This window comes from Camellia sinensis, chromosome 1 (genome assembly GCF_055761805.1).
Source record: "Camellia sinensis isolate YWXY chromosome 1, ASM5576180v1, whole genome shotgun sequence".
Taxonomy (NCBI): Eukaryota; Viridiplantae; Streptophyta; class Magnoliopsida; order Ericales; family Theaceae; genus Camellia; species Camellia sinensis.
The window spans coordinates 152,205,245-152,277,333 of NC_138961.1; the positions used below are offsets into that span (position 1 = coordinate 152,205,245).

The 72,089-nt window shown below is 37.4% G+C and overlaps 1 protein-coding gene, 1 long non-coding RNA gene and 1 pseudogene across 5 annotated transcripts; 2 read left to right on the forward strand and 1 right to left on the reverse strand.

The window, feature by feature from the left end:
- Window positions 1-32,915: 32,915 nt before the first annotated feature.
- On the forward strand, window positions 32,916-38,190 carry LOC145789040 (phosphatidylinositol 3,4,5-trisphosphate 3-phosphatase and protein-tyrosine-phosphatase PTEN2A-like; annotated as a pseudogene). Its single transcript, XR_014340140.1, has 8 exons — window positions 32,916-33,987; window positions 35,752-35,851; window positions 35,943-35,999; window positions 36,368-36,433; window positions 37,024-37,201; window positions 37,331-37,417; window positions 37,497-37,561; window positions 37,635-38,190. The product of XR_014340140.1 is annotated as a phosphatidylinositol 3,4,5-trisphosphate 3-phosphatase and protein-tyrosine-phosphatase PTEN2A-like (transcript).
- Window positions 38,191-40,065: 1,875 nt separating this feature from the next.
- On the forward strand, window positions 40,066-41,748 carry LOC114272903 (uncharacterized). The gene is made up of 4 exons (XR_014340152.1): window positions 40,066-40,531; window positions 40,670-40,801; window positions 41,118-41,187; window positions 41,453-41,748. It is a non-coding gene; the product is annotated as an uncharacterized LOC114272903 (long non-coding RNA).
- A 565-nt stretch (window positions 41,749-42,313) lies between these two features.
- LOC114272863 (small RNA degrading nuclease 1) lies at window positions 42,314-57,901 on the reverse strand. Of its 3 annotated transcripts, none has more exons than XM_082887363.1 (12): window positions 57,670-57,901; window positions 57,221-57,403; window positions 57,038-57,127; window positions 56,396-56,464; window positions 47,251-47,388; window positions 46,929-47,045; window positions 46,692-46,764; window positions 45,604-45,704; window positions 44,991-45,125; window positions 44,805-44,912; window positions 43,456-43,560; window positions 42,314-43,106 (listed from the first exon to the last, which is right to left on the reverse strand). In XM_082887363.1, the coding sequence occupies exons 1-12, from the start codon at window positions 57,700-57,702 to the stop codon at window positions 42,753-42,755; spliced, it is 1,506 nt and encodes a 501-aa protein (XP_082743489.1). In that variant the 5' UTR covers window positions 57,703-57,901; the 3' UTR covers window positions 42,314-42,752. The 3 variants fall into 3 exon arrangements, with proteins under 3 accessions (XP_082743489.1, XP_082743492.1, XP_082743493.1); XM_082887366.1 differs by having other exon boundaries at window positions 57,038-57,091; window positions 57,670-57,876; XM_082887367.1 differs by lacking the exons at window positions 56,396-56,464; window positions 57,038-57,127; window positions 57,221-57,403; window positions 57,670-57,901 and adding an exon at window positions 48,687-48,824.
- Between the last annotated feature and the right edge of the window lie 14,188 nt (window positions 57,902-72,089).

The following is a 72,089-nucleotide window of genomic DNA, read 5'->3' on the forward strand; positions in this document are numbered from 1 at the left end:
AATTTTATTGCAGGTTTTTTTTTTTCCCTTGCGACGGCACTACACCGTCTCAAAAAACATTATTTTGTCGCAATAAAAAACTTTTCGGGACGGTATTTTTTGCCTCCTCAAATAATCTTTTAGCAACAGTATTTTTTGCCGTCTCAAATAATCTTTTAGTGACAGCTGTATCCCATCGCAATAACAAACATTTCGGGACGACATTTTTTTGCCGTCTCAAATAACACTTTTAGCGACGATAAAACAGTGCCGTCGCAAAAAAATCTCAATTATTTTACATATTATAGGTGATAGCAGAATGCCGTCACAAAATGGCAACATTTGCCGTCGCAAAAAAATGGTGACGGCATGGTGCCGTCGCTAAAAGGTTTTAGCAACGCCCTTGTACGGGAAAGAAATAAATATTCTCGTATAATCCTGTTGATTAAGTCTGCGCTCCTCTGTACGTCGTCGCTTTATCACCTGAAAACACAAACGTGAGCTAGCCGGCGGGTGTGTGCCGGAAACCTCTCCGATGCCTAAGTCAGCAAGCTTGACAAATAGACAAAAGCTCTGTGTATTCAGAAAACAAAGTTGTGTGTTACCTCTTCATAGGTGATGTCTGTGAGCTTTTATAGGTTTCGTGTGGCACAATCCTAGTAGGACTTCTACTTCTCCATGCAGAGTCCTCCTAGGATTCATACTTCTGAAAGATAATGCTTATCCTTCAACACCCCCCTCACTGCTTAAACCAAGAGAGATGGTTTTACCACGTCCGGACTACCATACGACCGAAATAACATTGCCATGCTAGACTAACTGGAGTGACCGATCTAACTGTTAGTTCGGCTCTTCCTTGTTTTTCTCCTACCTCGGCTTCACACGCCGAGACCGAGCTATCCATAGAAGAATTTAAGTCGAACTAACCCCAACACCAAGTCTTGAAGAGGGCTCAGTATACTTCGGTTCTCTATGCCATGACCGAACTAACCGTACTGCGACAATCGGTACAAGTTTTAGTATGGTGACCAAGCTAACCTCTTTGGGACCGGAGTAACTTCAAGCCTCCTTTCCGTCAGAGTAACTTTATGCCTCCTTTGGACCGGAGTAACTTTATAGCCTTTTTACTCAGCCCTTCGTACTGTGGCCCATGACGGCCCATTGCTTATCTCGGCCCAATTTTCATATAAATTACCCTCTCAATTGCCCCTTAATTCCATCTGCGTTAGCATGATTGGGATTATCTGTCAACCAGCCGAGCTATAAACACTCAGCCCTTCCTACCGCGCTATAGATTTTTAGCCTATCCAGCCGGGCTACTTTCACACCGAACTCAAGCTGTCCGGTAGTAACGTCTCTTCAATCACAGAGACTGAAACGCTTCCCATTCTAATGGCACATGTCATGCTCTGATTGACTGAGGACGGCTGTCACGCCATTCTTCGTACTTCGTGAAATTTGAACAGTCCCGCCTTTTTCCCTTTACCTAAAACGAATCTCTTCATTTTGACACACTTTGCAACTTCTCTCTCTCTGAGCCTCCATTGTTTCTTCATTTTCTGAGCTCGTGTTCTCCATAGCTGTTATTCTCCCTCCAGCTCTTGCCTCGTCATCAGGTAAGCACTGTACATCTACTTTGTTTTCGTATTTTGTTTTCTGTGTTTTTGCAAAACATAGTTTTCCATTTTGCTTTGCTCTATACTGTTCTAGAAAAAACTTAACAATAGAATTTCCCATAGAAAACTGGTTTTAGATCCAGAATCATGATGCAACTGAACTAGGATACTATTTAAGTCTGGTAAAAGTCTAGTCAGCTTACAACCGGACTAACACTTCATGTCAACACCAGTAGCTTTGAATAAGTCAAACCACTTCTTGATAGACCTTAGCCGAAGTAGCCAATCCGAACTAAGTTTGCACTTAGTATACTGAGATACCTGAACTCCAACCGATCTAGGCCTTTGGGGCTAAAACCAGCTTTCTTAGTTTTTTAGATGGAACTCAGAAAGCTGCCCCTAGACGATCAACCAGCCAAACAGAACCGTTTCCACAACCGAGATACCGAGACGCTTGCCAAGCCCGAACTAATAAAAGCCCTGCTCAAACCGAGCTACCAATCACCTTGTTCAAACCGAGATAGAACCTGTAGAATCCACATAGCCGAAGTAGGGCTTCTATTTTTTACGTTTATTTTGTAGCACGATCCTATGATCTGTGCTTAACCCCTTTGTTTTCTACTTTGCAGACTTAGGTTGCCCAGGCACTCCTCTGCGCGCTCAACCGTGCTACTGAGCATAATTTTTGGACCGAACTAAATTATTCTTAAATTATACAATAAATGGGGAAGTATAGGTTTCTAGTAGAGACGCCAGGCGGTCTAGCCGAATTCCGAAGGGATTATGGCATACTTGACGATGTACACCTTACCCTGGCCGAAAAAGATGTCATACCCTGGGGGAATGAAGGCTTTGTCCCCTTCACCCTCTTGTCCATAATTGAAACCGGACTACGATTTCCAGTCCAACCCTTAATTTGTGAGTTTCTTAGGCAAACCAGACTATGCCCAACCCAACTATCCACCAATTCATACCGTATAATAATGGGAATAGCCGAACTAAACCGCCAAGCCGGTCTCAACCTCGGTCTGGCCGAAATCTTTCACCAATACTCCATTGGTTCGAAGGAAGACGGCTGGGTGTACTATCTCAGAATACGTCGCCGACGTGAGAAAATAATAAAAAACACACCGGATAAAGACTTGAACGACGACGATTTTTTCTGGGTGTCTGGGAACTTTGAGGATCACCAAGCCTAGATTCCTGGCCGAAGCATCAATTGAAAAAAAGGAACACCTGGTATAATTACTTCGGTTTTCTTGTGTATTTTACAATATTTCAGTTTTCCAATCCTTCAGCCGAACTAACAGTCGTCTTCTTTTGTAGATTCTGCCCACCTCTATTCTCTATACAGCTACCCAAATCTAGCGACCTTGCGCGCCGCACTACGGTATCCAGAACGTAGTTGGGCCAAGCTGCTAAAGTTCGAGCCGACCTATAGATACAACGGCCGCCGAAAAGCCAGAGTGACCGACTTTCTACTAGAGGAGGCCCCAAAACCGGACCCAACCTTGCCAGAAATCAGACTAATCCCACTGACCGCTAAAGAAAAAATGGCCAAGAGGAATAGAGTTAGAGCGCTATTGACCGAAACCAACAGACCCGAGGTACCACCACCAAGCCAAACGCAACCTGCTGTTGTGGCCCTTCCTTCTCAACAGCCTTCTTCATCACGCCCATCCAAGCGCGCCCGGTCTACCCCAACCGAACAGCGTCTAGTTGACGAGCACGAAACTACGCCTCCACCGATTTCACAACCGGAACCTTCTGACCGGGCTGGCTCTTCCAAGTGGGCACCGAAGCTAAAATTTCAGAACTGCCTTATTCAAGATACCGATTCGGTGGTTACTGAGAAGGATCACTTGATGGCCTTCAATCTTGCCAAGAGTGTTTGCCTTTGTAGACACCTCATTTTTGACCGACCTTGAGACTCAGACGTCACCAGTTGAGCGCTTGGTGATATTGCATAATGTGCTCGTTCAGAAGTTTTAGAGTCTTGGCCGTGAGCCCTGCCTCCGGATTTCTGAACCCTCTTCTGTGCCTTGCCTCGGTTTGCGAACCAGGCTCGATTTTCTCTGTTTCTTTTCCTGAGGGGAGGGAGAGGTCCCGTAGACCATCTCTCAGTGGCCGTGGGCTACATTTGTGGCTGTAGGCCATTTTTCCCATTTCGGAGCCCGGTTCCCGATTTTCGGAGCTGTCAGGCCGGTTTTTGGCATGCATCTTATTTACTCCGTTTTGAGGGACACTGAGGTCTGAGAGACCCACTTCGTGGTCGAACACCACTCCCGGTGCCTAACAGCCAGTTTTCGGGGCCTCGGGCTGCGCGTTTCGGCCCCCGAACCTTCATTTTGCATCGGTTTGGGCTCATTTTTGGTGGAGACCTTATTTTTACTGTTAGAAAGCTTGTAGGAGGGTGGGAGGCCAGCCATTTTGCTGAAAAGCCAACTTCTTTTTGGTCAAAAGTGGTTCAGCATGAGTCTGGAAAGGAGAAAAATCTGCGCGGCTTCACCGAAACGGGCGTAACTCTTTGCACAAGAGGAATTAAGATATGAGGCCACCACCATTGGAAATATTACTTCCGGGGCTTCATTTTTCACTCAAGAATATCCCAAGTCCAAGTCCGCGGGGGGGGGGAGATGTGGTTGGTTGAAGTCTGGTTGGACCGAATCTGCGCGGCTTCACGGAAAAGGGCATAACTTTTTCTACAGGAGGAATTTTAATGCAAGCTTTGCGCCATTGGAAAGCTAACTTCTGGGGCTTCATCCTAGGGGGTGGCCGGCCACTTTTTTCCCTTTCACCTAGCCGGCCGGCCACTTATCTGGTGGATGACTTTTTTCCCCCTTTTAAACTGGCCGGCCATTTTTGCCCCTGTGAGTGCATTCCAGCCATGTATTTGTTTTTACACTTCACCCATGTCCGAGGGTTTGGCACTTTTGGAGGGAAACTTGACTCATTTTTCCCTCCATTTTTCCCCCCTTTTTTTCCCCTCCTTGGCTTATATATCAACAGCTCCAGCTGCTGGTTTAGGGTTAGAAAAAATTCCCTCAAGCCCTTTGCATTGAATCTCTCTCCCTCTCCATCTCCATCTCCAAGCTTCCATTCTTCAAACCCTACACCATTTTACACTACACCACCAAGCCCTACCCTTCTATCCTCCACTCCAGCAGTTTGAGGGTGTTCTCCAGAGCTTAGGGGTGCTACAAACTCAAGCCAAGAGTTGCTAAAGACTTGTCTCCAAGAGTAAGTACCAATTCCCTCTTTTTGAGCTTAATTTTGCAACATTTTTCTAGCTAGTTTTCTTGCTGTTTTGAGCTCCGGCCAAAACTGAAAGTACCCTTTATTTGAGCTCTATTTCATGTTTCATTAAGGGATTTTTGTCATTTGAGGTCCCCATCTTGCACTTGCTTCATTATCCCCCTTGTATGCCATAATCTTGCATAGTATTTTTGGCCTGTGTGTGATCTGTTTTGGAGCATTATGTAAACTGTAAGTGAGCTTATTTTGAGCCCCTCTTCAACATTGAAGAAGGGATCATCACTGTTTGGGACCTCCATGTGCCACTTGTCATTATATCCCTCTTTGGTCCCCATTTTTGCATGATTTATTAGCCCATCATGCTTCTATTTTTGGTCTTTTTACAGAACTGAAAACAGTCTTATTTTGACCCATTCTTCATGTTTCATTAAGGGTCTTTGGCTGTTTGATGAATTTTTTGTATACTTTGTGTTTTGACCTCTTTTGGGCCCTACCTTGCATAGCATGTTGAGCATACTTGTATATTGTTTTGGGGGTTTCCATAAACTGTAAGTAGTCATATTTTTGGTCCCTCTTCAGTGTTGTAGAAGAGCCTTTTTCTGTTTGGGCTTTGCATCTACCACTTGCTTCATTATCTCACATTTAGGGCCATTTTTGCATGCTAGTTTTGCCATCCTTTTGTTTGCTGTTTGGCCATGCTTTGAACTGTAAAAATGCTTGTCTAGGGGCTGCCTTGCTTCTGTCTTTTCATTCCATGTACCAATTATGCATGCTTTGTATAGCTGTAAGCCATTTCATGTACCTAGTTTTGCATTTCGGGAGAAATTCCATGCATCGGGTGTCATTTCACCTCGTTTCGGGGCTGTTTTACCCCTCATTTTGCTACTGAAAATTGCATGTTTGCATATCATTTTCCATGTCTTTGCCATGTCTCATTAGAGTGGCATTTCGGTGCCTGAGGGTCGGTCCTCAATTTGCGTGCACGCGTGCACGCATTTCGAGTTGTCTTGTTTTCATCTGATGGCCTCCTATGTGAGTGTGGCTGAGGCTCTCTCATGTTGGTGTAAGCCCATTATTGCATTGCGTATGCCATTTCATCCATAGCATTGTGCATGCTCGATTGTGTATTACCTTATTGCATTGTGTATGTCATTCCATAACATTGTGTATGTTAGGATTGTATCTTAGTTGCATTTCATGCATGTCATGCATATTGCATCGTGTTCGGAATAGGAGTTAGCCCGGGCACGGGAAACGAGGTGCGTTTCGTATTCCGAGTGACGGAACGTGTCTCAATTCCAAGTCACCGACACTCCGGATTATCCATGATGGAGTTAGGTTCTTGTTGCGTTTATATGTGCATTCATTCTATATTGAATTGCACAATTCGACCCCTCGGCCATCATGCATCGATATGCGTGATTGGTGGCACGAGGATCGAGACATGCATATATCTGTGAAAATACATTGCTATGCCCCTTTCCTGCTCTCTGTTGCAGCAAATCAAGAATCAGCGGTCTTCCGAGGCTTGGCGCGCATTTCAAGAAAAGGTGTAAACAGAAGCTAATTGGGGCATCGTCATGGATTTCCGCGCAAAGGCAACCCGGTCATGCATCATTCATCATCCGGAGCGGAGTCAAGGCAATCCCTGGCTTGCATGCCAGTTTATTTATTTTCTTAGTTAATTTGTTAATTAATTAGGAATTTGTACATTATTTGGACTGTATTATTTGGACTGTAATATTCTTTTATTCGGGACTGTATTATTTATTCGGACCCTCTCTGCGAGGGCATAATTGTAATAAGTGTGCGTGAGTGTGATGTATGTCTTCCAACCCCATGTCTTTCTTCCCTTTTATTTACCTACTTATGATGGTTAGATTAGGGCATATTTCAATTAGCATACAGTATGACAACATGTTTGCATCATTCATTTGTTTTGCATGCACCGGGCTCGGCGCATCATACTAACTGCATTTGTATTTCAATTCCAAGTTGAATACATGTTAGCTGTAGCATTCCATATGCCATGTTTAGAATACCCGAGCCTGCTATAGTTTGCATTCTTGCATGTGTTGCATTAGGCATTTCTGTATACTTAGGATTCATGCATGATTTCTAATGAGTTTTTGTTTTGGCTTGGAGTACTCGGTGAGTTTTATGCTTTAGCATCCTTGCATGCGTGTGAGTGACTGCCATAAATAGCATGCTTACCATGAGGCTAAATGCTTATTTGATATAACTGCCTGAATGCCTGTGGATGAAGGTTGGGTTATTTGGATTGGAACAAATCATCAACTGTGAGTTTTAAGCCCACTAGATAGTGGCAAAACCATGTTTTCTAAGCCCACCTGAGGATGGCAAATCCACGTCTTAGCCTACTTGCGAGTAACAGCATCAAACCATTTTCAAACAAACAAACATGAAATGTTTTGTTCCAATTCAGGCGACCCAGTCTATATTTGTATGCTGTGCGCATCACATAGTAAATCTAGGCTAATAACCGGAATAAGAACGCAAAGTTTTCAAAAATAGATATCATGGTTAGTAGAGGCCGATCTTTGATCGGGCGAGCGGGGGTGCTCACGAAGTGACCTTCCCCAATCGTACCCAAGTTCCCGAGCCGAGGCAACTTTGGTGATGACGGACACGTGGCCTTTGGCACCGAGTCAAGGTTTCCTAAATTTCCCATTAAAAAATATTTAGGTGGCGACTCTGTATCTGGAAAAGCAGTCCATGTTTGGCACTTCTTTCAAAATCTGTTTTCTCAAAACGATTTGCCGGATTTGGACTCTTTGGTTCAAACTTAGAACCGTGACAAATTTGAGAGTCCTGAGCTGTAGTGACCCCAAATGAACAGAACGGGAGCTCGTTCCTCCCGGGGCGTTCGGGGACGTCTACAACCTTCCAGCAGACATGGAACTCCACCAGAATCTGACCGAGCTAAAGGCCATCCGTTCGGCCACTAAATCCATGATCCTGGCATGATGCCCCTTGTCTCTAAAAAAATTTTTTCTAACTTTTAGTTCGGTTTCCTCATTTATTTCTTTCCATTTATTTCAGTCTCTTCAGAAGAGCCAAATTGCCCACCAAAAGGTATTGGAGCTCAGGAAGACGGCTAGGTAGGCCATGGCAGAGGTTGAAGAAAAAACGACCGAGCTGAAGAAGTTCCAACAAAAATCGGCCGAGCTAGAGGCTGAGGTAGCTCGTCTAACCGGACTAGTTACCTCGGCTGAGGCTGACAAACAAAAGGCGTTGATCGTGATAAAAGACAAGTACCTTCGTGAGCTAGTCAAGCTTGAAGGGAAAAAGGACGCCGAAATCGCCGAGCTGAAGAAGAAGGTCGGTGATGCCAATGCCGAAGGTTTCAAAGAGGCGGAGGGCCTCTATATTCCACAATGTGAAGGGGCGAAGGACTTATTCTTTAAGTGCGGTTGGAGAAGTGCTGTGGAACAGCTCGGCTGTGGGCCCGAAACCGAGGTCTGCAATGCTCCGCAGTACTTCATTCCGGCCTCACTAGCGGAATATGCTGCTTCTGTCCAACAACAATTTTTGCAGGGTTCAGATGATGAAGATGAAGAAATTGAGCCAACTGTTACTCCGGTGGTCAACGAGCAAGGCAACGATCAATCAGCTCGGTTGGAGCCAACGGTTGAAGACCTAACTGTTGAGCCGTCGACTGACATCGTTCTGCCAGTTGCTACTGGGACTAATCTTCCATCTGCAACTGGTGTTCAAGTTGATATTGACGCCGACCTTGAAGACCTTTTTAACTGATTTTGTACTTTCTTTTCTTTGTTACTTTTTGCTCTTGTAACCGGGCTATGGCCCCCCCTTTTGTAATTGTCCTTTGATGAATGAAAAATTTTCTTGTTTTGAACTCTTATTTCGGTTGACCTGCATGTATGTACTTGTAATGACTTTTCCATGATCTTTTCACTTCCAACTGTTATCTTGGTTTAAATTCTTACATTCTAATAGTAGTATGGCCGAGATACTTTATTCCGGTCTCAGCTGAGCAATCTAACTGAGCTTACTAGCCAACCACTCTTTAGCTGATGTTCTTACTTCGGCTAAAGAGTACTAAAAGTTAGTGTAATCCAGCCAACCACTCTTAGCCGATGTCCTAACTTCGGCTAAAGAGTACTAAGAGTTGGATTAATTCAGCCAACCACTCTTAGCCGATGTTCTTACTTCGGCTAAAGAGTACTAAGAGTTGGTTTTAATCCAGCCAACCACTCTTTTAGCCGAGGTCCTTACTTTGGCTAAAGAGTACTAACAGTTGGTTTAATCCAGATAACCATTTTTTAGCCGCTGTCCTAACTTCGGCTAAAGAGTTCTGAGGGTTAGTTTAATCCAGCCAACCACTTTTTAGCCGATGTCCTTGCTTCGACTAAAGAGTACTAAGAGTTGTTTTAATCCAGCCAACCACTCTTTAGCCGATGTCCTTACTTCGGCTAAAGAGTACTAAAAGTTGGTTTAATCCAGCCAACCACTCTTTAGCCGATGTCCTTACTTCGGCTAAAGAGTACTAAAAAGTTGGTTTAATCCAGCCAACCTCTGAGTTAGTTTTTCTAGCCAACTTAGAATAAAATGTTTGGTTTATGCCGACCAAACGTCCTGCAGCCTGGATCCTTATTCCTAGCTTAGGAGGGGTGTTGGTTTAGTCCAGCCAACCTCTAAGTTAGTTTTTCTAGCCAACTTAGAATAAAATGTTTGGTTTATGCCGACCAAACGTCCTGCAGCCTAGATCCTTAGCCTGGGCTTAGGAGGGGTGTTGGTTTAGTTCAGCCAACCTCTAAGTTAGTTTTTTCCAGCCAACTTAGAATAAAATGTTTGGTTGTTCTGACCAAACGTCCTGCAGCCTGGATCCTTATCCTGGGCTTAGGAGGGATGTTGGTTTATTCCAGCCAACCTCTAAGTTAGTTTTTTCCAGCCAACTTAGAATAAAATGTTTGGTTATTCCGACCAAACGTCCTGCAGCCTGGATCCTTATCCTGGGCTTAGGAGGAGTGTTGGTTTTTCCAGCCAACGTCTAAGTTAGTTCAGCCAATCTTATTTTTGATGTCCCTAACTTACTAATACAATCTCATAAAATAACTGTGCTGAAACGAACTGACTTTGTTTTATTGAGAAAGGGAAAATTACACATACTTGTAAAAAAAAAAAAAAGCTTAAAAATAAAATAGTTTGAGATTGGCAGTGTTCTATGGTCTTGGAATGGCTTTGTCGTCCTTGTCTTCTAGGTGGTATGCCCCTTTGCCTGCTAACCCAACCACTTTGTAAGGACCTTCCCAATTTGGCCCTAACTTGCCATCTCCTGGTATCAAGGTGTTTCCTATCACTTTGCGCAGTACCCAATCTCCGATCTTGAATTGTCTTGGATGCACCGTTTTGTTGTATTTCCTAGATAACTCTTGTTGATATGAGGCAATGTGAACCAGTGCTCTTTCTCTTCTTTCTTCCGCAAAGTCGAGCTCCAATGCTATGGCTTCGCCGTTTAAGTCGGGATCAAAATTTTCACTTCGAATTGTGGGGAGGCCAACTTCTAGTGGGATTACTGCTTCCATTCTGTAGGCTAAGGAGAATGGTGTCTCTCCTGTTGATCGTCGAGGTGTGGTGCGGTAAGCCCATAAAACATGAGGAAGTTCATCCGCCCAGTTGCCTTTTGCCTTCTCTAACCTTTTCTTCAGTCCGTCCAAGACAACCTTATTTGATGCTTCTGCTTGGCCATTTGCTTGAGGATACGTTGGTGTAGAATTATAGAACTCTATTTTGTATTCTTCACAAAAGCTTCTAAAGATTCTGCCGTCGAACTGAGTGTCATTGTCTGAGATTAGGGCTTTTGGTATGCCAAACCGAGTGATGATGTTTTGCCAGACGAACTTTTTTACATCTTTTTCCTTGATTGATGCCAATGCTTCTGCTTCCACCCAGTTTGTGAAGTAGTCAGTTGCTGCGAGAAAGAACTTCCTGTTTCTGGGTGCTGTTGCAAGTGGTCCTACGATGTCCAAGCCCCACATTGCAAAGGGCCATGGGCTGGCCAATGGTAGGAGTTCTCTAGCTGGTTGATGTATTTGGTGTGCGAATTTTTGGCATTTCTCACACTTTTTCACATATTTCTCTGAGTCTGCCTACATGTATGGCCACCAGTATCCTTGCGAAATGGCCCTGTAAGCTAGCGATCTTCCTCCTTGATGGCTTCCGCACACTCCTTCGTGTATCTCATACAAGAATGCTTCCACTTTGCTGGGGTGGACACACTTTAAATAGGGTCCCGAGAATGACTTTTTGTATAATGCCAGAGATGGGGAGAGCCAAAATCGCTGCGATTTTGCTCTAATTTTGTTGGCTTCTTTCTTTCCTTCTGGTAGGACGCCATCTTTCAAGAATAGTATGATGGGATCCATCCATGAGGGGCCTAGATCGGCGCAGCATACTTCTTCTGCTTCTGGGTCTTCGATGCTTGGTCTTGGTAAGTAATCGATGAGCAATGGATGAGGGATGGAGGTATCTACCATTGAAGCAAAGCCTGCTAGTTCGTCTGCTCTGCTGTTCTCTTCCCTGCCTATCTGTTCTATCCTTACTACTTCGAATTTCTTGATCTCTGTTCTGACCAATTCTTGGTACTTGGCCATCCTATCATCCTTTGCTTCATAATCGCCAGAAATTTGGTTTACCACCAGCTGTGAGTCGCTGTAGACCATTAATTTGGTGGCCTTCATGTAGTATGCTGATTTGAGTCCTGCAAGAAGCGCTTCATACTCCGCTTCATTGTTTGATGCTGGGAAGCCAAGGTTGATTGCTTGCTCCACAACCAGGCCGTCTAGTGAGATGAGGACTATGCCAAGTCCTGCACCATGCCGGTTGGATGCTCCATCCACAAAAAGCTTCCACATCTCTCCAACGAACAACTTCCAGCAAGTGGAGGGGTCAGATGATGTTGTGAGGTCAAGAATGTTGCTGGTGTTTTCTTCAAGGTCCATGCTTGCTGTCTGCCTCTCGTTATCTGATTGTACCAAGTCTTCATTTGTTGGTGAGTCTTGGCTTGGTGTAGCTTGGTTTGCTTCTTCCTTGCTATCTTTAGTCTGGTCTGCCTTGGAGTCTGACTGAGTACCTTCTGCTAGGGGTTGCGCTATTCCGGCGTCAACTTCCATCCCTAGTTCGGTTGTGTCAGTTAGGTCGACTGGGCAGATATGATGACTTCCAGGAGTAAACTCTATGACGAAGTCTGCCAAAGATTGGGCTTTTACTGCGATTCTGGGTTGGAACTTGATGTCAAATTGTCACAACTCTACTGCCCACTTCAAGATTCGCCTAGAAAAGTTCGCCCTCTCAAACAAAGCTTTTAGTGGGAAAGCTGTGAGGACGACTATGGTGTGGGCGTGAAAGTAGTGTGCCAATTTCCTGGAGGCCATCATCAAGGCTAATGCCAGCTTTTCCAGTGGCAAATATCTTGTTTCGGCTCCCAGTAATGTCTTGCTGACATAATAGATAGGCAGATGTTGAATTCCTTCCGCACGAACCAACACTGCGCTAATTGCGTGCTGAGAGACTGCCAGGTACAGGAAGAGTTCTTTTCCTAGTACTGGGGTGACCAACAATAGTGGAGAGGACATGTATTCTTTCAAGCTTTTCAGAGCTCGGTCGCATTCTTCGTCCCATTCGAACTTGGCTTTTAAAGCTTGAAAGAATGGTCGTAGTCTGTCTGATGACCGGCTTATGAACCGATTGAGCACAGCTGCCATGCCGGTGAGATGCTGCACTTCTTTTACTGAGTTTGGTCTCTCCAAATCCTGGATTGCTTTGATCTGGGAGGGGTCTGCTTCTATTCCCCGGTTGGTCACAAGGAAGCCCAGGAATTTGCCAGATCCTACTCCGAATGCACATTTGGATGCATTGAGGCGTAGCTTGTGCTTCTTCAGGATCTCAAACATCTCGCCTAGGTCCTTGAGATGGTCATTCTCATCCTTGCTCTTGACCACCATGTCGTCGATGTAAGCCTCCATTGTTCTGCCTAACAATGGTTCAAACATCTTGGTGACCATCCGTTGGAATGTTGCCCCAGCGTTCTTTAGGCCAAAGGGCATGACCTTGTAACAGTATAGTCCTCTTGGAGTTGTAAAGGACGTGACCTCCTGGTCTGGTTCATGCATGGCGATCTGGTGGTAGCCTCTGTATGCATCCAGAAAGCTAAGTCAGTTGTGCCCCGCCGTTAGGTCTACCAGTTGATCTATCCTTGGTAAAGGAAAGCTGTCTTTTGGGCACGCCTTGTTGACTGTTTTATAGTCGACGCAGACACGCCACTTGCCATTCTTCTTTGGCACTACGACTGTGTTGGAGATCCATCTTGGGTAGTGTACTTCTCTAATTGCTCCTGCCTCCAGCAGGTTACCTACTTCTTCTGCCACTATCTCGGCGTGGTGGAGTGTCGATCTGCGTGTTCGTTGGATGATTGGTCTAGCAGATGGGTGGACATTAAGTTGGTGACAGATGAAGTTTGGATCAATGCCTGGCATGTCGTAGGGCATCCAGGCGAACACTTCGATGTTAAAGGTTAAGAATTCCAAGACCTCTAATCTCTCAGTGCTGGACAATGATGAACTGAGTAAAAAGAATTTATCCGGGTTCCTGTCATCTATTCTTACTTCTACCAAGTCTTCCATCGCTTTCTGATTAGCCGCTTTGCCTACATCTGTGAACAGTTCATTACTCTCAAGTTCTTCCACCGAATGAACATATCCTTTGGCAGCGCGGCTGCAGTGTACCATGACAAAGCATTGCTTGGACATAATCTGATCTCCGTAGACTTCTTCAACTACACCGGTGTCGTTGGGGAACCGCATTACTTGGTGATAGGATGACGCCACCGATCGCATGGCATGCAGCCATGTTCTGCCCAAGATGATGTTGTAAGTGGAGGGGACCTTCAATACCCAGAACTCCACTTGTTTCGTCACGCTTCCTGCTCTGACTGGAAGAATTATTTTACCGACGGGCTATTCTAGCATGGAGTTGAATCCAATTAGGGGAGATATGGCAGGCGCCAAGTCTTTGTCTTGCAGCTTCAATTGTTTAAATGTTTCGTAGTACATGATTTCACATGAACTACCCTGGTCAATCAGAATCCGCTTGACGTCAAAATCCTTGACTCGGAGAGTGACGACCAGAGCATCATTGTGAGGGCAGTATATTCGTTCCAAGTCTTTATCCGAAAAAGACATGACGTTTGCTGCCTCTGTCTTCCCCTTTTTGATGGCAGGTTGGGCACTTAGCACCTCTCTAAAGTGCTCAGCCTTTTTGATTGATCCCCTGAGCTCGCATACATGCTCAGGTTCAAAAACTCCATTTATCACATTGATAATGCCTTGAGGCGGGGCGTCGATTGGCATCCCATTGGGGTTATTATGATCCTGGGGGGCTGGCTGCGTCCCTCCTTCAATGTATTTATCCAAGTGACCTGCCGCAACCAACTCCTCCAAGTGCTGTCTCAATGGTGTGCAATTCTCAGTGCGGTGCCCCTTTTCTTTATGGAAGGTGCACCGCGATCTTTCGTCGTAGTTTTTCTATGCTTCTCCCAGCTTGGCTGGCCACTTGACGAAAGGCTCATCTCTTATTTTGCTCAGAATCCGATATATCGGTTTCTTGAACACTGTGGTTATGGCAGTGTGGATTCTCAACCATCTTTTATCCGAGTCTTCTCCGTTATCTTATCTGCCACGTCCGTTTTTGTTCGGTCGGTCTACCGTATTAACCTTCGCTAAGGTCTTCTTTTCTGGTACTGTGGTCGCCACAGATTTTGCTTTGGCACGTGCGCTATCCTCTTCTACCCTGATGTGCAGATGTACTCTTTCCATCAAGGCTTCCATGGTGAGGGGTGGCGTCATGGTGATCGAGTCCCTTAGTCTATTCTCGACTGGAAGGCCTCTTTTATACTGTGCAATGGCAAGATTGGTGGGGCAGTCTCCAATCTGATTGAATGTCTCTCAATAGCGACTATTGTAGGATCTTAGGGTCTCTTTGTCACCCATGTCGATGGAGAGTAACTGGTCAATCTCCACTGGGGTTTTAGTGTTTGTTCTAAATCTTGTGACAAACGCTTCTGCCAATTGCGCCCAAGAGGCTATGCTACCTTCTGGAAGTTTTTCAAACCAAGTCAAGCCTAGATTTCCAAGGCTTGACAGGAAGAGGATGCACATTAGGGCCTCGTTTCGCCGATATACTGCCATAACCTGGCGGAAGTGGCTTAGGTGAATATAGGTGTCCATCTTCCCCTCGTACGTAGTGAATTTGGGCTGAAGGAAGCCTGATGGTAGGGGTGCATTTTCAATCGCCGAAACAAATGGCGAAGTCTGCAGCCTTGCTAATGCTTTGTCTGTTGGTTCGTAGGCAAGGCACGGTATTGGCATTCCAACCTCGACGCTTCCATGCGTCCGAGGAGCCAACCACTGTAAGGTAGAAACTCTGTGTGGATCCTGTGCCCTGGCATCCTCCTTGCATCGTGCCTTTTCTTCGAGCACGGTTCGTAAGTCGGATGATCTGGGTAACTCCGTCTGTCTAGATCTGGTTTGGTGCGTATGTGAGGGCCAATACGTGCTTCCTTCTGTGTATGATCTTTCAGATCTCGTCCTCTCAGACTTGGAGTGACGAGTTCTGGAAGACCTGGATCGAGTATCGCCTGTCCTGAGGCTTCTGCTCTCTCCTTGCGAGGGTGTGATATTCCTACTACGATTTTCTGAGTGGCGAGGGGGCGTCTTGTTTTTGCACCCCTCTCCTGTTGCCACTTCTTTTCTCTTCATGTGGCGCTTCAAGGCCTCCATGTCTGCCGCCATCTTCCTTATTAATTCATCTTACTCCTTCACGCGGTCTTCCAGAGCTTGAGGATCAATCCTCCGCCTTTGCCTGTCAGGACTTTGCGAACGAGAGTGACGGGGGCTATTAGTCCGCCTCCCCCTAGTATCCCTCCTGGTGTTGTGTTGTTGGGGTTCCAAATCTGCCATGGGAGGGATAGAAGGTAGTCCTTCACGCCTTGCGCCCCCATCTGGTGTTTTCCTGTCGATGGCGAACTGCAGTAAATCTTCATTGTGCGCCATTGTTTCTAAAGAGGAGAAGCTTAATCAAGAGGTTTTGTTCTTGTCTCAATTCCCACAGACGGCGCCAATTGTACGGGAAAGAAATAAACCTTCTCGTATAATCCTGTTGATTAAGTCTGCACTCCTCTGTACGTCGTCGCTTTATTACCTGAAAACACAAACGTGAGCTAGCCGGCGGGTGTGTGCCGGAAACCTCTCCGATGCCTAAGTCAGCAAGCTTGACAAATAGACAAAAGCTCTGTGTATTCAGAAAATAAAGTTGTGTGTTACCTCTCCATAGGTGATGTCTGTGAGCTTTTATAGATTTCGTGTGGCACAATCCTAGTAGGACTTCTACTTCTCCATGCAGAGTCCTCCTAGGATTCATACTTCTGAAAGATAATGCTTATCCTTCAACACCCCCCTCACTGCTTAAACCAAGTGAGATGGTTTTACCACATCCGGACTACCATACGACCGAAATAACATTGCCATGCTAGACTAACTGGAGTGATTGATCTAACTGTTAGTTCGGCTCTTCCTTGTTTTTCTCCTACCTCGGCTTCACATGCCGAGACCGAGCTATCCATAGAAGAATTTAAGCCGAACTAACCCCAACACCAAGTCTTGAAGAGGGCTCAGTATACTTCGGTTCTCTATGCCATGACCGAACTAACCGTACTGCGACAACCGGTACAAGTTTTAGTATGGTGACCAAGCTAACCTCTTTGGGACCGGAGTAACTTCAAGCCTCCTTTCCGTCGGAGTAACTTTATGCCTCCTTTGGACCGGAGTAACTTTATAGCCTTTTTACTCAGCCCTTCGTCTGTGGCCCATGACGGCACATTGCTTATCTCGGCCCAATTTTCATATAAATTACCCTCTCAACCCTCTATTGTGACCCCCAGTTTGCCGTTGCTAAAAGTCATTTACCGTCGAAAAAAATCAAAATTTTTGTAGTGATTGATTTTATAATTGGAGTACCCTCCCTGTTGACGAGCAGTCGAATTAGTTATTCTTCTCACTTTACATGTGTGGATCTTGGTTGCATACTTTGTTCCCAAAATTTCTAGAAAAAGATTAGAGAATTGATTGTGTGGTTAGATTTTAGCACACAATCTTTGATGGCAATGACCAACCATGATGATCGTGACTCTAGTGTTGGTTGTTGGTCATCACTTTCTATGATGGATAGATAATGACTTACATCTGATGATTAAGTTTGTTTTTGGTTTATAAATTTAGGTAAAGATTTAAAAAGAAAAAAAGTAAAATAAAGTTAATAAGATGTGAATGAAATATAATTATAGCTTACATACACTTTTCACACACTTGTTCTCTTTTTTTTTTTCAAATCTCTATCAAAATTCATGATCCAAATACAATATAAAGGTAACTTAGGTGAGGGCAAATTAGAAACAAAAAAAAAATGTATAAAATTAGGACTCTAACTCGTATAAAATTATACTCAAGAAGGTATTACTAATTTTCCTTGGCTTGTTTGATTATACTTCATCATGTTAGTGTGGAATTAGTGAAATACATAATTCTTTTTTGTCCATATTTATTTTGCAATAGATATGAAACTATACAATTCCAATTATATGTATATTTTGCGTTATTAGTTATAACATTAAATGATCAGTCAATTTTGTTAGATAAAATGACTATTAAAATCTAATCCGAATAATAAAATTGCAACCAAACAATAACAGTGAATCTCATGAATTAATAATTCTAATTCTATTATGTAATCCGTCCAATCAAACAAATCTTTATCTTATTCCAACTCAATTCTTTCATTAAAAATAAATAAATAAATGCATATTGAAATTTTATCAGGAAACTTTGCATCCGCCCCAATGGAGTGTCTGTTCACCAAGACGGGGTTCTATGTTATTTTATGAAAAAAATATATATAAATTAGGTTAACTTTTCAAAAATAATTACATATGAAAAAATTTATGATTTTAATAAATAAAGTTCATAAACTTTACCATTAATCTATTTTTTTTCAACCTACTAATTTATTATTTTCCCTTATTTTATCAAACCCATTTATGGGCTTATAGTTAAATGATTTGGTAAAGTAAAAATATAAAATATACTAAAATAAAATTATTGGTTTGCTCTATGATTTCAATTGAACAAATAAAAAAAAAATCCATACTAACCAAAAGTTTTAATATTTAAACTTTTATCTAATGAAAACATATGGACTCACACTTTAATAATTTGAATGATTCGTTTTGTGTCTATCTATATAGATCTTTCTATTAAAAAATAATAATAAATTGATAATAATCATAATCATATAATTTTAAATAAAATAAATAAAAATACAACAAATATAAAATTTTAAAAATAAATATAATAAAATTACATGATTGAAATTATTATATAATTTGATTTATTTATTTTCATAAATAATTTTAAAAAAAAACACTCATAAAATTAATAATTTAAATAATCAAAATGAGGTCAAACCCCAACTAAACCAACCTATTCCGATAGGAGACTAGCAACAAGCTGTGTCCTAAAACGTATTCGGTAATTGAATTGAGTCAAGACAACTTTACATGTGGAGCGTGCATTAATGGATGACCCAATTGTGGTTTCTATTACAAGAACTAGATTCACTAATTAATATATTAATAGATAATGTGATATAATTTTAGAGTTTTTAAATATTTATAATTTGTATAATATATAAGGTTAATAAAAATAACATAACACTAGTTGATATATTAATGTGTACATTAATTGGTACATGTAGCATCACTATTATTATAAAGTTGTGACTCTTAGGCTTCGTTTAGGAAGTGGATTGGCTTTCTGTCTTCTTGGCTATTTTAGCCTGGGGCTAAAAAGCCTAGTTTGAAAAAGACTTTTGACTTTTTTGACTTTTTTATGAGAGAAATAATGTAATAATTATACATTAAATGTGATATTTTGTCTTATTAAATTAAAAAATCTATTTTATTTTTTGTGACTATTTTAGTCCAAAAAATTTAGTTTCTCTAAAACGGATAAATATTTGATATGAAAGGGGGTCATGCTGTGAGTCCCTCACTGCTGTGCCTGTCGTGTGGCTAAAAGTGGCGTCGTTTTCTGCTTTTTTTTTCTTTTTTAGCCAAGTATAATGGTTTGATTTATTCTACGTGAATGGGTTGGGAAAAACACAATTGTATATTATAAACTTCTATTTTCTTTTCTTTTCTTTTTGCCAATTTTTTTTTTATCTATAATGTAGATATTATGTATTTTTTGTGATAAATATAATATAATTTTTTAATAGAGTTACAATAATTTTTGTTTCAGAATAAAATTATGTATTTTGTGATAATGTTACATATTTTATGGTTAAAAAATATTTGAATAAAAAAAATATGTAATCTTAGCTGCATTTTTGAATCATAAATTACCGTAACCCATCAAAAAAATGACATAACATTTGTGAAAAAAATACGAAATATATATCAAAAAATTCATAATAAGGGTGTATATAGTTCGCAGTGTGCCAAATATTATGTCATTTTTTTTATTTGTTACGACAATTTATGATTCAAAAATTAAGTCAATGTTGTATCATATAATTTTTTTGATAGAGTTACGATAATTTATGTTTCAGAAATAAAATTATATATTTTGTGGTAATGTTAAATATTTTATGATTAAAAAATTTTTGAATGAAAAAAATATATAACCTTAACTTAATTTTTAAATTATAAATTATCGTAACTCATCTAAAAAATGACATAACATTTGTGGCAAAAATATGAAAAATATATCAAAACTTTGCATAATAAGTGTGTATATTGTTCACAGTGTGCAAAAAATATGAAACATATATCGAAAAAAATACATAATAAGGGTGTATATGGTTCACAGTATGCCGAATGTTATGTCATTTTTTTGATGAGTTATAACAATTTATGATTTAAAACTTACGTTAAGGTTACATATATTTTTTTTTATTCAAACATTTGTTAACCATAAAAGCGTAATATTACCACAAAATGCATAATTTTATTTCTGAATCACAAATTGTCGTAACTTTATCAAAAAATTATATAATATTCGTAACAAAAATACATAACATGTACAAAATAATTTATATAATACCAAAAAAAAAAAAAGAGTAAATTTTAACATACAATTGTGTTTTTCCCAACCCATTCACAAAGAATGAACCAAACCATTATACTTGTTAAATCAAATACACATGAAACGGACCGCTTTTGTTGTCACAATAGGGAGGGGGAGGGGCTCACAGTAGTGACCCCTCCCAATAATAATACCATATAGTAATATCACTAATTAATGAAAGATTGTATATGGTGATAAATGCGAGTCTTTGATTAGGTTAGTGAGAGATAAAAGATGTCCACTCCACTCGATTACTGTCACAACCACATTTCGCCCCTAATAAAATGATGTCGTGATGGCAAGTATTCTGAGATTACCGAAGACCAACTTATAAAGATTCACACAAATAGAGTATACATATGAGGCATACATGTGCGGAAATAACAAATTTAAGGGCAAATTATGCAAATGGTCTTTGTAATTTACCCGTTCTATCATTTTGGTTCCTGTTGTTTCAATTTGATCAATTTTGCCCTTGAATTTTACGAATTGTGTCATAGTAATCCAATAAATAACGACGGTTAAGTTTGATAAACAGAAAATCAAATGATGTGTCAATTTGGTACCTGTAGTTTATAGGATGTGTCAATTTGATCTCTGTAGTTTATGGGAAAGTCAAAACAACAGGGACCAAATTGACACATCATTTGATTTTCCGCCCATCAAACTTAACCGCCGTTATTTATTGGACTAATATGACACAATCTGTAAAATTCAAGGACAAAATTGATCGAATTGAAACAACAAGGACCAAAATGATAGAATGGGTAAACTACAAGGACTACCGCTATAATTTGTCCTAAATTTAAATCTAATTAGTCCATAAGAGCTACGCATAGATTAAATGAAAAGACATACATCATAACATGGTTTTACAACTTGGATACAAAGTAAAATAAAGTTCATATTATATCTTGATTAAAAGGTTTCTTAAGCCAAAACATACAAAAAAAAGTAAACCGCATAATCTTCAAGATGCTGCAAAAATGAAAACCAAAAGTACATCTTCCAATAAAGCTTAGGCGACATCGCCTTTTTGATCATCACCTAATATATAGATATATATATATATATATATAAGGGAGGGGGGTGAGCTGAAAACTTAGTGAATGACATAAGTAATAAAGGTTTGAATGAATGATATGCGAGATTTTATCAAAACTTTACATATCATAACTTGTAACAAAATAAGGGATGAACCAAGTCCATCAACCAAATTCTTTCAAAGCTTCAAGTGATGTTTACTAGCATCTACATAATACAAGGGATGACATTCATTGACAAAACAAGGGAATAACCGACCCGGAATCAATTAGACAAACCCACCCGTCAGTGACAAGGGAGATATCTAAAATAAGGGGTACTAGTTGTATTAAAGTCCCCTAGCACACAAGGACCTTTCAAGAATGTCATCAAAACAACATAATACTTGATACAAAACTAAAGGATAATTATTCATGCTTGGTCAAATACTTTTCCAAAACAACGCAAAGTTTTTATCAAAACATTATAACATAACTTTATTTAAAATACCACTCACAATAGCTCTTCAAATATAGGGATTAAAGTATAGATCCAAGACCTACAAATACATGGCAAATCCATTGAATGCATTTTAAGAATGCAAGAAGAGATGCTCAAAATGGTTATGCAATGTACTCTCAAAACAAACTTCAAATGAGTAAAATAGATCTCGACATTTCTTTCCAAAACCAAGCCAAAACAAAGCAAAACAGGTGCTGGAAGTTAAATCAATGTTTTTCTTCTTGGAAAAGCATGCTAGGTACAAACCTGGTCTTGGAATGGATGCACAGAGATGAGCTGGACCGAAATGGCCTAGCTGGGTGAACTCAGGAGGTCTTGGCCGAGGTGTGGTCTCCTTGGCCGGGATGTTACAAGGTGCCAACGAAGGTGTATAATGGTCGGCCTAGGTGTGCATACAAGATAGACTAAGGTGCAAATGATTATGCAAGATAGGCCAAGATGAGATGCAATGCTTGGCGTAGGTGTGAGGTATGGACAAGAGCGGTTCTCGGTGACCACACTTAGGGAAATGAAATTTGAAAATCTGGGTTTCCTCCTGAAGTCACGACCTTGGTAATTTCCTAGCACTCTGTGTGGCTCTTAGACAATCTCAAGCCTTACTTGATGATTCTAAGTCAGCCTAACTCACAAACTTGCAAGAAAGACAAGTAAAAAGAGAGTTTGAGAGAATTCCTTTTGTATTACTTTGAGAAAGCTTTACAACTCTTGGATTCTTGATGGAGCAAATGAGTTGCTCTCCTATTTATAGACATCTTAAGCCTTCTCTAGAATATTCCAGAGCATACAAGAAAAGGACTATTGAGAAGCTTCTCATGGAAGCTTTCCTTATCCTACAAGAGGGTTCTAGAATCCTCCCTAAAAATATATATATAAACATCTACCTTATTCTAGAAGTAGGTACAAGGATCTTTTACCGCCTCTATCTTTCTAGGAGGTTCTAGAAGCTTCTATTGCTTCCATCCCTCTAATATTCACTTGAATGCTCTAGAACCTTTTCTTAGATCCTTCCATCTACATTATAGAATTATGTACCGTATTCTTATATTTTCTCAAGTCTTTCAGGAGCTTCCAAAATATTCTGTTAGCCTTTCTTCCTTGAGACTTCCTCTTGGTAGGCAATTTTGTCTAGGTAATTTGGCGGGACGTGACACTAAGGTGCAAATGATCATGCAAGGTAGGCCAAGGCGAGATGCAATGCTTAGCCTAGATGTGAGGTCTGGACAAGAGCGGGTCTCGGTGGCCACACTTAGGGAAATGAAGTCTGAAAATCTGGGTTTCTTCTTGATGAACATGAAAAACATGAACATGAAGAACATGAATGCTAAAATCATAACTTTTTATTCAAAATTTGAGATTTCATGATATGAGTTCAAAAACATGGACCTGGCCACCCATACTTGAAGATTTCACGAGAACAAACACAAAAACATGAAACTTAATACAAACTTTTAGATCAAAACATTATTTTTCTTCAAGAACACAAGACTATCACTTTCTCTTTCTAAAACAAAGCTTTAAATCAATGCATGGCTCATGAATCATGCTAGATCATGCAATGAGATCAGATTGACATAAAGAACAACAAGAATAGATGAAGAATCTAACCTCAAAACGCAAATCCAATGGTTCAAGGTATGAAAATCAAGCTTGGAAATCTAGTTCTCACTCTAAGAACTTCTTCTTCTTCCTAGAGCTTTTCTCTCTTCTTAGACAAGGATATGAAAAATGATATGGGCTCTCAACTACTAATCTGACTTAAATCCACTATTGGGACACGTGGCATCATCTGGTCAAATCTCCTCAAAAAGGTGTCAGAATGAAAAGACAAGAGTAGGTCAAAGTGTGTACAACAAGCAAGGTGGCATGGGCACTCTAACAAGACAAGGAGCCTGGATCAAAATATAGGCTTTAGACAAGTAAGATTTCCATGATCACGGCTAGGAGGGGTGACACTTGGCCTAGGTGTGACACACCTCAGCCTAGGTTGTACAAGTTAAGGAACCAGATCGCTAGGTGTTGGCTAAGGTGCGCATCAAAGTTGCAAGGTTCAAGGATCAAAGATCTCGAATGCCTAGGTGATGCACACCTCGGTCTAGATGATGCACATTTCAGCCAAGATGCCAGAGTGAAGATAAAGGTCAATCAAGATGGTTCCAAGATGATCCTAGGTGTTGATGCTCAATGGCCTAGGTGTAAGAGGTTCAAAAGTGTGACCTAGGTTTAACACACAAAGCAAGGAACAAAACATAGATCTTACACTTTGACAAAACACAACAGTACAAAACAAGACATGCTCCCATACCTAGACAAATTATTAAAGTTCACAAGATGCAGCTTAACAAACCAAAATCATATAAATTCTCATGAGTATGACTAGGGCAAAATGAGGGTTGTTATAATTACATTTACAACTTGTTTATTAACCGATGACACCACATAGAATGAAATCAATTGTTATTAACAAGAAATTATAATCTAGTAAATAAAAAGTATACATACCTTTTGTTTATAGACGTGGCATGCACATCTTTTATAAATAAACAATAATACTACATACACATAAAATTACCCAGAAAATTACTCAAAATAGTACTTCTATGGACCAAATCATTCTAAGTGTGACCCACGTCCCACAAAACGTTATATCTATACCATCGACCTCATTTTTTAGATAACTTTCGGGGTAAATTTTCATAATTCCTAGCATTTTTTATTAATAGATTGATTAGATTATATTGATGTTATTAAGTAGCATACAAAATAGTTGGACATCATCTCATTATATAACGTAAAGAATTAATGAAATAAAGAGTTAGAAAAATTATTTTCAAAAAATAAAGAGACAATCTTATTATACATTTTACAATTATCAAAAATTATAGAGGTATGAATTTAAAATATGACCACGATGGCATCCCCAGTCCCTTAACGCTGTGTTTGACTAGAAGATTTAAAAAGGGATTTAAAAATAAAAAGAAAAAAAATATGTGAAATATAAGTATATTTTATTTATATTTTACTTATATTTTTTTTTCTTTTTAAATTTATTCTGAAATTTTTAAATCAAACACAGTGTAACAGTTCTGCCGCTGGTTGCGGTCAATATTTGTTCCACATGTAGAACGAATAAAGAGGTTATTTATTTCCACTTGCATTGGAGAGTGACATATCCCAGACATCAGTCGCCCATTGTGCCACTTTCAACGTAATATGAGTGGGATGGTTTTGGCTCTGGCTATGACTTCTAGCTTTCAAGGACCCTATTTGTCTATAATCAAGAATACATATTATAATCCATTTAATTAGCTACACTGTTATTCACAGACATTCATTTCAATATTCTTTATAGTACATAGCCATAGGGTCAAGTCCAATCCATCATGCATGGTTGAATGGTGAATAGTATTGTCTCTCTCAAAAGCATGTGAAAGGGTCCCCATTGTATTGTTTGGTTTCAATCCTGAAAATCATGAAATTACATAGCAATAATAAGGTGACAACAACTTCAAATCAAGAATACAAAGACGAAGGTTACGTTTCGTAGAGCTTTTTAATTATGATTTGAGAGTAAGAGTTGTATTTTGAATTTGTGAGTTTTGAAATTATAATTTGAGTGTGAAAAATTTGTTTGGTAAAAGAGTTTTGAAAAGAGTTTTGAATTGAATGGAGAATTTTTGATGTGACATATGATATTTGATACAAAAACTTACAACTCATAACCAAACATACAACTCAAAATTCTATTAAACCACATAAAAAAATTTTAAAAATTTGAAAAATATTTTTTTCGAATATATAAAAATTAACATATGTCAATTGCACACAAAAAAAAAAAATACACTGTTCCGGTCAACCAATGGGACGTTTGGTAGGACATCCAGTGGGACGACCGGTTAGTTCAAATTTCCCGCTTTCGACCGCGTTTTCAAAAGTGAGCGTGAAATTTAAGTTTTGAAATTTGTAAACAAACGTTGTGTTCAAATTAAGTTCTGGAACGTTAGTTCCAGAACTGTACCAAACACAACCTTTAATTTTGTGAGAAAGTGAACCCGGAAACCAAACAATCTGATGGCCTTTATTCACAACCCATACTTTACATTAACAGAATCATCACTCAACAAATAGATTGAAAAAAAAAAAAAAAATTCCATGAGAAATCATAAACAGCCATACACTTGAAAGTAGGGGTGTGTGCGGTACGGGTTGGTGCGGTTTGAGAGAAAAATAGAAACCGTATGGCGGGTGGCGGATTGATAAAAGTGTCACTAGAATTTGTCATTTTCCTTATCAAAAACCGGCGGTTCGGTTGGCAAATAATGACGGATTTGCCTTGGCGGTTCGGACGGATTAGCGGTTTATAAAAAATATAATTCAAATTACAAAACTTAAATCAAAGAGTAAAAAAAAGACGAGAGATACCGTGATGTTAAGCATCTTGAAAAGTGAATTGGAATCCAACTTTATTTTGGATTATTGACATCTTGAATTCCCCTCAAGCAGTAATGTAACACTATATTCTAAGGTATAGAACAACAAGCAAACTTAAGTAAAAAAGAATTTTTAGAATCTTATAAAACATGATTTAATAGCGGTGCGGGTCGGTGCGGTGCGGGTCGGTGCGGTTTGGAAGAAAAATAGAAACCGGCGGATTGATAAAAGTGTCACTAGAATTTGCTATTTTTCTTACCAAAAACCAGCGGTTCGATTGACAAATAATAACGAATTTGCCTTGGCCGTGCGGTACGGTGCGGTTCGGTGCGATTTTGGCGGTTTTGACGGTTTCGGCGGTATTATGCACACCCCTACTTGAAAGTAATCAGCAGCAACAGAACAATACTATAGCATTAATCATCAATTCAATTTGTTTGTGGAAATTCTATCACAAATAAAAACATTCTTCATGTCTTATTAGTCGAGTATTTTTAGAGGGTTGGGCTTATACACAAAAAATTTCATTACAAATTTGTCCGACAAATTAAACACAATACTCAAATTAAAACAATGCAAAGTGAAATATTGATCGATAGAAGCGAAATGCAACTCACCAGAACTTAAACTAGGGAAGGTGGCAGACGAAAGGGCGGAACTCATCAAAGCCCCGAGTGGGTAGGGTTGGGCTATCGTCATATGGGTCTTGGAATGCCGGGTCGATCTTGGGAGAGATAAACTCGATGAGGAGGTTTAGGATATAAATGCCGAGACCGTACCATCCGTATTAGACTTGTCGTGTTTGGTCATTTCATCAGTTTCGTGTGTATGTAGGTGGAGAATGCAGACGTAACTGGATCTGGATGGTATTTGATAAAAGGATGAGAGTAACACTATGTTTGAGAACAATGTGAGAAAAGAAAAGAAATGATTATTTAAGTTATAAGAGAAAAGAAAAAAAAATTTGTGATTTATCTCCTTCTTATTTGAATAAGTAAGAAATAAAATAAAAGAAATAATTGTAATTTATTTCCTTCTTGTTTGGTTAGATTTCATAAGAGAAAAGAAAATATAATGTTTTATGTTATATTACCATAATAACCTTTTTATATTTTGTCAATCATTTTATTTCTTTTATTTTTACAATGACAAAATTAGTATTATGAAAATATAAGAATATGTTGGTTTCTTTTATCTCCTATTCTCTCCACTTTTAGAAATATTGAAAATGAGGGTTATAAGAGAAATATGTTTATCTCCGTTTCTCTTCATTTCTCCACATTTCTCTCCACTTGAATTATCCAAACAAATAAAAAAAAATACATATCTCTTCATTTCTTTTATTTTCTCTCTAAATCACTCAATTCAAACATAGTAAATGATAGACATAATTAAACATTATCCATAAATTCATCACTAATGAGGTGATAATAAGATAGGAAGATTTTGCAAAAGACAAAAAAAAAATATATATATATATATATATAGAGGAAGATATGAGTATTAAAATTATTTAATAATAACAAGGAATGGTTGCTCTAAGGATTATTATTTTTGTCTTTGCATTATTAACTCTGGTGATTGCAAGCGTGTGTAATTTAAATAAATATAAAATAAATAAATAAAATATTATATTCTGTTTTTAAGTTTTTCTTTTTTTAAAAACAAAATTAAGAAATTCACTTGGCACATAAAGAAACCAAGACTTCAGTATACCAACACAACACAGATGTTCACTTGATATATAATGTAAATATAGATATAGATAGATCATCAAAAAATGGTGTTTAGGAACACTTTAAAAAAGTCACATTTTTATTTTTAATTGTTTTTGTTTTTAATCATTTTTTTTAATTAATCATTTTTTTTTATTTTTTTCAGTCCGTTTATGTAAACGAATTTAAAAAGTAATTTTTTAAAATTCTAAAAAAAGAATTTAAAAATCCAAAAAATCCACTTTTTTGAATTTTTTTTTTAAATTTTTCGGTTCTTCTCAACAAATTGAATTTAAAAACCTAATTAAAAAATCACTAAAAACAAAACTAAGCCACAAAAAAAAAAAAACAAAACAAAACAAAACAAAGAAAGAAAGAAAGAAAGAACAAGAAAAACTCACCATTATGGGCTTAAAATTGTTAACATCAATAATTTGAGCAGCGAAATAAAGGTCTCTATGGGGGTGTTTAGTCTGACTTAATTTGAGCGGATTATAGCTTTTGACTTTTGAAAAGCTACTACAGACTGTTTGGTTGAGCTTAAGGCCAACCACTTGAGCTTCTATAGATTTTTTTCTTACATAAAAAAGTTGAAAATTAGAAGCGGTTTGGAGCAGCTTCCGCAACTGGATTATGTGGAGGGGTGTCGAAATTACTTAAATGCCCTTCAATAATTTGAAGTATTACCAAATTGCCACTATATAAACCACAAAATCAATGTTCATTCTCTGAGAGAGAGAGAGAGACACAGGCGATTTCCGGCGATGCAGGCGATTTTCGACGTATGAACCAGATCTCTCTCTCTCTCTCTCTCTCTCTCTCTCTCTCTGACGTTGTTTTCTGGCTGTGCTATGAAACCCATCGCGATCTGAAACCATTGCGAGTGATGATGGACGGCATGGCGATCGACGACGTGATGATGAAACCCTTCTTCTTCTCCTCTCCGACGTCGCGATCTGAAACCCTTCTTCCCTTCCTCTCCGGCGTCGTGATCTGAAACCCTTCTTCTCCTCTCTGGCGTCGCGATCGCAATCAACGCTGTCTCTCTCTTTTCGCGATCGCGATCAACGACAAGCTTCTCTCTCTCTCTCTCTTCGCGATCAACGATTGCAAAGGGCTGCTGGAGTGTAGGATGAGGAGGAGAAGAACGGCGTGGCCGGCGGTGGCTAGGGCTGCCGGCAGTAGGGTTTGGTATTTGTGATGAATTATTAAATTAAAAAAAGTTAACAATTTTTATATTTTAATTAATATTAATTCTAATGAATTAATAATAAATTTAAAAAATTAACAATTTTAATATTATTAATTAATATTAATTGTAATGGATTAATAATAAATCAAAAAAATTAACAAATTTTATATTATTAGTTAATATTAATTGTAATGGATTAATAATAAATTAAAAAAATTAACAATTTTTATGTTATTAAATAATATTAATTGTAATGGATTAATAATAAATTTAAAAAATTAACAAATGAAAAAAAATAATCACAATTTTTAATTAATTGATATTGTGCATAATGAAAAAATAAATCACAATTTTTATATTTATTGGCATGTAATAAAAAAAATGAAGAAAATGAAATAGGTTAACAATTTTTATATCCAATAAGGGTAAAAAGGACATTATATAACAAAAAGTTATTTTACAGCTTATTAAACAAACACTACTCAATAACTTAAATCTATAATCTAACAGTTATACCAAACAGGTTAACAGCTTCTGATTAAATCTATAATCTATAATCTAGTAAGTTATAAGGTATAATCTGTTTTAACAGCTGTACCAAACGCCCCCTATATAAAGTGCTCTTTTGGGAGTTGGAAAAAAACAGTTTTTTTGCTTTTTTTCAAATAAGCAAAAAAGCAGTTTCTTTGAGCTATATTTTCATTTGGGAAGAGATAAATAAACCAAATGTGTAATTACTGAAATACCTTCACTTTTTAGGGTAAAATGGTAATTTTCTAAATGTACTTGAGGAAAATATGAAAATTTTACAATTTTCCGTAATAATGTGACACTATATTATAATACTTTTTTAAAAAAAAAAACAAACAAAAAAAACAAACAAACAAACACTTCCAAATGCATTCTTAAAAAAGCAAAAATAAAAAAATCAACTTTTTTTTCATCTTTCCAAAACACCATCCAAAAAGGAAAACTTTTACACATTTTGTTAAATGAATAATTCAGGTCCAGTATATTGTTTCATAGTATATGAATTTTTGAAATGGAAAATGTTTGGGAGCTCTAGAGGAAAAACTCTAAAGAGAACTCTAATGATGGGTCTCACCATATAATGTGATATTTTAGCTTTTTTTTTGTTTGCTTTTTTATTTATTTATTTACTTTGTCACATCACTAGAGCTCATATTAAAACTTTATTTTTAGAGATTTGTATCATTGCTATTTTGAAATTGACAGTTAGACACTTTAACTATAAAAAATAGAACAAATAAGAAATAAAAGTGAAATAATTTTTGTAATTGAGAGTTTAAGCTTTTATTTGGGATATGGGTTGACTTTTTAACTTTTTGACCTTTTAGCTATTTTAGCCTGGAACTAAAAAGTCTCGTTTGAGATGAGTTTTTTGACTTTTTAAATTTTTGTAAGAGAAAAAATGAAATGATTATGGTTTAGATATAATATTCTATCTTATTAGCTTTTTAACTTATTTTGTCTTTTTGTAACTATTTTAGCTCGAACTATTTATTCCAAACATAGCCTAAATGTATAATTAAAAAAAATACATTGATTTTTTTTTTTTTTTTGAAATTTGAATAAAATATAGTAAATCCTACAAGTTTTGTATAATTATGTTGGGCTCTCTTAATTTTTTTTAATTCATATAACACTTGGTACTATTTTTATCAAAAATTTGTTAATCATATTATTGAAAAAATTATGTTGTCATATATTGTACACTAAAATGTATATTTTATCCTTGGACCCAGTGTCACTGCTATGTGGAAAGCACAACAGTGATTGTTGTGTAGCCCGTGAGACTCATTTCGGGTCTTATTTTGATGATTCGAATTGTTAAAATTTTTAAAAATATCAAGAACAATATACCTATAAAAAATTAAGTTGATCGAATATTAAAAATCACTTCATCGTATTGCATTTGTATTCAATTTGATACATACATATTTATTTATTTTTATAAAGATGTGATTTGATGAATAAGTTATTGATATTCGATTAATTTGATTTTTTACATGTATATTGTTCTCGATATTTCTTAAAATTTGAACAACTCAAACCATCAAAATATGACCCGAAATGAGTCTCACGGGCCGCATAACAGTCACCTATGTGTGCTTTATGCATAGTAGTGACACTGCATCCTTTATCTTTATGTTTTAATATCATCTATATTTTTACAACAATGATAAAGACCCCCACAAAATACAACCCCCACAATTCCCAAAATGATCTGAACCATTCATGTCATTATCAGACACAACTTTCAAAAAAAATCCAAACACATCAATGGTCAATACATCAGTGGGAGTCATGAGCGTAATCTTTTGTGGGGTCCCAAACATTTTTTATATTTTTAATCTTATTAAAAGAAATGTTAATGTAATTAAGTTAAAATTATAAACTTTATTGTATTTTCTATAAGTTTCGAGAAAGATTAGTATAATTTACCCTTAAAAAATTGTATAATTTTAAAATTTAGATAAATAAATTAATATTCAGTAATCATAATTAGGTAGGCAAAAAGTAATTTATCCTAAAAACAATGCACTAGAAAGAAGGTGCAGCTTTTCTCCAATTCAAATCAAATTGAGGGTCTTTCGAGTCTCTGTAGACTCTCACCATAAAATTTGTATAGATAGTTTGAACAGTTTAATATATAAGACTTTTTTGAATATTTCATTCTTTGAAAAAATCACTTTTTCACTTAATTAGATTACATTTAAATCAATGATAAGTATAATTTCTAAAATAAATTATTTGAACAAATATAATGTGATCAAATAACAATCGATATTTGATTAAAATAATTTTTAGTAATGATAGAGACTCCCACAAAATACAACTCTCACAATCTAAAAAAAAATTTAACAGATCAATAATATATATCAAAATATATATCAACCACTCATGAAACTCTCAAACACAATCCAAAAAAAAATTTAAACAGATCAATAATTAATACATAAATAAAGATAAAGATAGTGAGAGTCCTTTATGAAGATCCAAACATTTTCCAATAATTTTTTACACAAACACAAAAGTCCATTAACAACCTGCAATTTCTTTGCTCCAGGACGAGCTAAACGGAGGTTTTCTTCAATCCTCGTAAGTGATCTGCCATCATTCGATCTCTCTCTCTCTCTCTCTCTCTCTCTCTATATATATATATATATATATATTCAATTCGCTATGCGATTTGTGATTGATTTGATCTTTAAATTCATGCGATTGTGCTAGATCTCACCGCCATTTACATTTGCAAGAACACTCGTTATCGTAATTGTATCTAATTCCAAATGCATAACTCAGCATTCCTCAAATGCATTGACATTGTAAGTGTATTGTTTGTTGTCAAACAAATTAAGTCTTTTTTGTCAGGCTATGGTGTGCATTGTGGAAAACCAACATCCACTGAAGACATTGATTCAGAATACTCTGCGCCTACAAGTCTGTACATTATTTATTTATTTATTTCGGTGTTAATGGATTTTGGAATGTTGTTATTATTATTCATGAACTGTGGCAATTTAAGACATGGTATTTAAAGAAAAAGAACAAGTTGGAGATATAGGAGCAATAGACCAATGCATGCCCTTTTAAATGTACTAACGAAAATATGAAACCCAAGTTAACACATGGTGTATCATTGTCAATAGCACATGATTAAATCACGTAACTAAACATATTTAAGCTAGCATGTAGTTGGATTCTTTCCAAAGGATGTGCAATCAATTTTATGGCGCATGACACGAGACACAAAACCGGCATGATATGTACACGTTGAAATGGAAACTTTTAAAAAAGTCAAGATGATGACACAACACACCAATAATAATATTTTTTTTTTTAACGATTGTGTTTGGATCATAAATTTGAGGAGGGATTTGCAAAGGGAAGGGAAGGGAAAAGTCATAAAATAACTATTGTTTTTTTTAGTTTTTAACATTACAAATACATTTGCATCCTATTATATCACAATAGTAAGAAATCATTTTCCATATTCTACGTATTAAAAAAGAAGTATGATTGGAAGGTTTGGGCTTTAGAATTCTTAAATTTAAAAGTACAAATAAGGAGGGATTAATTGGTATAAATTCACATTGTTTTTATTTAATAAGTAAATCACAACTTTGCAAGATATTTTCTTCAAACTTGCAATGTGGTTTATGTGCGCTCAAGTGGTGAACACATATGGCCCCCAAGTGTCCAAAACATGTCCGGTTCAACAAAAATTTAAAAAAAATAGGACATGTTTGGATGTCTACATACTGTTAGTGTCGGTGTGTCTTGGACAAGGCAACCCATAATTTGTTACTTGGGGCATGCAATAATTAATCATCAACCACTAAACTTGCATTCTATGTTATGGCGATCAATGCAGATCTCATAAATAATCTTCTTCATGAAACATGTAGTTCTTATTTTTACTGAACCAGGTGTAACATGTGTAGTTCTTCTATGTTTAGTTTTAATTTATACTTCAAGTGGACTTCTAGTTCCAACTTGAGCACAGTGATCTGTTTTCCTGCTGTTTAATTGGGCCTCATATTTGGACATATTTGGACCAATTTTCAGACCACATATGTTTTGTTAGCAGAATGAATTCAGAAATTTCTGATTCATCATCTCTGCATCCTGGTAAAGCCTCTGGTGATAAAGCTTCTGCTCCAGCTGTCTCTGGGCAAGATAGTTCTGCAGATGGCTCATCTTCTAGGCTACCTACTTCTAGCATTTCATCTTGGGCCAAAAATATTAAACTTCCACAGCCAGGGCAAGAGGATTCACAGACTGGAAATGCTGCGAAGTCTACCTTTGCTCGTCTTGCCAGTAGTATGGGATTGCATTTACCTGCAAAAGCTTCTGGGAAAAGTGAGGGAGCTGAAGGCACCTCAACAACTGCACAATCAAGTGTTTTAGAATCATTGATGAAAGGTTTTGTTGACTCCTTTCTTAGTGCAGTGAAAGCAGTCCAAGTTAATGCACGCCATATTGTCTCTCAAAACAAAAGGAGATATCAGGTAGCTTACTAATGACACTAGTGCTGAGATTATAAAATATTTTTTCTGAACTTCAGTTAAGATTTTTTATTAATAAAATTACTCTTCCTGTTTCATATATGCCCATGAACTGTTTAGGTAGTCATCACCAGTCACCTTGTTCGAATAGTTGTCTGTAATCCGTGCTTAATATTTTGTGTTATTCACATGGGTAATTGTATCTTTATTTGTATATATATGTATATATAATGATGGGAACTTGTCTTGGATCTTACTGTCGGCTTTACCTTGTTTTGATCTATAAACAAATTAGTTGATTGAAAAACTACTTCCAACTGAAATGTTACAAAAAGAAATATGTGATCCTTTAACCCAAAAGAACTATTATATTTTTTGAAATTGTATCTAATGAAGTAATTTCTCATGTCATTGTCAGTAATAATCCTGCTTTGCCAGCATATGACTGTCAAAATAAATTACCCTTTCAAGTGATGAAACAACTCTAGCATCCCGCATTCCACCATCTTGGTTGGCTGGATACTTGATAGGTAAATATGGAATTACCCCAATAGCCCTGCAAGCCCAAACGATCTGTCTTGAGCAAAATTAATCCTTACAATGGAACTCTTGTTTAACTTGACCTCAAGACTGGACAACACTTTAAAAATTCTCAATACAGAATTAAAGTAAATGTAGCATTTATTCATCTTAAGCTACAGTACAGTTTGTTATCTTTAACCAACAGTAAGCTAACATTTTGACCTTGGTAAGCAAAGCTCTACAAGCATTTTAAAGATATTAGCTTTACAACAAGCCAATATTTTGACATGATGGCCATTTAATATGCTTAGAAATAGATGTGATCTTTCATTGTTGTTGGCTTGATACATTACAATTTTGGGTTTTAAGATGCCACAGATTGATTCTATCCACAAATTATATGGCATACTTCAAATTTTTCAATTCTGAAGATTTTAAGTTCTTTGTTTTTTTAATGGTGTTTTGTCACTTTTGTGTAGGGGTGCAACTCGGGCGGGTTCGGTCGGGTTGGGGGTCTGCCCAAGCCCGACCCGAATTGTATTTGACACTGCCCAAGCCCGCCCAAGCCCGACCATGAACCCGAACATTGTTGCCCAAGCCCGGCCCAAGCTTTGTATTTTGAACTCGGGTTGCCTGAATTGCCCGAATTGCCCGAGTTCAGAAACCTGTAGGTAGATCTAAGGGTAGACATAAAAGATGCTAATCTGATGGTAGAAAACTAACCAAAAATAAATAAAAAATAGAAATTAAGACTAATTCTTTTACTTAATAGAAGACTAACCAAAAATAAAAATAAAAATAAAAATTAAGACTAACTCTTTTACTTAATTTATATATATTACATAATTTATTAAATTATATATATATTATATATTATATATTATATAATTTATATAATATATTAAATTGAATTCGGGTTCGGGTTGCTCGGGTTGGCCATTGGTTCTGCCCAAGCCCGGCCCGAATTGCAATTCGGGCATCAAAAATCTACCCAAGCCCGTCCAGATTACAAGATATAGTTGCCCAAGCCCTAAAAAAACTCGGGCTGGGCTCGGGTTACTCGGGTTGAGCCCGCCCGAGTTGCACCCCTACTTTTGTTTTGTGTAATCAAATAGCATTATAACATTAAAGTAAATCATTTCATGCATTTTCTCAATGGTCTATATTACTTCTTTGCTTAATATAACTCCTTTTCAATTAAGATGTCACTGATGAGATCCAACTTGATAATGCCCTGGTTTTCAGGAAGGAGGATTTGATCTAGATATGACTTATATAACTGAGAATATAATTGCTATGGGATTTCCTGCTGGTGATATGATCTGGATTTTTTGGATTTGTTGAGGTAAACAAACAATATGGCTCATGTCAGATTTAATCTGATTATTGACAAGTATATAATTTTATATTAATACTGTCTTAGAAATTTGATGCAGGGTTTCTATCGCAATCACATGGAAGAAGTGATCAAGTTTTTTGAAACTCATCATAAGGTAAACATCTAAATTTGAATTCAAAAGTAGTATGTTTTGACATTATTTGACTTTGGGTTAGGATTCTTGTGACAATTATAGAAGGGCTGTTTGTGACCAAGGGTGTTCCTCAAGTTCATAATATTGTTATGGATATGGTCCTGAATTTCTTGGATGGATCTGTGGTTTTATTGCATTTGGTATTTTTGAGCTTTCTACTTCCTCAGCCTGCTGCTATGATGTCATGGTCAATACCCCTTTCTATCTTCAGTGGATAATGCCATTCGAATGAATGCGCTTTTTGATGTTTGTGGGCTCGTTTTCACTGCATATATCATTTGTTATTTACTCGGAATTCCTGATATCTACAATTAACCTTTTATATGCAGGGAAAATGCAAAGTATACAATCTTTGTTCAGAGAGATTGTACGATGCTTCATTATTTGAAGGGAACGTGCGATTTTCACCATCATTTATCTTTTGAGCATTTTCACTGTATTCAAAACCAATTGTAGCCTTAACTAAATATCAATAGTGGTGAATCCTAGAGCTCCAAAGTTTAGCTTTTTAGCATGCCCATTGTGTTGAATAACAATGCTTAGTTGTTTCATTTTTTTGTTCATTATCAGTAAGCTGGTCTCATTGCTCCTAAATCAGACCAAGTTCTGAATTGTCTCGAATACTGATCTGATTATGTTGCAGCTTGTTATCTTGTACAATGCACATTAAATTTCTTTTTGAAGCATTTGTATCAAGTTTCCCAATTCCATAAAAAAGTGTTTGATTCCCTACTTTTATATATATATGGTTATGAAATTGAAGATTTTTCCATATTATTGGAAACTAGATCCTCATATTGGTGCTTAAAAACAAAGAACATAAGTTATTCCAAACTAAAATTTAGGAGTGTCCTTGTGTTGCTGCTAAGCGAAGCAAACAGCGCCCCCCCCCCCCCCCCCCCCCCCCCTTCTCTTTTTTGGACAAAACAGGAGGAAAGTGATTTTATAACTTCTTCCTTGTTTTATTTGCCTGTGTGTTTTCCAGGGTGCATCTTTCCCATTTGATGACCATAATTGCCCCCCCGATTGAACTCATAACTCTGTTTTGTCAAAGTGCTTACACATGGCTAATGGAGGACATTCTGAATGTTGTAGTTGTTCATTGTAAAGCCGGTATGGCAAGGACAGGATTAATGATCTCTAGCCTCCTCCTCTTTCTTAAGGTGAGATTTACAAGTCAGAAGCATGAAGATGCTGTTCTTATGTTTAGATGGAAAATTGTTATTCGTAGTAGTTCTATGTGTCACCATTTTTATAACATTGTTATTACCCTGTTTTGCTTCCTTCTACAGTTCTTCCCAACATCTGAGGAGTGCATTGAGTACTATAACCAGAAACGATGCCTAGATGGAAAGGGTCTAATTCTTCCAAGCCAAATTGTTAGTCAACTACTTTGATTGAATCTTGTAATTACATTACATTTCTTTAATTACTTATCCTATTTTTTTATTTTTCCAGAGATATGTAAAGTACTTTGAGCACCTTTTAACATATGTCAATGGTGTAAATCAACCTGGACGTAGGTACTCTTCTAATAATCTTTCCCTAAATTTGTCATTTTGATCTTTGAGAATGTACTAAAGTTACTCTTTGTAGGTGCATGCTTAGGGGATTTCGGCTCGTCAACTGCACATACTGGATTAGGCCTTCCATCACTATAACTGATCATAACGGTAATCCATGACATCCCTTCCTACTCATTCTTTTCTTCCCAAGTGCCAATGACATTTAAATCTAAAGAAATAATTAGTCTTATATTTATTTTATAGGTCCATTATCGGTTGGCAAATTTCACTTTGGGTGCCTTTGTGTTGCTTTGGCTACAATCCAACAAGTTGTCATAATTTATTTTGCAATTGTTGTTTGTATATTTGTTTTCAAGAGCTTTTTACTACTGTTTTTTGCTCTCATCTTTCCCTAAGCACTTGATTTTTACGTAGTTATGTTTCAAGCATAGGGGGTGACATGGTAGATCAATATATGGAGACGAGGAAGAAGCTAGTTAAGATTCAAAACCCAAAAGAGAGTCCAGTTATTTATTATTTATTTAATAAATAAATAAAGAACTGGAATTATTTTTTATTCAACTTGGAGTCCACACTGGGATTTAGGGAGAGATATTTTAGGCTAATGAATTAGAGACAGCTTTGAAACTAATTGTAAGAATTTATGTATTTATTGATTGATTGATAGATACATGATGATTGATTAATTACAATTCCTATACAATCTATATATAGAAGAAAATGTGGTAGTAGGTGTAGTGGAGGTGATAGTGGGTTAGGTGAAGTGGAGTGTGTGGTGAAGTGGAGGTAGGTGAAGTGGAGTGTGTAGTGGAGTAGGTGAAGGTAAAGATGGGAAATTCTAACAGCCCCCCGCAAACTCAAGGAGGAGAGAAACTAACCAACTTGAGTTTGGAGAGAGTAACAAAACAAGAAAATACATAAAAATAAAAAAGGATAGGAGACACTGTATGGTCGTGTCAGACCGTTGGTGAAGACACTGTATGGGGTGTCATAACGTTGTAGAGGACACTGTATGGTGGTGTCAGACCGATGTAGAAGACAGTTTATGGGGTCATGTCGGACCGTGGTAGAAGACAGTTTATGGGGTCATGTCGGACCGTTGTAGAAGACAGTTTATGGGGTCATGTCGGACCGTTGTAGAAGACAGTTTATGGGGTCATGTCGGACCGTTGTAGAAGACAATGTTGTGACAGTTTACGGAGTCTTGCTGGACCCTTGTAGAAACTAACCGGAATCAATGTCGGGACAGTTTACAGAGTCTTGTCGGACCCTTGTAGAAACTAACCGGAATCTATGTCGGGACAGTTTACAGAGTCTTGTCGGACCCATAAAGGAGCTAACCGGAATCAATGTCGGGACAGTTTACAGAGTCTTGTCGGACCCATAAAGGAGCTTAACCGGAATCAATGTCGGGACAGTTTACAGAGTCTTGTCGGACCCCTGAAAAAGTTGCACCCTCAAAAGGTGTGCCCAAAGTTGTCAAAAAGGCGTGCCATCAAAAAGCGTGCCCAATTCATCAAAAGGTGTGCCATCAAAAGGCGTGTCCATTTTATCAAAAGATGTGCCATGAAAAGGCGTGCCAGTGTGTCGGGCGGCAAGAGGCGCGCGATGCGCGTGGCTGCCTCGGCTATTTAACCATGACAGAGCCTGAGGCCGAGGCAGAAGCAAAAAAACTGCGAAATCCTCTGTAAAACTCTTCGTTGTGCTGAGAGAGAGAGGCTGTAACACTGTTGTGCTGAGAGAGAAACTCTGTAATACGCTGTAACACTCTGTTGCCCAGAAAAATGGCCTCTTCTTCCCGTTCAGCTATCCAGAATACGGCATCCTCATCCCGAGGTCTACTCACTCTCTTTCCCGACCTCAATGAGTCAACAAGAGAGATAACGGGTGCGGTGGCACTGGAACCTCAACCAAGCGCCCCGGAGTTTGCTCCGTTGAACTTTCCGATGCGGTCTGTGGAGCAAAGAATGGCAGTGCAGTCGGATGTGGAGGTCAATCAGTATACTTTGAAGGCATGTGTGGAAAGCATGACGGCGGTCACAAATTTGTCGAACCGGCTGCAGAGTAGGACAAATGAGGTGCAGCATTTAAACTCCCAGCTGGCTCTGCTCCAACGCATGTATAAGGATGTGCGAGCAGAGATAAGCGTGCTAAGGGCAGAAAACAAGGAGCTGAAGCGGAAGGCCACCGTGATGTTCCGATTTGGAGGTCCTCCATATGCTGCAGTGGAGGAGTATGGGGGAGTGAACGTGCTCAGTGGACAAGGAAACACGGAGACCGGACTGGCACGGGACACCCAAGATAAAAGTAAGAAGAAGAGACCTGCAGTAGAAAAGAGAAGGGAAAAGAAAAATCCCACTGTGGTTGTTTTGTATTTTTGTATTTTTTTTTTTTTTTTTTTTTTTTTTTTTTTTTTTGTGTAAAATGATGATCGGGGTGAGGCCCGATATGAATAAAATGAGTTTGCAGTTCGTCTTCTTCCTCCGTGTTTGTTGTTGTTTTTTTTTTTTTTTTTTGTTGGCTAAGTCCTGAAAGGCTGAGTTTGACTATTTATTGGGGAACTTTTTGAAGCCTGGACCGTTTTATGTACCTACACTTTGCCATGTTTATTTTATATGTCACTTTTTCAAAGTTGTCTTGTGAATGCATGATTTATTGCTGTTAAGCCTGAAGGTGAGATGAGATTTATCTTTGAAATAAGAGTTTCATTGGCTTAAAATCCGAGTTTAGTTGTCATTCTAGTTTTGATGTGTTTGTTTGTTTCTCTTTTTGGATTTTAACTGAAAAGAAACTAAAAATAAACTGAAAATCTACTAAAGAAATTTGAACTCTGATGTCACTGTTGAAAAGGCTATTCACAATATGTCATTTTTACTGTTTCACTTCTTCTTCTTCTTCTTCTTCTTCGGCTACTATACGGGAATTCTATTCTCAACGAAAAAACATCCAAAAACGAAGGATCTAATGGTAAATATTCTTTCAATTCCATTTTTTTTTTTTTTCATAGTGAGTGAATTTTTGGATTGATTTGTTAATATCTTTTTAGTAATGTATTATTTTGTTTGCTCATGTGTCCCAACTTATACATATGTTTCATTTTTGCAGCCGGTAGATTTTTGGATCTGTGCACCAAAAAAAGGGGATTGTGGTCTTTGCTCTACCGGGGGAACCTAGTCTGACAGAGTTGAGTGGGGATTTCAAGCTCCATTTTCATGACCGCCAAGGAGATTTCTACTGGTCTCTAGACCTTCTTTCTTCTTTTGTTTCCGTTACTTGCATTCTTAACCATAAATAGCATATAATTTCGATCCAGATATGCCTAGAATGCCAAGGAAAGATAAATCTTTAGGTTCATTTATCAACTTTGTCCACCAATGAATGAGTATGCAGATTTTCCCTAGTCATTTCAAGTGTCACTATGAATATCGCTCTCTTTGTCAGAAGAAATTGATATGCAAACCATTAGGTTCTTTCCAAGGCCTCAATTTCTACTAGGAATGCAGATTTTACATTTCATTCATTCATTTTTTCTTTTTTCTTTTTATTTTTTCAGTTGGTTGAATACAACAATGATGGAAAACAGAATTGTGATATACGATTTGGATCTTGATGGGTTTGACAAGGTAAATAGTGCACCCTTTATGTTGTGACACTTTCAGTTCATGTTCCGTTATGATATTTTCCACAGCATATCTGTGAAGTTTTTTCTTCTTTATATGTATTGTTTAAATGTGAGAGAAGTAGACGTATTAACAGTAGATCTTTTCTCCCTCTTGTCACTTGCTTTTTAGCTTTTATTCACTCAGATCCGAGGTTCACTGACTGTGTTTTGCTTTTTAGTAATGTTTCTGAAAACCAAGATAATGATGATGATGTATTCTCTGACAGTGATGGAGAGGAAACCGTGTCTTCAAAGAGTAGTCAAGCTCGAGCAGACTCTGGAGCTGGACCTCCTGCACATCTTGAATCTGGCCCAAGAGTGGATCATCAAATGACGGCTGTCACTCAGCAAGGAGTCCAGGCAGAGTAATGCGTCCAATGAAACGAAAATTGATGGGGCTGGGAGATTGGAGTCGGGAAGGATGAGTGACGACATCAAGGCAATGGCAGCTGATGCTTCTGTTTTTACTTTTGGAGATGATGAAGATTTTGAAAGAGAGTGAAGTACCATTGAGATTCATCTAGCGAGTACATTTGTGTTCCAAACTCTTGTAGTTGAACAATTTGGAAACAACTTTTCACTTTTGTTTCTTTATTCTTCCGCTTTCGGTGGGAAAGTATTTTCGTTTATATTTTTTGGTCACATTGACTCTCCTCTTTGCAAGTTAGCATAGATCATAACAGTTTGACCTTGCACCCAACTATTTCATTGTATTAAAAATTTGTTCTGAGAGTTCTGTAATGAAAACTCAGAGGCTTTTGCTGCTTGTACTACTATGTTAGGCTCGGTTAAAAAGAAAATGGTAAAAAGTGAAAAAAAAATAAAATAAAATAAAAATAAAAATAAAAATGTTCAGTAGGAAAATGGTGAAATTTGCAAGAAAATTAATTTTCTCATACAACTCATAATAACATAAGAACTGAAAAAACACTGCTGTCATTACCATTCAATCTTGCTGGAAGGATAAGATCAACACAAATGAATGACACAAATTAAGGTCTCCAAATATTTGTCCACTGGACTTATTGCATAACCATTTGTTAAAACACGAGCAAAACGATGGGCAATTAACCATGACTTGAACAAGCTGCCAGACAATTCTAGAAGTTTCCATAATCATCAAAATGATTAAACAGTACATCCTAACACCAGGACTATCAGTTCATATTGCTATTTTATACTAGACAGAATCCCCATAGTTCAAACAAATAGAGAGTTCATTACAAATAGTGAAGAGAACGAAAAATAAAAAAATATGAAATAGTTAATGACGTGCTTCTTGGCACGGAGTGTCAGTAGCAAAGACCCTTTGGTTCCATCGGCACCAAAAATTCCAAACACAAGCAGTAAAGTCGTACCCAAAATGATGCCATGCCACCAATGCAATCCAACCACAACCACTACATTTTATCCCTCCGAATCTCATTTAAAATTCAGCAGCAGAGTCATAATCACCATCCCTGGGTTACTCTCCAGCCAAACTCACCTGCCAACAGCCAAAAATGCCAACAATTAAAAGGCACTCTTTTAAGCATCCAACACTGTAGAGAAAAGTCCTTGTTTCCTTGTAAGAGCAACTATGATCTTGTTCAAGTCAGAGATTTCCTCATCCCTCTGTCTCAGTTCTTGCTTCAGTCTTTCAATCTCCTTCAAGTGACCATCACAAAGGTTTGACCCTGCCTTAGTCTGCTCTCCAGCTTCCTGACCTGACTTCAACTTCTTGGACTCGCTTGTGGTGGTCTCCTCAACTTGGAATGATCTTTTCCTCGATGAAACTTGGCCAAGAAAATCCTCACTTGTCATTTTACGAACACAAAAGCTATCCATCGATCCGGAATCATATTGGAATGAAACGCATTTCTGTGGTAGTCCGTACGAGTCCTAACACAAGGCATCAACAAAATTCAAAATTTAATTCCTATGCATGAGATAGTTTATCAATAAAAATCACAGGAAAATGTTGTATAGAGATGGCACTAATGAATTACAGACCAAAGGCACTAGTTACAGGAGTATTAGGTTTTCACACCTAAACAAAGAAGAATACCTTTGTGTTAGAGATGAGATGAAGTTTTAACTCTAAACTAGCAAAGCTATGTTACATCAGGGTTAGCTTCAGTAGTTGCTTTCAAGGGAAAGTAAGGATATACATATAGCTACATACACGGGCCACCTTTTCCAGATAGTAGAAGTTGTGCAAGATATAGAGAAATTCTCATCCGGGAAATACCTTTTCTCGGTATCCATCGATATTTTCAAATGCTTGATTTGCCTCTTCTTGATTCTTAAAATTGGCAAAGGCAGAATACTTCTTTCCTCCAGCCTTTTTGTTGGGCTGCCACCAAATCATTCACCACATCAGCCTTTCAATAATGAACAGGGAAAAAAAGAGCCTAGAATATACTTAAATTTTAATATTAAGAGAGAGAGAGAGTGTGTGTGTGTGTCATTGTGTTGCATACATTACCTTATGCTGTCATAAGTTCATAACATCATTAAAAGCACTTAATTGGATGCTTATCCAAAAACAAAATTGACCTTTCCCTTCAAGCTCAATATTCACATTTTGCATAAGCAATTACCTTATGAAACCTTTCATGATGTATAGAACAAATATTATTGTTCGTCTACGTTAAGTTATGGTCACTGCAAAAGATGATGGCCCACCATCTATTTTTTCAAATATTTGTAGGATATGGGCCACCCTTCAGGCAAGAAAGATCTCATCCTTGAGAATTATTCTTACATTGTCAATTTCTTGTCAGTTCACATAATGATGCAGCAAAAAAATTAAATCAAATTAAGAGCTTTTAACAACTGTATGCTCAAGTGTGATTTGGTCTCTCAAAAGATCAATTTGAGCAAATTGTCCCTGGAAAATGTTCAAGGTGCAATTGACCCCCTAAATGATTAATTGAAGCAAATTGCCACTAAATTTAAATCAACTGTAGTAATGTCCCCCTAACTAAGGGAAGTTTTAGAGGGCCAATTGCAGTTTTAAACATTTTCAAAGAACAAATTGTTCAAATAAATATTTTAGGGGGACAGCTACACTTTTGAGCATCTTTTTGGGGGCAAACTGTCAAAACCCCTAAACATTAAATGAAAATCTTTAAGTAGTTCAACGTAGCTGTTTGGTACAGCTTAAAACAGGTAACTTTTAGCTTAAATTATTCTTGCATGTTTGCTCCAACTTATACATGGAACTTCTGCTTAAATCAGCTTATGCAGAAAGGTAAATAAGCAGAATCTCTCAAGTTGCCCAAGGGCTAATTCCGCTTCTCGATTATGAGGAAAGGTTGATTCACCTAGCCAACACAACCTTAAGACAGACCCAATACTATCATTGTGCAGTTCATTGCAATGAAAATCTCGCAATAGGTCAACAATATTTCCCAGTCAACAGATATCCTAATCCCAGGATCAATTTCTAATGCATAGTACTGAGGTCTTTGCAGGAACATAAACAATAGTCCCAACATATGGGCAAGGTAACATGCATGGAATACGTATTACCGGGTTCCACTAATCAATCTCATCCACACAATAAATTAAAACAACGGTTATAGATATTCTGACCCTGATCTCAATTGTAAAGTCTCCAGGAATAATTTTATGTAATTCTTCACCGGGCACATTGACTGGTATCCCGTGGAGAAGTAGCTTTGACTTTTTGATCTCAGGCACCTACAAGGTCAAAGATACAATGAATTGACGTTCTTATATTCGTTCGGAAGCAAGCAGGACTTAAATTTCGAAACTTACACCCTCATGAACCAGCGGTATAGCATTGTCAAATCCAGACTCTATCTTGGCCAGAACTAGTTTCATTGCAGCAGTTGCATCATCTAGACAATTGTGGGGAGCACCCTCCTTCCTGACTTCATATCCCAACACAGCCTGTGAAACAATTGACAGAACAATTCAACTATGCATACTGATCTACATAGCTACTAGCCAACTAAGGGAACGCAGAAATTGCAGAATCTAGGAACACTAATGTAATGATGAACCAATGAGACAGTAAACAAGGAAATATAGAGAATAGTCCACTGGTGTTCTGAAGAGACCAACCCATCCAGGCAAAAAAATGACAAATCCAAAAAAAAAAAAAAAAAAAAAAAATGGAATTATGAATAAAAATAGAAAAAGAATATTGTACTTTAACAATGCCTAGAAAATTATTCAAGGAATTTGGTACTTAAATAGGTTGCAAAAAACAATTGCCACAGTACATTTGTAAGAGGCATGTGCAGAGAGAGAGAGAGACTAGCCAGGTGTAAATGATAGGTTTGACAAGTTTGTAAAATAAAAACAAATATGACATCAATACCACATGCACAAAGAGACATGCATGTGTGCATGATTAACAACTTGCCTTGCACAGGTTATTCAAAGAAGGTCTTCGGAAATTAGCCTCATCCCCGTGTTTGAAGATCAAAGCGGTGTCAATCACTCTTCCATGATCTAACTTTAGAGCTGTAAGTAAAAAATCGAGAAAATATTATTCAAAGCTATCAGTAGTAAATAGCACAAGCTTGGTGTAAGAATAGTTGTCAAATGGTAAATCGAAATTGTCTTTTTCAGATTGTGAGTCAAATCAAGTTGTGAATCATAAATATTTGGTCATAATTTCTAATTTACATAGAAAAATATATCTATTGCATTAGATATTAAAAATATATTATATATATGAAAATTTAGACATAAATCAATGAAAAAGGCTCTAATAGGTAAGACGCTTCGATGACGGGAAGTGGGATCATTGGTACAATGGTCCCATGTAAGATCACAACCTTTTCTTTTCCCTTTTATATATTTTTTATCAATTATTTTTAATAAAGAAAGCAAACAAACCCAAACTCTAAATTTCGCAGCAACAATAACTCAATTTCCCAAATCTTCAAACTTTGTAAAAATACTCAATTAACGCCCTCAAAATATTCCTTTCGTAAGTGCAAAAAATTGAATAAAGTTAAATATGTAAGCGTAGATTATAGTAGAGAGAAAAAAAGAGTTTTTCTTCCCTAGGATTTGAGTCTTTGAGAGAGGGAGGGAGGGAGGGAGGGAGAGACAAAGGATGGAATATAATAACCCTAAAGACCTTAAAAAGATTGTTTCGAACCCTCTTCCAGCAAAAAACACAAAACAAAAAGGGGCCAAAAATCGAATTCAATGAATTGATCGATTCAGTGATTTAGTTCTACGATTCATCGAGATTTACGATTCATGCAACCTGTTTTTATCAATCACCTCCTGAATTGTATTGAATCATACGATTCAAATCACAAATGTGCAATTCCAAAAACAAATGTAAGAAATTAAAATCAGCCGACAGCTAGTAGCCAAATGGCAAACAAATACATGGGATAACGATATTAACGAAGAATAATACTTATTTCAACTGTCATGCAAATAGAAATATTTATAAGGAAAATTAATATTTAATCATACAACTTAGCTTACCTTTTAGATCATTGTTCAAACTGTGGCCAATTAATATTGTTTTTCCATCCCGTAAAAGCTTCTTCATTGATTCCTATAAATTCACCAGAGAAAGACATTCAAATGCCAACTAACTTTTATTCATTTAGTTATTTTATATTTCAAATGATTTTTAGTTATTTATATATTAAACTTTTACCTAATTATATTTTTGGCTGTGCTGTTTGCAATTTACTTCAAAAACTAACCACATATTACCTGTACATTAGCCAATGAACAAGTAACTCCATCCAAATCTTCTGCACTGACCCCAGTAATATCACTCCTATAGTCTGCAACTGCTTTATTCGGATTTACAAGTTCGTTGAGTTTGACCTGAAAAACTCCAAATTCCAAAACACAACATCAACTTGGGAAGTGAAAAGAAAATTGTTCAATTGAGACCTCTGAGACGTCTAAAATTGTCAAACTAGTTGCAACATAGGTAATTCTTTTGCACCTGTGTTTCTATGCGTGAGGAGAGAGGGAGGTATTACGAAGTCATGCTGCACAAAAATTTGAAAACAAACTCAAACAGTACCTGTAGATTGCGCCCAACAGCACAAACCCGCACCAGAGCTTCAGTGCCATCTTCACAGAGAACCATCTCACAATCAACGGCAAGCATTTTTGGAAATTTCTTTATCTGATTTGTACTGAGCTTCATTCTCAACCATCCCTGAAGTTAAGAAGACAACACAAATCAATTAACATAAAAAAATCAACTATAAAGGAAATCAAAAAACTAAAAGAAACCTTCATTGTTTACTTGCCTCGTTTGGTAACTCACTGTTTTACCCTAAAAGTCAAAAAGTCGCTAAAAAAACTAAAAAACCAATAACATATACCATGGGATTGCACACATATGCTTCTCGTTAAGTTTGATGGGTTCGGCAGCTCTAAGAAAGCCAAAACCTTGTCGTCCTGTATTGTTTGTGCTATTTTCTGGATTATTTGGCGGGAAAGGAATTCAAGGATCTTTGATGGAAAGGAGGCTGCAGTAGATTCTTTGTGGGATAGGGCTGGTTTTTTGGCTTCATTTTCGGCTTTTGTGTCTCCTCCGTTTAAAGGAGTTTCACTTTTCTTGATTTCTAGGGATTGGTTTGCTATTTGCAACCTCTACTGTATGGATTTTCTTGTTTTCTCTTTCTTTGTTTTTTTGATAGATGTTTTTATTTTGATTGGGTTCTTGTTCATTGTATGAGGACTTCTTGTCCTCCTCTCTTTCTTCTTTAATAAAACTTCTTGTTGGCTTTCCAAAAAAAAAAAGTCAAAGATTCTATTGTCCCTCTACTTTTTGCACATCTTTTCATAAAAAACTAAAAAATCATTCCAAACATACTAATTTCTTTTACCTCATATTTTAAAGTCACTTAAATAGTATGTTCTCAAACAAGGCTTGAGAGTAGAAACTGTCAATTAACAAAATTGGAAAGAATTTAAATTCCATTAAATACAAGCAAATAGGGCACCTCTTATTTGTTGGTTTGTAACAAATGAACTTACTTGGACATATGCTTTCACTTTGCACAGAATTTATGTTGGACATGAAAAAAACTCGGGTTGGAATTTTTGACACTACATGAACCAGATACGAAGTTGGCCAGTTAGGGTTGACTAGTTAACAACATGAACCTCAAAAGTGACACAATACGATAGCGCGCACACCCAAAAAATAAAAGCAAATTGAGTTAGTATCAAACCTACATAACTCGAATTTGACATGTCTAACCCGTTTGAAGGTGCTATTGTAGCAATTCTTGGAGTTAGTTATGAGTTAATTTTTTGTGTTAGTTTTTAATTATGATTTTACTTTTTATTATTGAAAGTCATACTGGTTTGGAATATTAATTTGGCTAATTGTGTTGATTGAGACTTTTTATCTATTTGACTATTTGTGAGATTATTTCTTTTTTTGATCGGCAAAAAGAAACTTTATTGATGCAAGAAACAAGAGCAAAGTACAAAGCAAATTACATCAATAAAGGGGAGTGCAAAAGCATCACAATGAGCTAAATCATCCAAACTATGTTGGCACCATAAAGCCCATCCTATCATTTGCTAGCACCCCAGAGTTGGTAAGAAACCAACGATAAAAACAGACCAAACCAAAGCTACACCAGCACAACCATCACAGGCCAGAGACCATCACAGACCTGAGCATAACAGTCCAGCATGAAAACACCCAAAAAACACTAAAACGCCATTCACCCTTTTACCATGAACTCCACCCAACAGCACTTCCAATCAACAAACCAACCAAGACTCAAAAAGAGATCCAGCTGATGGTGATAAACAATGCACCTACACAAGCTTCTGTTGCAGGCCCACTGATGATGACAAACGATTCAGATCAATCCATACACCACCATTCAAGAGCAAAAGACCAGCATTAGTCACAGAAATAAAACAGATTGAACAGAACAAGATCAGCTCAACCAGATCAGAACAGGTCAAAAGGAAACCCCCCAGACAAACAACCCCAATCTGCCAAGAAGATCAACCCCAGCAGCAACAGCCAATAGCCAATTGGACAAACAAGAAATCAGACCAGATGCAGGGCACACCAGAGAGCTCCACAGTACGCAGAGCACCTAGACAACAGATCAGACCACAATGCAACATATCAGCATTAGACACAGAAAGAAACCAGATTGAACAAAACAGATCAGATCAGGACAGGTCAGATCAGCTCAACTAGATCAGAACAGATCAGATCCAAACAAAACAACTAATCTGTTGCAAGGCACCAGACTTAAACCATAGCATTCAACCTCCAATTCCGATACACAACTTCACCCAACAGATTCTGAACAAAACCAAGAACCAGGGCCCAACCCAAACTGGTGCTGCTTCATTTGCATAGACTTCAATCTTCAAAGATTTGTATGTTAACTACTCAGCTCATCTCAATTAAGTTGAGAATTCAACCACATTTTGTAAAATCACCAACACAGAAGACAGCAGCAAAACAACAGCAAAAAACAGAAGACAGCCAGCCAACACAGAAGACAAAAGTAGAACATCACCATTCAGCCAGCCAACACAAAAGGCAAAAGCAGAGTTCAGCAAGGCTCCCATCCATAAACTATCACAACCAACTTACATCAACCCAGAAGCAACCGTCTCCTCCCAACACAATCCTTGATCTGATGCAAATTAGTGACCATCTGGTGCACTGAGTATAGCATCCCGTCTATATTCATTTTACTCCAAAGTGCTACCCTTACCTTCACCAACTCTGTTAATTCATTCCACTCAACTGGTTTGCCACTAAAAAGACATTCATTCCTAGCTTTCCATAAAGACCACATAACAGTTAAAGGTACCACTCTCCACATTCTCAGGACAATCTGGTTGAATTTGACTCCTGACCACCAAAGCAATAAATCCTCAACTGAGCCAGGTAAAACCCACACCAGACCCCACCATTGCATCTTATCAGTCCAAACTTTCCAAGCAAAAGGGCAAAACAACAAGAGATGATGGACTGATTCCTCCTCAGATTTACAAAACAGGCACAATACATCTGATTCCTCATTTAACACTCCCAGATTTTTTAAAACAGCTGCAGTTTTAAGTCTACCTCTCCAAGCCAACCATCCACAGAATTTTACCTTGGGTGGAGCAAGATTTTTCCACAGTACCTTAGTAACACTAATTGTTGGACCTTTGGAATACATCCACCAATTCCATACTGCTGCTACTGTAAATGATCCTTCCGGATTGGCCAGCCAGTTATATGAGTCCTCAGCCCCCAAAGACACAGTAGGTGCTTCCCTGAGTAAGTCATGCAATCTTAATACCTCCTCTTCTTCCCATGCTAGCAATGGTCTTCTAAAAATTAAATTCCACTCTCATAAGATTGTCCCCTCCTCTGGTAAATCTGCTGAATAGTGCTATCTTTCTCCTTTGATAAGCTATACAATCGAGGAAACTCCTCCTTCAGGCATACATTGTTGAACCACTTATCCTTCCAAAAATGAATTCTACCCCCATTCCCTACTGATAGTTGAAGGTTTGATAGATAAAATTCAACCAAAGCAGGTCTTTTTTCAACAAGATGAAGGATATCACTCCAAACCCTGGACACTGAAACATTAGTATGAACCTCAAAAGTGACACAATACAATAGCGTGCACACCCAAAAAAAGAAAAAAGCAAATTGGGTTAGTGTCAAACCTACATAACTTGAATTTGATGTGTCTAACCCGTTTGAAGGTGCTAGGGTACAAGTTCTTGGAGTTAATTATGAGTTAATTTTTTGTGTCAATTTTTTTTGGGTTTTTACTTTTTATTAATGGAAGTCATATTGGTTTTGCTTAAATGAATATTCCTCTAACCACCTATTATCCAAGAGGAACCTATCTATCCTACTCCATCTATCCCCATCTTGAGCAATGCACCAAGTAAAACTTCTACCCATCATAGGCAGGTCCACTAGGTTTAACTGATCAATTAACCCATTAAAATCATTCATACCTCTCTCCCTTCTTGAGCATCCCTTTCTTTCACTGATATACCTAATTTCATTAAAGTCTCCACCCAAACACCAAGGATTAGAATAATGGGTTTTTAATCTACCCAGTGAATCCCATAAGAACCTCCTTTTAAGTACATTTGGGGCATAAATATTAACTATAGTGCATTCAAATCAAAACCCACACCAGCAATTCCTGAAAGCAGGACAAAATTTCTTGAGCTGCAACACTCCTTAAGTCTGAATCTATCCGGATTCCACATGCATAGCAAACCACCTGCAGTACCTTCAGCATCTACTCCCATGAACTCCATCTTCTCAAATGGCCACGTCAGCTTAATGAACTCTTTCTCCATGCTACCTCTCTTGGTTTCTTGTAATAAGACTATGTCCACTCCACCCTCTTTTATCATTACCTTTATCTTCCTCCTTTTTTCTGGTCTTCTGAGACCTCTTACATTCCATGTCATTATCTTCATAAGGAACCATATGTTACACCTGCACCCCTGTATCAGCTATTTAGGCATCAACAGCCATTCCCCTGCCTTCAATCTTTTCCAAATCCTTGCTTTCCATCTTAACAATTTTTTCTATAGCTTCAACTTCTTTCCCTTCAAAATTTATGCCAAGTGACTGCCCCATCTGGACTGTTGCCTTAGCTTCCTTAATCAATCTTCTGCTTCTACTACTTGACTCACTTTTAATTGATAAAGAATTGGAAAGAGCTGCTGCAGTGGCTCTGAAAATAGCACCTCTGTCAAAGCTCTGCGGCAGCACTCTTCCCCTTTGTGAAGGCAGTGACTTACCTTTTAACAAAACTCCTCTTTCTCTCCCCTTATTTCCCCTTTTTCTACTGATAACCCTTCTTTTAACCTTTACACAGCTGCTTTCTCCATCCTTCAAGGCTGCTGATGAGCCTACTCGATTGAACTGAGTTTGGGCTACATAATCACTCAAGTTTGACCAGGAATGGTCATTGGGCCTACTTTGATTTGCTTCACCCTGGACTCCCTTCAACACTACTTGTAAATTAATCTTGGGCCTCTCCATTTCCAGCCCACTCAAGCTTTTCATAAATCCTGGAGTGAAAATATTGGCATCAATATTTTGAATGCTTCCAGCCACCTTTTCCCTTGGGCTTTCCCCAAACTTCAGCATTCCAACATTGCCAGAGCCCCCAGCTTTTGAGTTTTCCAAGCCTTCATCTGTTGGCCTTAATGATGATGCTGCCCCCATGCTTCCCCTTCCTTCCAGCTCAGATTTTCCCCCCTCCACTGTGTCCTTAACCCTGCTTACCACTTCAGCACTAAGTGACACATCATCACCACCTTCACCTTCCTTTGCTGGTTCCCTCCGACCTTCAATGGTGCCGGATAACATATCCTGCCTACTGTAGGAATTTGAATTCATATCCTCCTTAATCTGAGCACTGCCTAACCTTGTGGTCATCCCTATTGGGAAGCCTATCTCTTCACACACTCTAACTGGATAGTAGTTCCCTTTGCATTCAAGTGTTACCACTTTGTTGATGAACTCTCTGCTTTTTGTGATTATCCTTACATTACCCCATTGAAAAGAGACTGGGTTGTTTATATCCTCATCAAGCTGAACTACTTCCCCCCAAACTCCCCCAATGTCGTTAAAAGTTCTTCTGTTCCACAGATTAAAAGGTATGCCAGAGCATAATAACCAAACACACCTTTCACTTTCAATCATTCTCCCCTTTTCCCATTCCTCCATTGCTATGCACCACTCATATATCCATTCCTTCAATCTTTCTTTCCATTCCTTCATTTGTTCCACAGACTTGAAAGTTAGCAGCGTACATCTACCCCCTCCCAACCCCCCCCCCCCCCCCCCCCCCCATCTCTGACATTCACATCCTTTAACCCTCTTTTACTACACTCCTTTTTAAAATCAGCAAAGATAAAGAATGCTTTTAGCTGTACTACTAGACTCTCATAGAGCCAACCATTACGAATCTCTTCAGCCTGAATAGATATCCTGTTGATATCTCTTTTTAACCAGCGTATAGCATCTGCATAAGAGTTCTGACCTTTACCCCCTCTGTTGTTTTCCATTGCACCCTCTGTTTGGTGGCACTATTACTCTCCTTTCTTAACTCCTGCATCTTCAGATTCTGAGCTTTACTTCCGTACACAGCTATTCGTACCTTCAGTTCCTTATCATCACACCACAACCCTTCAGTTTTTTGAACTGCCATACTTGCTGCAACCTGAAAATCATATCTAACGAACCCAAATCTTGTTCCCAAAACTTTCCTTCTTTTCTTCGGAATAAACACATCCATCACCACTCCATAGTTGCTAAATAGATTGAACAGACCTCTTGGTTCCATTGATTCTGGTAAGTTGTCCACAAAAACAGTGAACATTCCTGGTCCCCTTAAACTAGCTTGCTGATATCCCACTGGTTTTCTCCGAAACACTGGTTTCCACCCTCCTCCTTCCATGGTTTCTAACAATGGCTCCTATGTTTACACCTATTTGTGAGATTATTTCAACTTCTACTTTTGTGGATTACTCATGAAACATGAACCTCAAAAGTGACACAATACAATAGCGTGCACACCCAAAAAAAAAAAAAGAGCAAATTGGGTTAGTGTCAAACCTACATAACTTGAATTTGATATGTCCAACCCGTTTGAAGGTGCTAGTGTACAAGTTCTTGGAGTTAATTATGAGTTAATTTTCTGTGTTAGTTTTTTTTGGGTTTTTACTTTTTATTATTGGAAGTCATACTGGTTTTGGATACTAATTTAGCTAATTGTGTTTATCTATTTGACTATTTGTGAGATTTTACTTCTACTTTTGTGGATTACTCATGAATTTTTGAGTTATTTTTACGGATATCATATAGTCATTGTAGATGTTGATGAATATATGTGTTTATTCTTGTTAATGGACTAAACATGTATACATAACCTAAGAAGCATGGATACGGACACGTGACACGACACGGACATGCCGACACGCTAATTTTCAAAAAATGCAGGACACGACACGCAGGGGACACGCATGAAATATATAATTTTATATATTTATTATATGTTATATATATGAATATATCATTTAAAGATAATAAAAAAATGTAATGCAACATTAATTCCTATAAATTTATATGATTTTTGTTTGATTATTGTATCTTAAGTTGTTTTGTTCAAACTTATAATTAGTTTCACATGTGTCTAATCGATAGACACGTGTGTTTAAGCAACAGACACGTGTGTCCTCCAAGAATCCAAAGAGTGTCCGGGCCTTTAAAAATAGGACACATTTTGAAGAGTGTTGGACATGTGTCCTAAGAGTATCCAGAGAGTGTCGGTATCCGATATGGACACGACACGGATACGTCACATTCTTAGAAGTGTCCGTGCTTCCTAGTACGTAACAAATAGGATGTGCACATTAATCATGGCATGCAGGTCGTAATTAGGTTAACACTTTTATAAATAGGTCGGGTTAGTGTTAAGGGAATTCTCACTAGGGCTGCAAACGAGCCGAGCCGAGCCGAGCCGAGCTTTACTGAGCTTGAGCTTGGCTCGTTTGCTTATCAAGCTCGTTTATTGAGCTCGAGCTCGCCTTGTTAAGTAACTAGACTCAAGCTCGAATCGGCTCGACTCATTAATATTAATGAAATTCGAGCTCGGCTCAACTTGGCTCAATGAGATTTTTTTAATATTACTTATATTATTTAAATAAAAAATATTATTTATATTATTTAATATATAAATAATATATTTATTATTTAATTTAAATAAAGACAAACGAGCCGAGCTTATTCGACCTTGAGCTTGGCTTCGAGCCTGTTCGTGAACCGCTCAGTTCATTTGCAACCCTAATTCTCATAAACTGGAGATGACATGAAACAAACAAGATCAATAAGACAGATTCTCACCCCCAAAAAAACATTGAATATTTATAATTAGCCCACAGAATTTAGTCTCGTTTCTTCAAATTGCAATAGACGAGCATGCAGCAAATTAAGACTAACTGTTTTCAAATATATTTAAAGGGACAACAGGGGCTACTTCTGGACCATGCTCCATATGATATCTGCTGGAGTTGTTTCCTTCAGTACATGCACGATCATAGATACCAATTGCATTTTCACCAAGGAGTAACCGTATATCTCGCAAAATTTGAATTGGTCTTTCCACTCATTATTGTGTCATCATCGGCAAAAAAAAATAGTATACTAATTCTCTTGGCACCAGAAAGTACAAAACAACCAATATTTGTAACATATACTTCTTAATAAATTCAATATTCAAATAATGTCTCTCCCTGCTATTGCACAAAAAGCAAGGAATTTTCTTAGTAAAGAAGAGAACCAGCTGCAAATGCAATAGCCCAATCTGATAAACCAAACCAAGCCTTAAGTCCCATCAAATGGGGTCAGCCAATAGCCCAATCTGATGCACAGTTATAAACTATAACACCTAGAAATGACATATACAATAGGAGAAGGGATACTTATCAAATGCAAAAAAAGAATCAGTAGATTATATACCAATTATTCCAAAAGGTGGTAACAAAACAAGTCTCATTGAAATCACCCAATTGATTAAAAAGTAATTTCAAATCCATGACGACTTTTCTTTTAGTTCTATAGAAGGGAAAACCAAGCGTAAAAGTTGCATGCAAGAGTTCGTCATTGAAGGCAGTGATTTCATGATGATAGATAGCTATAAAATTACTCCGAGGCCATGCATAGTAAATTCTAAAACAGAATTTGAGTGACGCAGCCTGCATAATTGGTACAAGGCATAGTTGAGTAATTTTGAATTTACCTTTAGCTAGACATAGAAGAGAGTATTTATAACAATAAATTGCTAATATTGGACCATGCCTAGAACTAGAAGATACAAAAGTACAATCATCACTACCAAGCAAGGGGTGACTCAGAAATTTTTGCAATATATGAAAATAAATAGCAAAAAAAAAAGAAAAGAAAAAGGAACAAAATTGACAGCAAACCTCCTCATGTGACAGAAATGAATAATCTAATGGGTATTTTGCAATATATGAAAATAAATAGCAAAAAACAGAAAAGAAAAAGGAACAAAATTGACAGCAAACCTCCTCATGTGACGGAAATGAATAATCTAATGGGTATTTTGCAATATATGAAAATAAATAGAAAAAAGAAAAGAAAAGAAAAAGGAACAAAATTGACAGCAAACCTCCTCATGTGACGGAAATGAATAATCCAATGGGTATTGTGGGTGTTCAAGAGTTAAGCGAACCAGCATCTGCACTGCCACAACAGCAACTTAATAAGGATCATACTCAATTGAATTACAAGTAAGATACGTAAAGCTTAACAAATTTGTAATACAAACAGCCCGCCTTACAATACAAACAAGACGAAGAATTCTGAGAGAAAAAGTAGAAAACACCAGTAAGTGATTTCGGATTAATGATGCATTTTGAAACTAGTGCTGAAAAATCTTTTCAAACATTTTACGAAAACACAACACGCAAGAGCATAATACTGAATCAGTCAGACAAATTAATATTAATGTGGTTAAACTGAGAACAAGACAGAAATGTGCATTTAATTTACAACATAAATGAAACTCAAAGCTAGAGACATCACAATCTTGTGACTAGAATATTGATTAAGGAGGAAAATCAAGCAACGGCATGCTGTTAAAAAAAATTAAATAAATAAGAAGCTAGAATAAAAATAACGTATTCCTAATCAATCCATATATGTAATTCTTTTACATTCATCAAAAATATATAATTGTTATCCCAGTATGAAACTACAGCTTGCTTACAAACACACTGAATAAAAACATGTTAATCAAATCAAAGCAAACCTGCACAGGGGATTCAACTTCTCTGGATTCCTCTATGAATTTCCTAAGTATATCCTGCTTAGAATACCAGTGCATTTTGTTATCGAAAAACTGCAAACAAACACAAGCACAAGCACAAGCGTGGTCGTAATGATTCTTCACATAAATTAGTTTCAAGGCAACAACTTTGGTGCAATTAATAACCTTTAAATCATCCTCTCGGCTAAATGTCTTTAGAAAACGAGCCAATGTAACAGCGGACTTCTTTCTCGGATCACGTATTCTAGACCCGAATAGTTTGTCATGCTTACTTAAAAACACCTCCCAGTCTCCTTCACTGCCCTCCATCCCCTGTTGCTGGGCCGCCTTGACCAGCATAGCAAGAACCTAACAACATTCAAGTGTTATTTCAGATAACACCAGCTTCAGTGAGAGAGAGCAGCAATTTGCACAAGTAGTGCAAATCAAGGTTTTAGATCTACATCTATCTAGTATTTCCCTTTCCAGCACCAACAATTGGTAATATATATTCAATAATTAAGTTGAATTTCTAAAAAAAATTCATTAATTTTACTAGAAACTATTAAATCCTTTAGCAATAGGTTGATTAACTACAAAAAAAGAAAATTGTGAAAGCTTTAGAATCATCTTACATCTTTCCCCACGTTGGCGATCATCTTATCCATCTCTGTGTGTGTCTGTGTGTGAGAGAGAGAGAGAGAGAGAGAGAGAGAGAGACAGAGACAGAGACAGAGACAGAGATGAAAAAGGCCGGGAAGCTGAATTAGGGCTTCTGCCTTGTGCTAGGGCTTCTGCTTTGAGCTATCAGACTCTCTCTCTCTATCACATTTCTAATAAAACTAAAAATAAAAACTATTTTAATCTTTTTTATTTTATTTTCATAATATATATTATTTTCATAATATATATATATATATATATATAATTTTTATTATAAAATTAATATCACTAAAAATATATTTTTATAATAAGACTAATATTAAATAATATATTTTTATAATATTAAATATATTTAATAAAAATTTAAAATAAATAAAAAGTGATTACTATATTTAGTTATGCTTTCAAAGCATTATTTTTAAAATCTAAAAATTATTTTGATGAAAATAAACACACAAAAATCATATATTTTTGAAATTCTCAAAAATAATCTTCATTCCAAAAAAAAATATATGAAAATAATGACTTTTGTGCGTAGATGTAAATTTTTTATTTTCTTTAAAACACAAATTCAATCTATGCATAGGTGTAAATCAAATATAGAAAAAAAAAATGTATTTCCTTTAAAAAAATTATAAACCCGTTTGGTTAATAAAATTAAATTAAAAGTTATTATTTTTATATATTTTTTTTTTTTTGAAATGAAGATTGTTTTTGAGAATTTCAAAAATATATGATTTTTGTGTGTTTATTTCATCAAATTAATTTTTATATTTAAAAAATAATAATTTGAAAATATAACTAAACATGGTAATTAGTTTTTATTTATTTTAAATTTTTATTAAATATATTTAATATTAATCTCATGTTAAAGGTATATTTTCAATGATATTAACGTTATAAAATTAAAATTTTATATCAAAAATTATATATATATATATTATGAAAATAAAATGAAAAAGATTAAAATAATTTTTAATTTTTTATTAGAAGAGAGAGAGAGAGAGTGGTGGGATGTGTGACCCATGACGTGTGTGTGCAGTAAGGGAGAAAGAGAAGGGTCAGAGAAAAACGGAATGATTCAGTGTGGGTATGTTTTGAAATTTTTTTGTTTAAAGAAACAAATCTGAACCATGCATTTCTTGTAGGGTGACGTGATTTTATCTGAGCCGTCACCCGGAGTAACAATCGAAGAGAGTGACTGGAGAGGATTCGGACTCGTGCTATCAAACTTCTCCAGTTATATATAGAACCAGTTAGTATTTAACCAACAAATAAATGGGTCTTTTCTGCCCAGACCCGATTTAATACGAAATCTTTTTTAAATTATTTTTATTATTATTACAAAATTTCTCAATTTCCTATGCTTCATTTTTTTTTTTTATTGCTTTATTAAATTTAATGTACATACTCTCTTTAATTTTCTGAAAGCCTTGGAGACAACAAACAGTTTATATAATTCTCGTTGTTGTTTCAACACTCATGAAATGAAAAGGCTTATACAAATTTGATTTTAAGTTATCTTCAATTGATTCTTTGTAATTTTTTTTGAAGGTACTTACAAATTAGAAGACAAACACACATGAGGAATAATTTGAATTTTAGTTTTATTACCATGTCATGGCCTACTTATTTATATACATATGTTTATCGGATGACCAAACTAATAATTATATGCTGACAATATATTGATATAAAACTATTTTTTGGGATACTTGTATAGAATTCTTAAATGTTGTAATTGACAAAATTTTGGGACTTTTCTTTATTTTTTTTTTTAAAAATTATATTGTTTTATGACAAAAATAATAAATGTATAATGATACAATATCTAAATTTATCCAATTGTAGGAAACGTAATGTTATAAAATCTTATTTTATTTTTGAAAAATGTTTAAAACCCCTTTTGAGGATGACCCCCACACCCCTAAAATGATCCCCTCTCTCTATGTATGTGTGGAGTCGTTATGTGTAGGATCCACATAATGAGTAGTACACATTTGTGAGGATCTTGTGGAAATGGGAGTCTCAATCATTACTCTTTATTTTTTATAAATTGACATACCAGTTGAGTTTAGGACTACAAACGAATTGAGTCGAGTTAAACCGAATTTTGCTGAGCTCAAACTTAGTTCGTTTACTAAACGAATCGTGTCGAGCTGAGCCAAGCCAAGACGAGCCGAATCCTTAACAAGCCGAGTCGACTCACAAATAGTTTAATTCATTTGCAACCTTAGTTGAGTTCACACATAATTTTTTTTAGCATAGTGTGGAATGAGCAGACCACTGAAGACACAACGTTTAATTGTTTTCCCTTACGATTAAAATTTACGGACTTCTAATTAGACGCATTTACACTTACACATGCAGATGTAAAAAGTATATGTAATTTACAACTACCTAGTGGAGGAGTTTCCCAAGATAGCCTTGGATTCTACTTAAGGTGGAGAAACACTTTCAAAATAATAATAATAATTGTAAATTCCATTTTTCTCAATGATACCAAATAAAATATAGCGCAAAGTCAATAGATTTGTTATCCAAATTTGGACTGGTTTACAATTTAGTTATGAATTTTGACAGTTAATAGTACAAATTATATTCCTAATTCCATATGATATCTAAAAAAAGTGCAACGGTTGTAAGTTTTGAACATTTCACATCCGCTAGACTTCACAATTTAAAATCAATCCATTTGTAACTTAAAGCTCATCATTGTCATGCTTATCTAACATCTGTGATCATTTTTAGAAGAAATGCAAACTTCTTGAAGCTATTTTTGTACACTAGGGAGAGTTTTATATGCAATTTCCAAGATTCTTCTTTTAACAAGCCAATTTTAATCACATCACAAAGTTAAATTTATAACCTATATATATATATATATTGTTAAATATTAGAACCTATATGAATAATGAGTGTGTACATATATAATACATATATATTTGCTAAATTATATACAAAAAAAAAAGTGGGAGGGAAATTAATACAGCTTGGGTAATATATCCAAACACACAAAATGGTCTAACATTTGAAAGGTCAATGACAATTTATATACACATGTAGTCACATACTAGTGTTGACGGGAACATTTTTTGGGGCCAATAGAAAGAACCTCATTCAGAGAAAGAAAGAGAACAAAAAAAAGAAGTATAATAGAAAGATAAACAAAACACAACACAACACAACACAACACGACACGACACGATACAAACTAACTAGAGTTAATCATAACAGTGCATGGGATGAAGTTTCGAAGACAGCGTTGAGCTTGGAGAAAATGCAAAGATACAATCTAAAAAATACAATCAAAACAACACTTCCAAATAAGCCTAATAATCCCATATTAGGTATCTAAAGCTACATGTGGAGCCGAGGTAACCGAGAACTAAACTAAACATAACCTACTTAGATTAAGAAACATGGGAATCGAATTAATTTTGTTTAGTTCAAGGTTGAATAGATGGGAAAACTAACCTAACCAAAAAAAAAAAAAAAACTTCTAATCTTATATTTAAAAGGTCAGTGTATATAGTTTGATCTTAACAGGGAATAGGGCAGTTTGTTTGCTATACAAGTTGAAGAACAAAAGATTCTCAGAAAGTTGCCTAATATCAGGAATAACATTCAAATTATCAACCAATAATGCAACAAGGTGAACCAATTTTACCCACAAAAAACACACGTGCACTCTTTCATAAAAACACAAATTTACCACCTTGAACAACAGCTTCAATTCAAGAGTTTCTATCCGATTTCAGTCCAACAAAAACATACTTTAGTGGCACTACACTAGTGGCATATTTTTAGAAAATGTCACAAAAAATGATATTTAGTGGCACGTTTTTGAAAAATGCCACAAAACGACAAACATAAAAGGCTCTAATGACATTTCAATGAACAAGTGTCACAAAACTACAACAAAAACATACTTTAGTGGCACTACACTAGTGGCATATTTTTAGAAAATGTCACAAAAATGATATTTAGTGGCACGTTTTTGAAAAATGCCACAAAACGACAAATATAAAAGGCTCTAGTGGCATTTTAATGAACAAGTATCACAACACTACAACAAAAACATATTTTAGTGACACCATACTAGTGGCAAGTTCTTAAAAAATGTCACAAAAAGAATATTTGGTGGCATTTTTTAGAAAAATGTCGTAGAGCCACAAACATACAAGGCTCTAGTGGCATTTCAATTAAAAAAAGTGTCACTTCACTACAACAAAAATGTCACTACAACAAATTTACGCTTTAGTGACACTACACTAGTAGCATGTTTTTAGAAAATGCCACAAAAATAAAAATTGGCATTAAATGTTTTAGAAAAATGCCATAGAACTACAAAACATATAAGGCTCTAGTGGCATTTCAATAAAGAAATGTCACATCAATTTTATGACATTTTATAAAATAATGACACAAAAAATTATGTTCGTGACATTTACCAACAGATGCCACTAAACTTTAGTTGCAATGGTATTTTTAAAAAAATGTCAGGACACTAGGTAAGTGCAAATTACTTTTTATGGCACTTAAGTGAAAAGTGTCATAAACAAATATTTTATAGCATTTTGAGAAATGCCACTAAGCCAAAAACTTTCCAAGCTTATAATGACATTTTTGAAAAAACAAAAAATGCTAATATATTTTCTAAATTTTTAAAATGCAGTAAATGATTAAAAATAAATGAATTAAACTCAATATACACTACAGAAAAAAGCATATTCGGCGGCTAAATTTCCTGACCAAAAAAATTTGGTCGCTAAAAGTATAGCTTTCAGCGACCAAAACAGCATTAGTTGCCAAAAGTAAAGCTTTTTGGTGACTAAACAATTTTAGTAGCCAAAAGTCTACAATTGGCGACTAAAACTAAGTTTGGTCGCTGATTATATGGGTTTTAGTGACTAAAAAATTTTTAGTAGCCCAAAGTAAAGCTTTTTGGCGACTAAAAAAATTTAGTAGCCAAAAGTCTACAATTGGTGACTAAAAATAAGTTTGGTCGCTGATTATATGGGTTTTACCGACTAAAAAAATTTTAGTAGCCAAAAGTAAAGCTTTTTGGGCCAAAAAAAATTTTAGTAGCCAAAAGTCTACAATTGGCGACTAAAAAATAAGTTTAGTCGCCAAAAGTGGTCATTTTTAACGCGGGAGAACTAAAATCCTAAGGCGGGAATAAAATTTTTTGGTGACCAAAATTTTGGTAGCTGAAAGTGCATCTTCGGCGACCAAATCCGATTTTGGTCGACAAAAGTTAAGTTTTTTAGCAACTAAAAAACAATTAGTAGCCAAAAGTATAGAATTGGCAACTAAAAAATATTTTTAGTCGCTAAAAGTGGTCTTTTTTTATTTTGGTAGTAAATAGTTTATTTTACATAAATTATGTTCAATAAAATAATTATGTTTATACATGTACTTTTATATTAATATGGATGTATATACTATATAAATAATATATGTTGCATATATAATCATGTGGTGGTATAGAGGTGTAGTGGGAAGAGTGTGGTGTATAAGGTTTATGGTGCGGAAGGTTGGTGGTTCGAGTCTCCGCAAGAGCGGATCAAATTGTTCTACAACGAATTATCGTCATGAATGGCACTTGATAGTGTCACGAATAGTACCTACCATGACATTAAAGTGTCACTGAAAGGTTTTAGTCTTGATGGTGTAATGACACTTACAAGTGTCACTAACTCTTTTTTTAATGGCGCTTGATAGTGCCACAAATAATATCTACCATGACATTAAAATGTCATTAAAAGTTTTCAGCCATGATGGTGCAGTGGCACTTGCAAGTATCTATCGTGGCTGAAATAAGCTGTAATTAAGCTCTGCCAAACAGGCACAAAGTTAGAAAAATGCATGCTCTAATTAATATAGCATGACTAATGCAACACATACAAGATGTAATAATAGGCTCGGCTATTAATATGGCATATGAATCAATTTGATAGCATGTGGTCTAAGCTCGTATTCAAAGAAGCGTAAGAAATAACAACGTAAGCTAGTATGATGCATCAAGCCTCAATGCATGCAATACAAGTGGATGGAAACATGAGAGATACTAAATGAAACATGATGCTTCCAAACTAACCATCATAAGCAGGTAAATAAAGGGAAGAAAGACGTGGGGTTGGAAGACATACACGTTATTACAACATTGCGCCCTCACACATGAGGGTCCGAATAAACTAACTAGCTAAGCAAATTACTACGAATTACAAAACGAATGAAATAATCACCTAAACTAGCTAATTAATTATTACAACAAATTAACTAACTAATTAATTAATTACAAATCAAAACGAACTAATTAGTTACAAATTAATTAAACATGAATACGAAGTTTAGAGAAGTATTAGCTAACTACTCTAACTATTCCGTCTCGATAAACGAGGAATGCTCATGCATGTGTGAATTTTCACCCGAAAAAGGCCACTGTTCTGCTGCCAGATGCCTCTGTTGCACAGTAGAACATTTGCACTATTTTTCACCTCAAAACCAACTCTATTTTGCTAGAAAAGGACACTGCTACGTTTTGCAAAGGTGGCCAGCATGCGAGAAGTGGTGGCCTGCTGGCCACTAATGATGGTCTGCTAGCCACAAAAAGGTGGCTTGCCGGCCATTGATGCTTGGTTTTTCTTGCTGCAACAGAGAGCAAAATAGAGCAGACACACTGAATAAAAACATGTTGCTCAAATCAAACCAAACCTGCACAGGGGATTCAACTTCTCTGGATTCCTCTATGAATTTCCTAAGTATATCCTGCTTAGAATACCAGTGCATTTTGTTATCGAAAAACTGCAAACAAACATAAGCATGGTCGTAATGATTCTTCACATAAATTAGTTTCAAGGCAACAACTTTGGTGCAATTAATTACCTTTAGATCATCCTCTCAACTAAATGTCTTTAGAAAACGAGCCAACGTAACAGTGTATTTCTTTCTTGGATCATGTATTAATTCTAGACCCGAATAGTTTGTCATGCTTACTTAAAAACACCTCCCAGTCTCCTTCACTGCCCTCTATCCTCTGTTGCTGGGCCGCCTTGACCAGCATAGCAAGAACCTAACAACATTCAAGTGTTATTTTAGATAACACCAGCTTCAGTGAGAGAGCAGCAATTTGCACAAGTAGTGCAAAGTTTTAGATCTACATCTAGTATTTCCCTTTCCAACACCAACAATTGGTAATATATATTCAATAATTAAGTTGAATTTCTAAAAAAATTCATTAATTTTACTAGAAACTATTAAATCCTCTAGCAATAGGTTGATTAATTACAAAAAAAATTATTCATATATAGCAAGTTAAAGCTTTATAATCATCTTACATCTTTCCCCGCGTTGGCGATCATCTTATTCATCTCTGTGTGTGTGTGTGTGTCTAAAAGAGAGGAAGAGAGACAGAGATGAAAAAAGCTGGGATGCTGAATTAGGGCTTGTGTTAACGAATTTCCGTAGTTATATATAGAACCAGTTAGTATTTAACCAACAAATAAATGGGCCTTTTCTGCCTCGACCTGATTTAATCTTTAATGGCCCTTAACCAAATCTTCTCATCTTTGAGCTAAGGTACTTTTAAGGTTTGTTTGAGCTCTAGAGGGTGTTGTTTGCTTGGTTTTATTGCTTGAATTGGTTCTTCTCTTCAAGAGGTATAAGGCTTCACCTATTTGCTTGCTTTCTCTATTATTTTTCTTGCTGTTTTTCCATTGTTTTGGACTGTCAAAACTCTGTGTTTTTTAGGCTAAAGCTTGGATTTAAGGGCCATTAAAGGTTGAGGGGTTGATAGCCCTTCTTTGAACCTTGTTTTGGAGGCCTTTGCGCTTGTGTTTCCCATCCTTTCATCACCTTTTTTTTGAGCTTTGAAACACTAATTTTCAGAGTTATTTCAATGGCCAAAATCATGTTTTGAAGTTCAAAATTGAAGGGATTAGCCTCCCTTCCTTATGTCTAGCTTACTAGCTTAGTTTGTGCTATGTTTTAGCTTTTAATCTAGCTTTTTTCAACTTAAGTCCAGCATGTTTTGGGACTTATTTTAGACTTTTTTAGCACTATTTTTGGTTGATAGTTGCATTTGAGCTTTGTTTTGCATGCTTATAGTGTAATGATTTTCATGAGTTTGGTGTTCTAGGCCTTAGACACCACCTTGTTTGAGTTGATAGCATTTATTTATGCTTTTCTTACTTATTTTCAACAGTTAATCATCTCTACAACCTTCCTCATTTCTTGGCCTTTTATTTTGCTTTGAAAGTGGTTCAAACTATTTGTTCATTTAAAGCATGAGATTGAAATGTTATGCTTAATGGTTTAATCCCTTAGGGGTTCATTACCAATGGTATGATGTCTCTTTCATGCCTACAACAACTTTTGGTTTGAGCCCTCTTTCCATTAGAGGACTTAATCTCAGCCTTTGGACTCAATTGATTAAAGGATGGTTGGTAACTAAAATGGTGTAATTAAAACTTGGAATTAAAAGTGAATACGGTAATAATTTGACTGTGTTCAATCGGACATTAATTGAACACATGGAAACTCGAACCATTTCATACCCATTAGTGATGAAATGATTCAAGGTTCCAAGGTCACCATTTCCCTTTATCATTTATGAAATGGGGGAGATTTGTGTCTTGTTTTGCATTTATTGAACTTGCACACTTGGTTTCACAAGCCATCATGCAATGAAATTGCATCCATTGATGGTTTGTGAACCGAACTTGCTACTCCTTTGGTTTGCTCATGAAAATAAGGGATGAGTTGTGCAAATAAACCCTTAAAATACCCTGTATATGCTCTGTTTGTCCTCTGTAGCAGTAAGATGAACCTGTGCAGCAGTGGTCGACTGTAGACACCCCATTTTTGACCGACCTTAAGACTCAGACCTCACCGATTGAGCGCTTGGTGATATTGCATATCGTGCTCGTCCAGAGGTTTCAGAGTCTCGGCCGCGAGCCTTGCCTCCTGACTTCCGGACTCTTTTGTGCTTTACCTCGGTTTGCGAACCAGGCTCTGTTTTCTCTGTTTTCTCTTCCCGAAGGGAGGAAGAGGTCTCGTAGATCATCTCTCAGTGGCCGTAGGCTGCGTTTCGTGGTCGTAGGCTATTTTGCCCGTTTGGAGTCCGGTTTCTAATTTTTCGGAGCCGTTGGCCATGTGCCTCGGTTCGGGACCGCTTAACCACCTCCGTTTGCCCCGGTTTTTGGCATACATCTTATTTGCTCCCTTTTGAGGGACACTGTGGCTAGAGAAGCCGACTTCGTGGTCGAACACCACTTCCGGTGCCTAACAGTCAGTTTTTGGGGCCTCGGGCTGCGCGTTTCGGTTCCCGAACCTTCATTTTGCATCGGTTTTGGTTCTTTTTTTGCAGGGACCTCTGTTTCATTGGTAAGAAGGCCGTAGAAGGGTGGGAGGCTAGTAATTTTTCTGTCAGCCAACTTTATCCCTTCATCGCCCTCCGTCGCCCGATTTTCCTCACTTCAAAGCCAATGTTGACCATCCTTGGGCCATTTTCTTGCACCCTAAACCCCATATTTGTGATGTACACATCTGGGAGGCCGCCAATATTTGGTGGCCGGCCAGTAATTGTTGTTGAACCTTTTGAACCCGTTTGAAAAGTGGGTTGTTCTCTCTCCTGGTTCACTATTTCCAGTGTTTAACCACAGGGTTGTGTTGTGCACACATCAGAGGCTCTCTTTTTGGGGTGGCCGGCCACTAATGTTTCTTGACCCTTTTGACCCTTAGCCGACTGGCCATGGGAGGTAGCCGGCCGGCCACCTAAACCCTAGATAGCTAGCCGGTCATGATCTTTGCACCCTGTTCCTTACAGCTGTATATTCTGTTTCCCCCTAGATTGTGTATCCGAGGGGGTGCATTTTTGGGGGGAAACTTGATTCATTTCCCTCCATTTTTTCCCCCATTTTTCTCCCCTCATTTGTCTATATAACAGCAGCTCCAGCTGCTGGTTTGAGGGTTACAACATTTGCCTTAGGCCCCTTCCATTATATCTCTCTCCCTTTACACTTCCAAGCTTCAAACCTCTCAAACCCTACACCATTTCTTCACCAACCCATAGCCCCACCCTTCCATCCTTCATTCCAGCAGCTTGAGGTTGTTCTCCAAAGCTAAAGAGCCACCAAAATCAAGCCAAGAGTTGCCAAAAGATTGGTCTACAAGGGTAAGTTCCATTTCCCCCTTTTTTGGTCCATATTTTGCATGCTTTCTTAGCCATACTTGGTTGCTATTTTGGGCTCCGACCCTAACTGGAACTAGGCTCATTTTGAGCTATTTTTCATGTTTGTTTAAGGGTATTTACCTGTTTGAGGTCTCCTTGTTGCACTTGCTTCATTATCTCCCTTGTATGCCATCTTCTTGTGTAGTATTTTTGGCCTATGTATAAGCTGTTTTGAGCTCTTTCATAAACTGAAAAGTGGCTTATTTTGAGCCCTTCTTCAACATTGTTGAAGGGCTCATTGATGTTTGAGGCTTTCAGCTATCACTTGCCTTTATATCTCTCTTTTGGCCATATTTTTGCATGATTTGTTAGCCTCTTTTTCTTCTGTTTTTGGGCTCTGGTCCGAACTAAAAATGACCTTATTTTGACCCCCTATTCATGTTTCATTCAGGGTATTTCACTTTTTGAGGCATCTTTTTTATACTTTGTGTTATAACTCTCTTTTTGGCCTTATTTTGCATAGCATTTTGAGCATTCTTGTACACTGTTTTGGGTCTGTCCACCAACTGGAAAATATCATGTTTTGGGCCCCTCTTCAACTTTGTTGAAGGGCCCTCTCTTGTTTGCGGTCAGCAGCTGTGACTTGCTTCTTTATCTCACATTTAGGGCCATTTTTGCATGCTAGTTTTGCCCTATTTGTGTTTATTGTTTGACCTTGCTTAGAACTGTAAATGTGCTTATTTTAGGGCTGTATTGACTCTGTCTTTACATTCCATGTTCAAATAATGCATGCTTGAGGTAGCTACAAGTCATTTCATGTGCTTAATCTTGCATTTCGGGACCATTTCATGCATCGAGTGCTATATTGTCATGATTCGGGACTGTTTTGGGGCATATTTTAGTGCTGAAATTTGCATGCTTGTATGCCATATTCCATGCCTCGCCATGTCTTGTTAGAGTGGCATTTCGTGCCTTAGGTTCGGTCCTCGGTTTGCGTGCATGTGTGCACGCATTCCGAGTTGTCTCATTTTCATCTTTTGGCCTCTTATGTGAGTGTGGCTAAGGTCCACTCGTGTTGGTGTAAGTCCATTGTGCATTGTGTATGCCATTTTATTTCATAGCATTGCGTATGCTAGGTTGTATGTTAGCGCATTGTGTATGCCATGTTATCTCGTGCATCGTGTATGCCATTTCATAGCATTGTGTATGCTAGGTTGTATCTTAGTTGCATTTCATGCATATCATGCATATTGCATCGTGCTTGGGATAGGGGTTAGCCCGAGCACGGGAAACGAGGTACGTTTCGTACTCCGAGTGACGGAACGTGTCTCAATTCCAAGTCACCAACACTCCGGATTATCCATGATGGAGTTAGGTCTTGTTGTGTTTATATGTGCATTCATTCTATATTGAGTTGCACAATTCGACCCCTCGGCCATCATGCATTGAGATACGTGATTGGTGGCACGAGGATCGAGGCATGCATACATTTGTGAAAATACATTGCTATGCCCCTTTTCTGTTCTCTGTTGCAGCAAATCAAGAATTAGCCACCTTCCAGAGCTTGGCGCGCTTTCCAAGAGTAATTGTGAAACAGAGGCTAATTGGGACATCCCAGTGGATTTCCGCGCAAGGCAGCCCAGACATGCATCATCCATCATCTGGAGAAGAGTCAAGGCAGTCCCTGGCTTGCATGCCAGTTTATTATTTTTCTTAATTAATTTATAAATTAATTAGGAATTTGTCTATATTCGGACTATATTATTTGGACTGTACTATTTATTCGGACCCTCTGCGCGAGGGCACAACTGTAATAAGTATGCGTGTGTGTGTTGTATGTCTTCCAACCCCACATCTTTCTCCCTTTTATTTATCCGCTTATAATGGTTAGATTAGGGCATGTTTCAATTAGCATACAGTATGATAGCATGTTTGCATTCATTCATCTGTCTTGCACGCACCGGGCTCTGCGCATCATACTAACTGCATTCATATTTCAATTCCAAGTTGAGTACTTGTTAGCTGTAGCATTTCATATGCCATGTTTAGAATAGCCGAGCCTGCTATAGTTGCATTTTTGCATGTGTTGCATTAGGCATTTCTGTATAATTAGGATCATGCATGAATTTCTAATTAGCTTTTGTTTTGGCTTGGAGTACTCGGTAAGTTTTATGCTTTAGCATCCTTGCATGCGTGTGAGTGACTGCCATGAATAGCATGCTTACCATGAGGCTATTTGCTTATGTGATATAACTGCCTAAATGCTTGTGGGTGAATGTTGGGTTATTTGAATTGGAACAATACATCAAATGTATGTTTTAAGCCCACTAGATAGTGGCAAAATCATGTTTTTCTAAAACCCACCCGAGGGTGGCAAATCCACGTCTTAGCCTACTTGCGGGTAGCACCATCAAACCATTTTCAAACAAACAAACATGAAATGTTTTGTTCCAATTCAGGCGATCCAGTCTATACTTGTATGCTGTGCGCATCACATAGTAATCTAGGCTAATAACCGGAATAAGAACACACAATGTTTTCAAAACTAGATATCATAGTTAGTAGAGGTCGATCTTTGATCGGGCGAGCGGGGGTGCTCACGAAGTGACCTTCCCCAATCGTACCCAAGTTCCCGAGCCGAGGCAACTTTGGTGATGACGGACACGTGGCCTTAGGCAAACGAGTCAGAGTTTCCTAAATTTCTCCAAAATAAAATATTTAGGTGGCGACTCTGTATCTGGCAAAGCAGTCCATGTTTGGCACTTCTTTCAAAATCTGTTTTTCTCAAAACGATTTGCTGGATTTGGACTCTTTGGTTCAGATTACGAACCGTGACAATTTGAGAGTCTTGAGCTGTAGTGAGCCCAATATTGAACGAAACGGGGTGGACTCGTTCTCCTCTCGGGGCGTTCGGGGGACGTCTACAGTTTCTGGCGACTCTGCTGGGGATTTAGAGAACTTGACTCGAACTCATGATATCTGGTTTTGACTACACTTGTGTGTTTCTTTGCATTGCATTTGCATTGGTGCGCCTAGGACACCGTGTTTGCCATCTGCTATTCCTGAATGGTTTGCCGGAGGCTTGTCTTGTCAAAGCATGACCATAAGGCTGACCGGTTGTGGGCTCTGCCAGTATGGGAACACAAACCCCGGTTTTACCGGGGCACCCTTTTTGACCATTCGACCTAGTGCATATTCGGATCCATAGTGATCATTCCAAACTAGGACAGGTTGCTTACCCGTTTATAGGTTGTTTGAAACCGCTGCGTGCGAAGTGAAACCCTAGCCCCTGACAAAATAGGACAGGGAAACCCTACCCCAACATAGGGGTGTTTTGGCTCTCACTTATCTGTTATGTGCTTTTAGAGTGCGTCTCTACAGGAATGCATGTATCAGTTTATGAGTTTGGGCATCAGGCCTGCGGGCATCAGTCAGTATTTAAGAATTAGTTATCTGCGGGTATCAGAGATTCAGTTTTGGGGACAGTGATTCAGGGATAATAATCAGTGTTGGAGGACAGTGTGTATTCAGCTTGTCGACCGTGTGTTGTTATGCCCGGCTGTGTGTCATGCATTTACTTTAAGCTGTTATGCTGTCCGTTTATCTATTTATTTATTTCCTTATTGCTTTATTTATCTTTTTACTAGGGCAGTTCTAGTACAATTGCTTCCAACCCAGTAGACATTCCCCAAGCACTTTGGACACGAGGTCGTCGACTCAATCAATCCGAGGATCTAATTGACGGACAGCCAGTGTTCCATTCTCTACCTCCCGTTGTCAGAAGAATGCCAAGAAAGCGCAGTGTGTTAGAACAGAGGTTGCCAGACCAGTGGGTTACTCCATCAGAGGACAATAGGACTGAGGTCTCGATTGTTGCTATAGAAATAGACATACCAGTTAGTCGGATGGTTCAGCAAAATACATCAGGGATGGAAGCCTTGATGCGCCAAATGCAGGAGAGCATGAGACAAATACAGGAGGATGCCGCCCGTCAAGCGGAATTCTCTAAACAGCAGGCCGCGATCATGGCCCAGTAGGCCGAGCTAATCACTAGACTGCAACAGCAGAATGTGGTATCTGCTTCATATCAAGTTCCTCCTCCGCCAGGGGCTCCATTACCCGAGCAGGCACCTACTGTCTAGAATGCTCTGCCAATCACCCAGAATACCGTGCCAAATATCCAGAACATACAAGAGGACACGAACCTTCCAACAG

Excerpts from the sequence above, each read along its gene's own strand:
- LOC114272863 (XM_082887363.1), bottom strand. The coding sequence starts at position 57,702 with ATGGATAAGATGATCGCCAACGTGGGGAAAGAT. Across the intron at positions 47,389-56,395 it reads CATTTCCGTCACATGAGGAG|GGATGGTTGAGAATGAAGCT; the intron begins GTTTGCTGTCAA and ends TCTTAACTTCAG. Across the intron at positions 47,046-47,250 it reads CTGTTGGGCGCAATCTACAG|GTCAAACTCAACGAACTTGT; the intron begins GTACTGTTTGAG and ends GGAGTTTTTCAG.